Source organism: Pantherophis guttatus, chromosome 5, assembly GCF_059756535.1.
Source record: "Pantherophis guttatus breed Tessera chromosome 5, ASM5975653v1, whole genome shotgun sequence".
NCBI classification, from domain to species: domain Eukaryota; kingdom Metazoa; phylum Chordata; class Lepidosauria; order Squamata; family Colubridae; genus Pantherophis; species Pantherophis guttatus.
The window spans coordinates 79,097,296-79,169,384 of record NC_142067.1 but is presented as its reverse complement, the minus strand read 5'-3'; the positions used below and the strand labels follow the sequence as shown (position 1 = coordinate 79,169,384).

General features: G+C 39.6%; 2 protein-coding genes across 5 annotated transcripts in view; both read right to left on the bottom strand.

Annotated features, from left to right (window-relative positions):
* Positions 1 to 22,443: 22,443 nt before the first annotated feature.
* On the bottom strand, positions 22,444 to 41,209 carry EIF1AX (eukaryotic translation initiation factor 1A X-linked). The gene is made up of 7 exons (XM_034433975.3): positions 40,387 to 41,209; positions 39,398 to 39,481; positions 32,128 to 32,231; positions 30,983 to 31,033; positions 28,106 to 28,187; positions 27,913 to 28,004; positions 22,444 to 24,414 (listed from the first exon to the last, which is right to left on the bottom strand). Exons 1-7 carry the CDS (start codon positions 40,400 to 40,402, stop codon positions 24,409 to 24,411), a joined length of 435 nt encoding a protein of 144 aa, XP_034289866.1. The 5' UTR covers positions 40,403 to 41,209; the 3' UTR covers positions 22,444 to 24,408.
* A 25,254-nt stretch (positions 41,210 to 66,463) lies between these two features.
* Positions 66,464 to 72,089, bottom strand: part of RPS6KA3 (ribosomal protein S6 kinase A3) — a 147,056-nt gene continuing 141,430 nt past the window's right edge. For all 4 annotated transcript variants that reach the window (XR_015728253.1, XR_015728254.1, XM_087871355.1 and 1 more), the window contains 2 exons: positions 69,792 to 69,932; positions 66,464 to 68,624 (listed from right to left, as the gene is read on the bottom strand). Coding sequence is in view for 2 of the 4 variants with exons in the window: in XM_087871355.1 (XP_087727481.1) it covers positions 68,502 to 68,624; positions 69,792 to 69,932 (264 nt within the window). In the remaining 2 variants the exon portion in view is untranslated. The remainder of the gene's footprint in view (positions 68,625 to 69,791; positions 69,933 to 72,089) is intronic.

The following is a 72,089-nucleotide window of genomic DNA, read 5'->3' as shown; positions in this document are numbered from 1 at the left end:
GACTATACAAGAAAAAGAAATATTAAGAAAAGACAAGCATATAAAACGTTAGAGGATGATTACAAGAAATTTGAAAAAGAACTGCAGAAGTTCCCACAAAAAAAAAGACATTAAAATGAAAATGGACACAATCAAACATGAAATGGGATTACTAGAGAAAGAAGATTTAGCACAAAAAATCAGGAATGCTAAACAGAAATATTTTGAAGATGCTAATAAACCAGGCAGATGGCTAGCATATAAACTGAAAAAAGAAAGGGACTCAAGGAAAATATCACAGCTAATAGATGAGCAAGGACAAATTAGATTTGGAAATGAGGAGAAGAAAAACATTGTACAAGACTACTATAAAGAACTACATGAAAAAGAAAAGGTAGAAGAGGAAAGTATTAAACAATATTTACACAAGGCGAATTTACTCCAGATTCCAAAAGATGTCGAGATGATGCTAGAAGGAAATATAACGATGATGGAATTGACCAAAGCAATTAAAAAACAAAAAAGTGGGAAGGCACCAGGTCCAGATGGACTACCAGTGGAATATTATAAGACTTTACAGGAATCACTGAGTCTCCCATTATTAGAAGTTATGAATGAAGTAATGTTAAAGAAGGAAATATCCAACTCATAGTTAGAAGCACATATTACACTTATTCCAAAAGAGGATACCGACCTACAACAAATCAAAAACTATATCACTGCTAAATTCAGATTATAAAATCTTTGCTACAATACTAGCAGAAAGGCTTAAAAGATACTTAAATAATTTTATACACTTGGATCAAAATGGATTTCTGCCAAAAAGGCAGATTAGGGACAATTTGAGGATAATTCTGGATACTTTGGAATATTATGAGGTGCACCCAGAAAAGCAAAAGGCTTTGATGTTTTTAGATGCATAGAAAGCCTTCGACAATGTGAACTGGTGATTTATGATATTACAACTGAAACAGATGGGCTTTGGAGAGAAATTTGTTTAAGCTATAGAAGCTATATATTACAAGCAAATAATAAAAGTAATGATAAATGGAGAGCTGACAGAATTCATTGAAATACAAAAAGGAACGAGACAAGGTTGCCCATTGTCACCACTGTTGTTTGTGTTAACATTAGAAGTACTAAACAGAAACATTAGAGAAGAAAAAGGAATAAAAGGAATGAAAATTCGAAACCAAGAAAATGAATTGCAAGCATTTGCGGATGACCTGGTGTTTATTTTGGAAGATCCACTTCAATCTATAAACAAACTGATAGATAAAATAGGAGATTTTGGGAAGGTGGCAGGCTTGAAAATAAATAAAGATAAAATGAAGATTTTGACAAAAAATATGTTGAAAAAACAGAAAGAAGAGTTGGTGAAAGTATCAAGGATGCAGGTCACAAACAAGGTCAAGTATTTGGAGATACATTTGACAGCAAGATGTGGTACTCTTAAGGAGAATAACTATGATAAGCTTAAACAACAGATAGCGACAGATCTGGCAAAATGGGAGAAATTGCAATTATCATTGATAGGGAGAATATCAACTATTAAAATGAATATATTGCCCAGACTCTTATATTTATTTCAGACAATTCCAATTAAGTTGGGGAAAAAATATTTTCAAGATTTAAATAAAATTGTGTTAAAATATATATGGTAGGGTAAAAAGGCAAGGATAAAATTAAAACTGTTGCAAGATGTTAGACTAAGAGCAGGTTTTGGTTTGCCGGATTGGGAATTATATTATCAAGCTTGTAATTGTAATAATGCTCTCTACATGGGGCTCCCCTTGAAAAGCACCTGGAGGCTCCAACTGGTCCAGAATGTAGCCGCGCGGGTGATTATGGGCACAGCTCGTTACGCCCATGTAACACCTCTCCTACGCGAGCTGCACTGGCTCCCGGTGGTCTTCCAGGTGGGATTCAAGGTATTAGTTATCACCTTTAAAGCGCTCCATGGCTTAGGACCTGGGTACCTACGAGACCATCTTTTGCCACCAATAGCCTCCCACTGACCAGTTCGTTCTCACAGGGAGGGACTACTCAGGGTACCGTCAGTCAAATTATGCCAACTGGCAACTCCCAGGGGGAGGGCCTTCTCTGTGAGGGCTCCAACCCTTTGGAATGAACTGTCCTGAGATACGAAATATCCCTGATCTCCGTACTTTCTGCCGTGCCCTCAAAACCCTGATGTTCCAACAGGCGGGGCTAAACATATGAACATGTGAATGATTTTTAAAATGTTATCTAATTCTGGGTTTTATTTAATTGACCAAATTAAGTAATAATTTTAATTAGCAATTTTATGATGTTTGTGTGTCTATATTTTTCTTGACTGTACACCGCCTTGAGTCCTACGGGAGAAAGGCAGTATAGAAATATAATAAATAAATAAATAAATAAATAAATAAATAAGTAAATAAATAAATAAATAAATAAATAAATAAATAAATAAATAAATAAATAAATAAATAAATAAATAAAATAAAAATTTGATGTGGATTAAAGAATGGATAACGTTAAGGAATATTAGATTGTTGACTTTAGAAGGACATGATTTGTTGTTGGGCTGGCACGCTTTTATATGGTATAAAAGTACAAAAATACAGGGTTATTTTAGAACGCATATGATACGAGAATCTTTGTTATTAAATTGGGAGAAGATCAAACAATGTCATTATTTAAAAATTCCAGTCTGGTTATCTCCTATTGAAGCAGTCTCACACTCAACAACATTTAGAAAGGAACAAATTGTCAGATATTGCATCAGCCGTGACTCCAGGGAAGGAGTGGAGGAGTGGCAGCTATTGTCCGGAAGAGTCTTTGCCCTCGCAGGATCCTTGCCCCTGAGATTGTTCGGTGCGAGTCTCTCCTCTTGAGGTTGGACTCAGGGGCTCAGTTGGGCTTGTTGTTGACGTACCTGCCTCCCAGCTGCGTTACGACAGCCCTGCCTGTGCTGCTAGAGGCAGTAGCCGGGCTGGCGGTGGAGTTCCCCAGGCTTATGGTACTGGGGGACTTCAATTTGCCATCCTTTTTTTGTTTGTTTGATTTATATGCCGCCCTTCTCCGGAGACTCAGGGCGGCTTACAATGTGTTAAGCAATAGCCTTCATACTTTTGTATATTTATACAAAGTCAGCTTATTGCCCCCACAGCCTGGGCCCTCATTTTACCTACCTTAGAAAGGATGGAAGGCTGAGTCAACCTTGAGCCTGGTGAGATTTGAACTTGCAGTAATTGCAGGCAGCTGATGTTAATAACAGTGCTTTAGTCTGCTGCGCCACCAGGGCTCTTGGCGAATCCTCAAATGTGGCTCAGGAGTTCATGGCTTCCATGACAACCATGGACCTGACCCAAGTAGTTCAGGGTCCGACTCATAGGGGGGGGGGACACACTTGACCTGGTGTTTCTCTCGGGGCAGTGGAGATATGGTCTGGAATTAAGGGGTTTAGATGCTTCTCCCTTGTCGTGGTCAGATCATTTCCTGCTGAGGTTAGACTTCAGGGCGCTACTCCTTCATCGCAGGGAGGCAGAGCCGATTAAGTGGTTCCGCCCCAGGTGCCTAATGGACCTGAAGGGTTCCAGAAGGAGCTTGGGGAGATACCTGACTCCCTTGTCCACAGTCCGGCTAAGTCCCTGGCAGCTGCCTGGAATAGGGCGGCATCTGGGCCGGATTGCGCCTTTGCAACCTCTCCATGTCGGTGGATCCAGGAAAGCTCCCTAGTTTACCGAGGAGCTCCGGGAGATGAAGCACCAGAAGAGACGTCTAGAGCGACGCTGGAGGACCAGTAACTCCGAATCTGACCGAACACTCTTAAGAGCCTTTATTAGGACTTATTTAGTGGCAATACGGGTGGCAAAATGTTTGCATTTTTCTGCACTTATTGCATCTGCTGATTCGCGCCCAGCTGCCCTATTTAGGGTGACTCGCTCCCTCCTTAATGTAGGAGGAGTGGAGGAGCCCTTGCAGGGTAGGGCTGAGGAGTTTGTGCAGTTTCTGTCGGATAAAGTTGCTCAGATTCGGATGGACCTGGACTCTGATTGAGATGACGGGGGCAGGTCTTAGTCCCATTGTGTGGGATGAGTTTGAGCCTGTGACTCCTGAGGAAGTAGACAAGGATGAAGGAGCGATGAGTTCCTCCACTTGTTTGTTGGACCCGTGCCCCTCCTGGCTGGTTTTGGCCAGCAGGGAGGTGACACGAGGCTGGCTCCAGGCTTTAGTTAACGTGTCCTTGAGGGAAGGGGCCTTCCCGCAACCATTAAAGGAAGCGGTTGTAAGGCCCCTCCTCAAGAAGCCTTCCGTGAATCCAGCAGAATTAAAGAACTTTCGTCCAGTCTCCAACCTACCCTTTGTGGGAAAGGTTGTAGAGAAAGTGGTGGCACTTCAGCTCCTGCGGTCATTGGAGGAAACGGATTATCTAGACCCTTTTCAGTCTGGCTTCAGGCCTGGCTACAGCACAGAAACTGCTTTGGTCACGCTAATGATCTCTGGCGAGCCCGAGATGGGGGTCATCCCTCCATCTTGGTGCTACTTGACCTCTCAGCGGCTTTCGATACCATTGACCATGGTATCCTTCTGGGATGACTAAGGGAGCTGGAAGTGGGAGGCACCGTGTTACGGTGGTTCTCCTCCTATCTCTCTGGTCGGTCACAGTCGGTGTTGGTAGGAGGACAGAGGTTGACCCCTAGGCCCCTCCTTTGCAGGGTGCCTTAGGGCTCGGTCCTCTCTCCCCTATTTAACAGCTACATGAAGCCGCTGGGTGAGATCATCTGACAACACGGGGTGAGATATCAGCAATATGCGGATGATACCCAGCTGTATATCTCTACCCCGCATCAATTCAGTGATGCGGTGGATGTGATGTGCCGGTGCCTGGAGGTTGTGAGGGTCTGGATGGGAGTCAACAGGCTCAGACTTAACCCAGACAAGACCGAGTGGATGTGAGTATTGCCTCCTAAAGACTATGTCAATTGTCCATCCTTGGTTCTGGGGGGGGGGAGAAATTGTTCCCCTCAGAATGGGCTCACAATTTGGGTGTCCTCCTAGACTCACAGCTAAGATTAGAGCAACATCTGACTGCTGTGGCTAGGGGGACCTTTGCACAGGTTTGCCTAGTGCACCAATTGCGACCCTACTTGGATCGGGAGGCTCTCCTCACAGTCACTCATGCCCTTGTCACCTCACGGTTAGATTATTGCAACACGCTTTACATGGGGCTACGCTTGAAAAGTGTTCGGAGACTACTTTGTGAGCTGTCGTGGGTGCACCTAGGTACACCCACATTACACCAATTCTCCGCGAGCTGCACTTGCTCCCTATTGGTCTCTGGTCGCAATTCAAGGTGTTGGTTATTACCTTTAAATCCCTACATGGTTCAGGGCCAGGTTATCTTCGAGACCGCCTTCTGCCGCATAGCTCCCAGTGACCGGTAAGATCCCACAGAGTTGGTCTCCTCCGGGTCCCGTCAGCTAAACAATGTCGGCTGGCGGGCCCGTGGGGGAGGGCCTTCTCTGTGGCTGCCCCAGCTCTCTGGAACCAGTTACCTCCTGAGGTCTGGACCATCCCCACCCTATTGGCCTTCCGAAAAGCGGTGAAGACCTGGCTTTTCCAGCAGGCCTGAGGCCGTTGATCTTGCTCTTGTGATCTGGCAAGATCCGGCCATGAATGGTGTGAAAAAGTTTTTAATGTTTTTAATGTTTTTAATTTTTCAATGTCTTTTTATAATGATTTTTAAAATGTATTGTGAGCCGCCCTGAGCCTTCGGAGAGGGGCAGCATATAAATTTAATTAATTAAATTAAATCAGATAACCATTTGTCTGAAGTGATGTAGGGTTTCCTGCCTAAGCAGGGGGTTGGACTAGAAGACCTCCAAGGTCCCTTCCAATTCTGTTTTCTGTATCATACTAAGCCAAAACTTAAGTAAACCATACTGTAATAATCCAATGTGTGAACCAAGCCAATGGTTAGATGCAAGCAGCTCTCTATTACTGTACTTTATTTTGCAGAATTACCAGCTGAATAAAAATGTGCTTTACTACTCTGAAGGAGGTAGGAAATAATCTTGCCCCATTTTTTTTACACACCTTCATAAAAAAAACCAGAACAATGCTGAATATTGAGTTGAGTCCTTGCCTTAATTAAAGGAACCACCTCAAGTACTTGGCAGCATATTCCATGATTGAGTAATGTTTCTTCTGTATGAAAGTGCCTTGCAACTCCAATCCAACAGGTTTAGAGTCAGAGTAGAGCACATAGAAACTATTTAAAATGAAGTCTTACAATTAAAATATTTATCTTGCCAGTGTGTATTCAGCCACCTAACCTTAAGCTCCCTAAAGATACTACAGTTTCCTGTTCCTTCCCATGCCAGTGAATATCGAACAAAATCTGGCTGTAGAGGCCAACCCAACAGGTTTAAAGAAAGAAAAGAACATGTACTGTGTTTCCCTGAAAATAAGACAGGGTCTTATTTTCTTTTGATCCCCCCCCCAAATAAGGGCTTGGCCTTATTAACGGGGATCTTATTATTTTGGGGGTGCAGGAGGTGGCAAGCATGTCCTGTCTCTGCCATCGCCTCCCCTCCCTGTTCTTCACGCCGGCCGAGTGCCCCAACACATCCTACCCCACCCCAATGGCAACAACTGCTTCCCTTCCCCGCTGTCTCTTTATCGAGAGAGGTGGCAGGTGGGGCGGGGGAGAAGTGAGATGCATGAAGCGAGACATGGCTCCCCTTGCCATCTCTTCTCCCCCCCCTTGCCAGGCATGACAGGGCTCCTGCCCCTCGCTTAGCCACCCACCCCCTTTAGGGATGCAATTTGGGGGTGGCAGGTGTGATGGGCAAGAAGAGGGATGCAGGTCTTATCTTTCAAGTTTGGTCACTTTCCTTGCTGTTGTGTCCAGGGAAACATGCTGTAAAAGAAAACTTTCTCACGAGTTCAATCTAACTTCTGGAAGTTTGAATGAACTCACGCATGCGTGTAAGTAGTTGGTGGAGGGGGTCTTATTTTGCAGGGGTGGCTTCTTTTATCACATGCACTGAAAAGCCTAATTGGGCTTATTATCCAGACATGTCTTATTTTCGGGAAAACATAGTAGAAACTATTTAAAATAATTTCTTTAAAACTAAAATATTCATCTTTCCAGTGTGTATTCACCCATTTAACTGTAACCTCTCTAAAGATATTAGTTTCCTGCTCCTACCCATGATAGTCAATGACGAACAAAACCTAGCTGAAGAGGCACGGGAAAGCAAACCATTAGAGTTTAGAATAGAATAAAATACTTTATTTGGTCAATTGTAGTTAAGACACACAAGGAATTTAAAAATCTTTATCATTTCTAGCGACAAAGAAGGAATCTCTTCCTAGCATTTTCTAAGTCTTTGTCTGGAGAATTAAAAAATTGACTGCTGTCTGGACGAAAAAGTCCCACCACCCGAATATCAATTGTTCATCCTACTTCTTACTGCTCCACCTATTCCTAGGCTAGTTAATATCTCCGAAGACTAGGAATAAAACAGCTCTCTGCTTCTTCAGTCCTCACCTCCACCTTTCGCAAGGCCTCCATTCATCACTGTTGTACATCCAACCTTCCATTCCCTAACCTTCCCAAACTGTTTGCTTCCCACGTAACCATTTCCAACGAACTCGCCTGCCAAATGCCACTGCACGCACACACACTTGCAAACCTCGCTACTACAGAGCGGCTCTTTACAGGGATTGTCTGGAATCGAAAAGGAGACGTATTCAGGAGCCAGGGGCTAAGTGGCCAATTAAGTAAACAAAGATAAGACTAATTGGAAGTTTAGATTCCTTTGCAGGGCAACAAAGAATACACAAACATAAATTAAGGGGCCAGAATTGGGGATCTAACTGATGCTTTAAAGGTATAAAACGTGGTTACATCTTCTCTGAAGATGTGAACCCTCCCATATACATATCTCTTTGTATGTGTTTGGAATCGTTTTACCCAGCCTTTTGTCTTTGATCAAAGATTAAATGTTGATTCTTATTCAAGCCTCCGTTTAAGTCTTTCTTTTTGGTTCACTGAGAGCTTAAGCGTATAGCCGGACCTTACATTTCTGGCGCCCAACGAACGTGGGGCTTGAAGGCAACGTTTTCCTTCAAGGTTGCCACATTTGGCCCCCCATACAGCCAACCCCCTTGTGGTTTGGCGGCCTTCACCAACGGCGTACGGAAGAAACCGGCGAGGACCAGAGACGACGTCAAGAGCGCTCCCGGCAAGTTTAAACCGGTGACTTCGACCTGGTCGGCCGTCGGCAGATTCTGTTTCCAGCCGGACCTGAACGCCCTAATTGAGGCTTGAATTGGATATTGGGGAAGATTGTCCTCTGCTAGGTGAGTAGAGACTTTTTCTTTTGGGTGGGGAGGGGAGTGTTGCTTTGTGAGTGTGTGAATGAGACGAGGGAAATTCCTCAGAGGTTTGCCCTCGAAGCGACGTGCGGAGATCCAATCTGCGTTTCTGATTATCCGAGAGGAGATCAGCCAGAGACGATCGCTTTGAAAGGAGTGTGACTGTTGGAATAAGAATCTGTAGTGCAGGAGAGGGCTCTGACCAAACTTCGGACCCGCAGGGGAGGTCTGGGAAATCTCTTAGGGAAAAAGAGAGGGTTTGGTTAGGCTTCGCACCGACGGAAAGGTGTGGGAAATCTCCTCAGGAGACAGAGAAAGTCTAGTCAGGCTTTGAGCTGACAGAAAGGAATCCCCTGAAAAATGGGCAACCATGCTGGTAGTCCATTCGGAATGAGTAACTTTGTAAGAAAAACAAAGCCGTGTACCCCTCTGGACTGCGTGTTAGCCCATTGCAGAAAAAAAGATTGTTCTAAAAAAGAATAAGCTGAAAGCCCTCTGCACATCCATCTGGCCAACCTACTTAATTGGTCCTAACGTAGGAACCTGGCCTCCAGAAGGCAGCCTTGATTTAGATTTTGTCAACAAATTTGCTGAATTCCTGGCTGCCATAGGACGAACTGAAGAGGAGCTTTACATTAGCTTCTTCTCCAATCTCCTTTGTCGCCCAGACATCCAGAAAGCATGTGGACTCACTCCAACACCCTCTTCTAAAATTTGCCCCATTGTCACTTTTGCAAAAAAGAAAAAGCAATCCAAAGTGACTGAAGAAGAAGAGGAGTTTCCCCCACCATATTATGTTGCTCCCCCTTCCCCTGATGTAAACGCTGTGCCTTTAATGGCTCAGGCACCTCAGGCAGCAGCACAATCCGCTGTGCAGGATCAGGTGCGTCCAACTGCCCCTCAGATTAATCCACAAGCTCAGGTGCTCCCAACAACATCACAGCCATCCCAGGCTAATCCACAAAGTTCAACATCCCAAGCAGCCCAAGCTCTGTATCCAGATCTGACGGCTTTAAGTCCTCCTCACACTAGGACGGGACAGACTTACGCACCTGCTGACCAACCGGGTCCCTCAGTCCTAGCCCCCCTCCGACAAGTTCCTATGAAAGATGAATTGGTGTTTGTTCACACACCTTTTACTACCAATGATCTTTTCAATTGGAAAGCAGGACTTCCCTCTTACAGGGAATCCCCCCAAAGTTATGTTGAACTCGTTCAACGTGTGATGGCCACTCATAAACCTAATGTGCCTGATATTTTTACTCTCTTATCGGCACTCCTGTCTACTGAGGAAAAACAACAAGTTCTTAAAGCCACCACAGCACACTACAAAGCTGCTAGAGAACATGGCATTCAAACTAATAACGATGCCCCAGCTTTATGGCCTGAACCCCTGATTCTTTTTAGCCCCAGCTATGAGGTTGATCCCAACACAGATCAGAGTGCCCTCATCCTCCAGAGAGCCAGGGATGCTATCCTTCAAGGACTGAGGCTTGGTGTTCCAAAAACGGTGAACTTTCACCACGTTCATCAGATCCTTCAAAATCCAAAGGAATCCCCCACTGATTTTTTGAACCGTTTGAAAGATGGATTTCGGAGGTTTACTGACCTTGACCCTGATAGCCCAGCTAATGATGTTTTGCTGAAAATGACCTTTGTGGGACAAAGTGCTCCTGATATAAGAAGGAAATTGCAAAAACTAGAGACCCCTACTGCTAAGGACTTAGAGGCCCTCATTCAGACAGCTTTCACTATCTATTCCCAAAGGGAGGAAGAGGAAGAAAAGAAAGAAGAAAGGAAAATGAGAAAGCAAGCTGCTTTTTTAGCAGCGGCTTTGAGCTCCCAAAGTAAAGGCAGGGGGAGACCCCTCCCGAAAAATCAATGTGCACGGTGTCATCAAACTGGCCATTGGTGGAGAGAATGCCCCAACGAACCACAACGGCCCAATAGGGGACGTGGACAAATGAGGGGAAGGGGAGGATACAGACCTGATCCCCCGCAAGCCCCCCTCATGTCAGCTCAGGCTCCTGAGTTTTATCCAGAAACCTACTGAAGGGGCTCTGGAGGGCCAATTGCTTCCCCAGACCCTCTGATGGAGCTCAAAGTGGGGAACAAATCTTATTCCTTTTTGATTGATACAGGAGCTACCTTTAGCGTCCTGAAGGATAAATCCATCCCTTGCCTCTCTTCTAAAACCACCCCCATTGTTGGAGCAACTGGGATAGAAGAGAATGCCCTGATCAGTCACCCAATGGTGGTTGAACCAACCAAGGGACCATCACTCCAGCATTCCTTTCTAATATTGCCACAATGTCCTATCAATCTTTTGGGGAGGGATCTGCTAGGAAAATTGGGGGCAGTTATACAATGCTCCCAGCAGGGAGTTTCCCTTGAAATTCCCCCAGAAAGAGCTTATCTTTGCTTCCTAGAGAAAGAAACAATCCTTAGAGGACCTGATTCAAATAAAATAAATCCCCAAGTTTGGTATCAAGGAATCCCTGGGTTTGCAAAATTTGCTACACCCCACATGGCTCAGCTCCTCCCAGGTGCCCAACCTATCTCTATTCGCCAATACCCTATCAAACGGGAAGCCCGGCTTGGCATTAAAGAACAGATTGAACTTTTTCTGAAAACTGGGCTCCCCTTAACGTTTATACGCCTCATTCAGTTCAAGCTCTCCTCGAACAGAAACTCCCAGCATGGCCACCTCATGCCAGATTTCTAAGTATGCAAGCCAGATTTTAGAATCAGACTCTGTTCAGCTTCATAGATGTGAAAGGCTGAATCCAGCTACCCTTTTGCCTTGCCCCCCCCCCCCGAGGATGGTCCAAAGCATGACTGTTTAGCCATCTTGGAATCCGTGGTAGGCATTCATGCAGATCTTAGGACTGAACCTTTTGACAATCCTGAGTCCCAACTCTGGACTGATGGCTCTTCTTTTGTAAAAAATGGGAAAAGATACACAGGACTGGCTGTAGTTTGCAGAGATGGCCCCCTCCTCCTACGACAACTCCCCTCTCACTGGTCCGCTCAAGCAGCCAAGCTTTTAGCCCTGATCGAGGCATGCCATCTGTCAGCTGGACTGCGCACTAATATCTATACTGACAGTCGTTATGCATTTTTGGCTGCACACACTCATGCCGCTCTATGGAAGGCTCGTGGCTTTACTGGTGCAGATGGGAAAAGCCTAAAGATAAAGCCCTTGCTAGAAAAACTTGTCACAGCTGTCAGACAGCCATCCCAGCTAGCTATCATTCATTGTCGAGGACACCAGACAGACCACAGTGAAATCTCTCGTGGGAACCGGGCTGCTGACTATTGGGCCCACCAAGCTGCTGAATCAGGCCCTGCTGTCAATCCCAGGAATCTCTCAGCTTTGCTTCCCTGTGACCCCACGCAACACCTTCCTGCCCTATATGATACTAGGGACCAGCTACACCCTGATGGCAAGTGGTGTGATGGGTGGTGGGTCGTTCAGAACAGAATCCAGCTCCCTCAACAAATGGTGTGGAAACTTGTTCAACGAGCTTTACCTCCAGCTGCTGACGTGCCACCATTGGCTGAACCGGGCCAGTGGGTAAGGATCAAAGAACTCTCTCCCACCTGCACTCAGCCCAAGTGGTCTACACCCCGTCAGGTTCTTCTGAGCACCCCCACGGCTGTGAAAGTGGACGGCGTCAAAGCGTGGGTCCACGCATCACGAATCAAGCACGTCCCCGAGCCCCCTGAGCAGTGGCAAGTCCAACAGCTGGAAGGACTCAAGCTGAAACTTCACCGCTCCCCAGCATCGCCTGCTGACCTGTTCACTGATGAACTGGATAGACTGGACACCCATTGAATATATTTGATTTGCTGTTTTTGTTGTCTTTGCTGTTTTTCTGCTCTGTTGCTGCTGGTTTCCCCGCACATTCTTTGGAAAAGGTGACAATGGCTCTGATCTTTATTTTGGTTCCACAACTTGTCTCAATGTTTTTGATCCTCGGGACTTTTATACCCGCAGCCAAACTCTTCCCCAACTGAACCTCACATGATCCTTAAAACCATCCCTACTAAATATGTACCTCTTTTACAGCATGATGGAAAGCATTCCATCGTTTAAATAAAAAGAGTGAAATGTAGGGAAACAATAATATAGAATATAAAATACTGATATACTAGATTTAGTAAAAGCTTGTTATTCTGTAATCATTAGGTTCCTGTAACATATATATTGTGCTTTTGTATCACATATATTATTCCTTTCTATTTGTATCTCCTGTTACAAACATATTGTCATTAGGCCTCTGAAATGTATCTGGTATTTGTCAAACGTATGTCCCTGCCATTTGACCTGCTCATATCAATCTCTTTCTGTGCCACCTAAAAACATGGTATGTATCTGTTGGAACTCCAGCCATCAACAAAGGGGTAATTACATCTCAATCCTAATTTATGCCTGATCTGGATAAGATCTGGTCTTCAGGAGCCAGGGGCTAAGTGGCCAATTAAGTAAACAAAGATAAGACTAATTGGAAGTTTAGATTCCTTTGCAGGGCAACAAAGAATACACAAACATAAATTAAGGGGCCAGAATTGGGGATCTAACTGATGCTTTAAAGGTATAAAACATGGTTACATCTTCTCTGAAGATGTGAACCCTCCCATATACATATCTCTTTGTATGTGTTTGGAATCGTTTTACCTAGCCTTTTGTCTTTGATCAAAGATTAAATGTTGATTCTTATTCAAGCCTCCGTTTAAGTCTTTCTTTTTGGTTCACTGAGAGCTTAAGCGTATAGCCGGACCTTACAGAAGTTAACAGGAAAAAAAATGCCCAGAGAAGAACAGGTAATACTCCAATCTTAAATAAGGTAAACTTATCTAAACCCTAATTTCTTAGGATCCTGATGTCTCAGGAGCTATGATAAACTGCTCCTAAAACTCCAGTTGAATACTGTAATCTATTGGGGATTATCCAGAAAAAAACCAAGCAGGAATAATATTGGGAAAATATTTTGCCTTTGTAACTAAGGATCTTGCACCCAGAACAGGTGTAGCCTGTCATTCCTTCTCACTACACCACCAAAATGATTATTTTAAAAACTTATTGCCTTTGACAAAGTGACTAAATAAGTCGACCAGTGAAATGCTGTGGACATAGTTTACATAGACTTCAAGAAGGCAGTTGACAAAATAGACCACATACTTCTTATTTGTTTTTTATTTTTATTTTGCTACCGTACTTCTTGGCAAGAGAAAAATATGAGATAGACATCGTTATCACCAGATGGATTTGTAACCTGGTACAATGTTAAGTATAGTCCCCAATGGAACTACATCTACATGGAGAGAAGCATGCAATGTGGTACCCCAAGGTTCTATCTTGGACCCGATACTCTTCAATGTCTTCATAAACAATTTAGATAAGAGGATAGAAGGGGAACTCATCAAATTGGAAGATGATATCAAGTTTGGGAGAATAGCACACACCCTGAAGGCTGAAGTGTCAGAAGAATCTTGACAGACTTGAACACTAGGCCCTATCAAACAAAATCCAAATAAAATAGAAATAGAAATAGAATAGAATAGAATTTTTTATTGGCCAAGTGTGATTGGACACATAAGGAATTTGTCTTGGTGCATATGGTCTCAGTATACATAAAAGATACGTCATCAAGAATCATAAGGTACAACACTTAATGATAGTCATAGGGTACAAATAAGCAATCAGGAAACAAGATCAATATAAATCATAAGGAAACAAGCAATAAAATTACAGTCATACAGTCATAAGTGGAAGGAGATGGGTGGTGGGAACGATGAGAAGATTAATAGTAGTGCAGACTTAGTAAATAGTTTGATAGTGTTGAGGGAATTATTTGTTTAGCAGTTCGGGAAAAAACTGTTCTTGTGTCTAGTTGTTCTGGTGTGCAGTGCTCTATAGCATAGTTTTAAGGGTAGGAGTTGAAACAGTTCATGTCCAAGATGCGAGGGGTCTATAAATATTTTCACAGCCCTCTTTTTGACTCGTGCAGTATACAGGTCCTCAATGGAAGGCAGATTGGTAGCAATTGTTTTTTCTGCAGTTCTAATTATTCTCTGAAGTCTGTGTTTGTCTTGTTGGGTTGCAGAGCCAAACCAGACAGTTATAGAGGTGCAGATGACAGACTCAATAATTCCTCTGTAGAACTGTATCAGCAGCTCCTTGGGCAGTTTGAGCTTTCTGAGTTGGGCGCAGAAAAAACATTCTTTGTTGTGCTTTTTTGATGATGTTTTTGATGTTAGCTGTCCAGTTTAGATCTTGCGATATGGTAGAACCTAGAAATTTGAAGGTTTCTACTGTTGATACTGTGTTGTCTAGTATTGTGAGAGGTGGAAGTATGTTTAAGTGTTTAAGGCTTTACACTTAGGCAAGAGAAACCAAATGCACTGGTATAGAATAGATCAGGGGTGTCAAACTCAATTTCATTGAGGGCCACATCAGAGTTGTGTTTGATCTCAGAGGGCCAGAGGCGTGACCAAGGTGGTGTGGCTGGGGTGGGCGTGGCTGGGGTGTGGCCAGGGTGGGTGTGACAGCATTCTGATTCCTGCAGCACTCTGCCGGCCAAAATGGGATGCGGGGGTTAATTACAAAATGTGGGTTTTGCTTTGTGACATCAACATCCAGCAAGCAAGGGGTGTGACCTGTACAGAAAATACACTTTTATTTGGTTATGAAGAAATATCCCCAAAGTCAAATGTAGACAAAATGTAGACTGACTATTAGCTAAAATAACCTTCCCAGCAAACAGCAAATTTTGAAGCTCCAGGTAAAGAGGATTCATTTTAGGATGAGTAACCACAGTTTGCATGTTGGAGGTTCCTAAAGGAATGCTGGAAAGCTCTGTATTTTAAAGAACATTTGAGGGAGGGGTGCAGAATAGCCCTTCTCTGCCTGAGGCTGTACAAACCCTTCACCAATCAAACCATTTTTTGTGAAGCAACTGATCAACACCGACAGAGTAAACCACTAGTACAGTGATGACTAACGGTTTTGCTGTCGTGCCAAAAGCTGGGGGAGCGCGGGGGGGCATCCCGTGTGTGTATGCCCACACCCATAATTCAATGCGCCCTGGCCCCCCTCACATGCGGGTGCGACACCCCCGCTTCCCCTGCTTTTGGCACACGATGGCACGGTGGGCCAGGTAGGCCTGTTTTTCACCCTCCCCAGGTTCCAAAGTCTTTCTTGGAGCCTGGGGAGGGCAAAAACGGACTTTCCTAACCCCCAGAGGCCCTCCGGAGGCCGGACACGGCCAATTTCCCTACTTCCGGTGGTCCTGAAAAGCCTGAAATTCAGCTGGCATGCGCGCTGGAGCTGACCTAGGGCAATGCTCGCGTGCCCACAGATATGGCTCTGCGTGCCACCTGTGGCACATGTGCCATAGGTTTGCCATCACGGCATTAGTATATGAAAATAAGGGCAAACTCCACTCTCTTCTAGTACTGATGATGTTACCTAGTTTGGTAATGAAACATGCAAGAAAACCACCAAGCTCAGAGAGCACCAAGGACCCCACAGTTCAACCTTGAGCTACAAATATTCTCCTCTATCGATAAATGCTTTTTGGTTAGAGGGACTCAGAGCCTGCCTTATATGAAATGACTCCCAGTGGATTTCATTCTAAATTTTGATATGATTTCTGTAAATAAGAAATTATAATGGCTGAGTCTTTGATCCTTCATACATCAAAAAAAATACAAAGCTAAAGATAAACAAATAAAAAACAGATTTGAAAAAAGAAAAGGCTCAGGAAAGAAAAAGAGTGAAAGTGTAAGAAAAAAAGAGGAAAGAAGGAAAACTGAAAAAGGATGACTTCCAACTTTTATTGGTACAGATATAAGTAAAAAAATATCCAACTCTTACTCTAAGATTAACATTTGTCTACATTATTTCCATAATCCCATATCTAATCATCAAAGCCCCAGATCAACTTTTAATTTCAGTTTCTCACAAAAAGTCCAGGAATGGCTCATATCGCTTTAATTACTATTTGTTAAGGAAACCATAACTGATTTATTTAATTGCACCAAACTCTAAAATAAAACAGGAATGGAAAATCCTAAATTCTAGTCTAGACTCATGCTTCTCAACTTTGGCAACTTTAATGGACTTCAATTCCCAGAATTCCCCAGGGAGCATGAAGTTCGCCCATTTTAAACTTGCCAAGACTGAGAAATGCTGATCTACAGATAGGGATTTTTCCTTTTTTATAGGTTCTTTCTTACTTATGAACAATCATAATGCAAAACCCTCACTCCCACCCCATCTCAGAGCAATCATAATGCAAAATCCTCACTTCCACCCCATTCCAGAGGAATCGGAATGCAAAATCCTCACTCCCACCCCATCCCAGAGCAGCCAGAATTCCCTCACTAACCTGCTTTCCAGCTCCGTTCTCCTGAATGAAGGGCAACAAAAGAAGACCATGTGGCTACCAGTTTAAAAAAAAGTGCAATCAGACCTTCCAATTTCTCGGGGGGGGGGGGAAGATCTCATGAAGTTAGGTCTGATTGAACTTTTTTTTGACTGGTAGTCACATGGTCTTTTGTTGTCCTGCATGCTGGACAACGGAGCTGGAAAACAGGTTAGTGAGGGAATTGTGTTTGCTGCAAGATTTTGCAGGAGGCTGTTCAGGCCAAAAACGGGCTGCAGGGAGTGGGGGGTGCATCCCATTTTTGCTAGCAGAGGCACTGCGGGCCGGTCCTTTATTTCCAGGCTGGCCCTACAGGCCAGATCTAAGCACCCTGCGGGCCAGATATGGCCCACAGGCCTTGAGTTTGACACCCCTGGAATAGATGATACTTGGCTCTACAGCAGTAACTGTGAGAGGGATCTAGGAGTCCTAGTGGACAACCACTTAAGTATGAGCCAGTAGTGTGCTGCCAGTGCCAAAAAAGCCAATGCAATCCTAGGCTGCATCAACAGAGGGATAGTATCAAGATCACAGAAAGTGCTAATACTGCTTTATTCTGCACTGGTATGACAACATTGCATCCAGTTTTGGTCACTATGATACAAAAAGGATATTTTTATGAATAGACTCCAGAAAGAGTAGAGAAGAGCAACAAAGATGATTAGAGGACTGAAGGCTAAAGCATTCAATGAATGGTTGCAGGAATTGGATATGTCTAGTCTAACAAAGAGAATGACTAGGGGTGACAGGATAGCAATCTTGTAATATTTGAAGTGCTGTCACGGGGAAGAGGGGATCGATCTATTTTCCCAAATATCTGAGGCAGGACAAGAAGTAATGGGGTGAACATTATGAAAGAATGATCTGACCTAGAATTATCAAGAAATTTTCTGTCAGTGAGAACAATTAGTGGAATGGCCTTCCTTCAGAGGTTGTGGGTCCTCTATCACTGGAGGTTTTAAAGAAGAGATTGAACGTTTGTCCAAAATGGTATAGGGTCTCCTGCTTGAGCAGGGAGTTGGACTAGATGGCCTTCTGTTATTCTGTAAGAGGATGTTAAATTAGCACTCTGTCATTACCAAGCCTATACAGGTAGTTCTCAATTTACAACCATTCATTTAGTGGCTGCTTGAAGTTACAACGGCACTAAAAAAAAGTGACTTACGACGGTTTTTCACATGACCGTGGCAACATCTCCAAGGTCACATGATTACATTTAGATACTTGACAACTGCCTCGCATTTATGACAGTTGCAGTGTCCTGGGGTCATGTGATCATCTTTTATGACGTTCTGACAAGTAAAGTCAATGGGGAAGCCAGATTCACTTAACAACCGTGTTACTAATTTAACAATTGCAGTGATTTGCTTAACAAATGTGGCAAGAAAATTCGTTAAATGGGACAAAACTCACTTAATAAATTTTTCACTTGGCAACATAAATTCTGGGCTCAATTGTGGTTGTAAGTCGAGAACTACCTGTAGTTGTAGGCAATGTACATATAAATACCAAAGAAAGGAAATTTAACAGTATGCAAATCATCAATATCCTTAATTTCATATATTAGCAAAATAACACTTAGAATCATTCAGCAGATTAGTTTATATGGAAACAGAAAAGCAAGATGTTTAAGCTGACCTTAGAAAAAGCTGAGGTATAGGAGACATTATTCCTGATATACAGTACTGAATAATTGAAAAATATAAAAATATCAAAAAAATCATATTATGCTTCATTGATTATAAAGAGGCCTTTGATTGTATCATCCATATCAAGCTGTGGAATGTGATTAGAAAACTGAATATTAGAATCCTCATGAGAAATAGACAGATAGATATAGGATATAAAGCCACTGTCTAAAAGAAATATGGCAAACATGGAACATTGTGAAGCAGACTGATGTCAGGTTGGCAAAGGATTGTCAAAGATATAGTTTTGCTTAACATCCATATGAATCCGTTGAAGTCATCTGTCAGTTTTGAGTTAAGTATAATCAATAAGTTGATTATACATCTTGACCCAGGATAAGTACCTAGTGCTGTTGAAGGTTCTGTTGAAGTTGATCACAGGCCAACTAAGTGATGATGTTGAAATTCTGTGTCTGAATGCTCTGCAGAGCAGGTGATAGATACTGGCTCAGTTGTGACAAAATTGAGTGGCTCTGAGTGTTTGGTCCACCCAATTGTCTTCAATTAATTGTACTTTCCTATGTGAGATTTGTGCACAATCTGGGGTTCTTCTTAGACTCACAGCTACTGTTTAAACAGAGGTGGCAGCTATGCCCAAGAGGCCTTTTAACACATTGATCCGGAAAGATACTGGAAAAGATAATAAAAAAATGTATCTGCCAACATCTAGAAACGAGTAAAGTAATAACTAGCAGTCAGCATGGGTTTGTTAAAAACAGATCATGCCAAACCAATCTTATTTCATTCTTCAACAGTGACTAAATTAGACAACCAGCGAAATACTGTGGACATAATATACTTAGACTTCAGCAAGGCACTTGACAAGGTAGACCACAACCTACTTCTTGGTAAACTAGAAAAAATTGGGATAAATAGCATCACCACCAGATGGATTCTTAACTGGCTGACAAACTGTATTCAATGAGTAGTCCTTAAAGGGTTTACATCTATATAGAGGGAAGCAGTGGGGCACCACAAGGTTCTGTCTTAGGCCCAGTACTCTTCAATATCTTCATAAATGACTTAGATGAGGGAATAGAAGGGGAACTTTTCAAATTTGCAAATGATACTAAGCTGGCAGGAATAGCTAACACCCTAAGATAGGCTCAAGATCCAGATGGATCTTGACAGACTTGAACACTGGGCCCTATCTAACAAAATGAAATTCAATGTAGAGAAAAGTAAAGTCCTACACTTAGGTAAGAAAAACCAAAAGTGCATATATAAACTGGGTAAAACCAGGCTTAATAGCAGTGATTGTGAGAGGGATCTTGGAGTCTTAGTGGACAACCAGGTAAATATGAGGCAGCAGTGTGCAGCGGCAGCCAAAAAAGCCAATGCAATCCTAAATTGCATTAACAGAGGAATACAATCAAGATCAAGTGAGGTACTAATACTACTCTATAAAGCCCTAGTAAGACCACACCTAGAGTACTGCATCCAGTTTTGGTCACCACACTATAAAAAAAATGTTGAGACTCTAGAAAGAGTGCAGAGAAGAGCAACCAGGATGATTAGGGGGCTGGAGACTAAAACATATGAAGAATGGTTACAGGAACTGGGCATGACTAGTTTAGTGAAGAGAAGGGCCAGGGGAGACATGATAGCAGTGTTCCAATATTTGAGGAGCTGCCACAGAGAGGAGGGGGGTCAAGCTATTTTCCAAAGCACCTGAAAGCCAGACAAGGAATAATGGATGGAAACTGACCAAGGAGAGATTCAATCTAGAAATGAGGAGGAACTTTCTGACAGTGAGAACAATCAGCCAATGGAACAGCTTGCCTTCGGAAGTTGTCGGAGCTTCATCATTTGAGACTTTCAAGAAAAGATTGGACTGCCATTTGTCAGAAATGGTGTAGGGTCGCCTGCTTGGGCTAAATGGCCTACAAAGTCCCTTCCAACTCTGTTAATCTAATCTATTTGAAAATTGAAAGGGATTATAAAAATCAAGAATAGATTTTTTGAAAGTCAATAGCAAACTGAAAACTTTATAGTTTTATGGTTACATAAATATACTTAACTGACAAAGTCTTTATAGATCACATAATGCATTCCACTTATATTCCGTTTCCCCAAAATAAGACATCCCCTGATAATAATCCCAATCAGGCTTTTGAGCGCATGGCAATAAGGCCAAGTGCTTATTTCAATGTTCAAAAAAATATAAGACAGGGTCTTATTTTCGAGGAAACATGGTACTGTCATCTTTATAAGAAAAAATAATTCTCATATTTACATGAAATAAAGTATTTTAATGGAATTTAATTCAAAGATTGTTTTAATTTCTAAACAGGAGCATTCAAAGACAAAAATGTAATAAATTGTTGGGATAATTATATGAGAGTATCAATATCTACATTCTACACTACAGCAATAAAAAGCTGACCCATAGATGATGAGTTTTGCAAACCCGAAACACACATACCATGGTTTACCTTAAAGAAACAAAACTGGTTTTAAACAAAAATCAGATTTTCTAATTATTGAACTAGAAATAACATTTTAATCAAGAAATGTAAGTAATGCAAGTGCTAATCAAAACTTAGAATTAGGAATTGTTGAATCTAACTTGAATTCTTCATGTTCAATTTCACCAATATGTACAGATTATTTCCTGTTTATGAGGAATGATTCATTTTAATCAAGATACTGGGAATATTGCTTGAAACATCCATTATCAATTTGTCCAGAGTTGAAATATGAATTACCACTGAATAGCATTCATGTGCATCGGCTAGCATTCAACACAACAGTTAAATTTCACTTTAATCAAGAATACTTTTAATTAGATAGTGACCCTAACTAGAATTAAAGCTACTTTAAAGTATTAAGTTTGATAGAAAATAAGGAATACACTAGACTTTTATATAAGCATTGATTTAAATCAATTATCACCAAACTGTTATAATTGTACTTATTTTATATTGATTTACCTTTCAATGCAATTGAATGCAATTGATTATCTTAGTACCGTGTTTCCCTGAAAATAAGACCCTGTCTTATATTTTTTTGAACCCTGAAATAAGCGCTTGGCCTTATTGCATGCGCTCAAAAACCCGATTGGGCTTATTATCAGGGGATGTCTTATTTTGGGGAAAACAGGATAGAATATATTCTAAGTCTGCATAACATAGTTTTTACAAGTGGGAATGTTTCACGTTTAGCTTGGGAGCTAAAAGCAAAGCTAGTCAAAAAGCAAAGCTTGACTCCTAGTGACCATGTGGATAGTTCAAAATAAGGTTTTTTTTTTGTTTTGTTTTTTTGGCAACAATATAGGTGCTGCCTAAACCTGTATTTTTTTGCCTATGTTGCCTTGCCATTGCCTTCATCCAAAATCCCATTTCCCTCTTCTAGTTTAGCCTGTAGTCCCGGGCTGAATTATTTATTTAATATTAATCTTGTCCAAGCACATTTTTGTTTTGGAGATCAGATCTTTGATGCCACCTGTGGTGACAATTCATTCATAATTGTAAAAAGACTGCATAAAATTCCATCTTAAACTGCCCTCATTGAATTTACAAGGTGTGAAGAGGGGCAGAAACTAAGATAGATGGGCATCTGGAAACATAAAAACTGTTTATTCTCTGAAAAAACTAAGGCAACAAAAGTTTAAATTCCCAAATTTATAAAACAGTTCTTTACTATAAATACTACTGTTTGATCTTCTCATCCCCAAACAAGTAGATTGAATACATTTAAACCTACTACAATATACCAATTTAAATTGGGCCTGCTTTTCAATTATTTATATAATTCATGAACAAAAATCAGTTGTGTACTGATCTGGGACTAGAATTAGAGACTGAAGCAGCTGGTGTACGAATCCTTACTTCATTGATTAGACCATGAAAAAAAGATAACTGAATATAATAGAAAACATTACTACTGTTAGGACTATTTTTCAATGAGATTGGGAGTTGAAATGTCACAAAGGAACACTATATACTAAATGGTATCAGTCAATTCTGTTGAATGTAACTGAGTAACATGCCTGTTTAATTAAGCCATCATAAACAACCTTTAAGAACATATTTTTCAAATACAATTGATCAGCACACTATATTATTACATGGTATGTTTTTAAGGAAACAGTTGATATCTAAGGGAAAGAATACTATTAATACATGAACAAAATTTATCTTACATGCTGAGAAAGTTTAATATTCATTTGTCAGAGATTTAGCAGCTTCAGAAAACCTTTAAATTAACGAACATTAACATTATGCAATTTATGTCTTAAAAATATATTCTGAGAAACACTGGTAATCTAATATTCAAAGTCGATTGCAGAGTTCACTGGGAGATCTTAACAAACCATATTCTCTCATGTATCACTCATGTTGCTGTGAAGATAAAGTAAATATCCCACCTTACCTAAGTTGGATAAGCATACCTTTAAGATACACAACTGTAAAGTGTATACCTTTTTACTGCTATTCCAAAGGTAAATTCCCATGTCTATCTTAGTTTTTAAGACCTGCTGTCAGAGCAAACAGAATTGAACCACATATAAATGATGCTGTTAAAAAATAAGTTTATATACACAAAATACACAATACAATACTAAGGACAACCAAACACAATTCAGAATGTATAAATATGACTATTAATCTTTGCTGAAAGTTTAGGTCTTCTACTCAAACTTGAAACAATTCATTTGTCTCTTTGATCATATTCAGATTAAAGTTTTCAGAATGTCATATTTACATATTCTGATAGAGAGCATACAAAATTACTTATCAAATTGTACCTCATAATACGCTCAATCTAAAACTAAAACAAAATCTTTCTAAAGAACTTATTGTGATGCAAAAATATTTAACTGAATTGAATCTAAGCTTGCCCTTCCACAAATAGCATCAATTCTTGTTATTATGGTAGATACCGGCTTTTTTCCCCTCCTGCCATCTGAGCACATCACTCCCAAATCTCTACAGCAATTTTCAGGAAAGAAAGGGTGAATCTGCTAAGCCAAACTCCCCCTAAGGAACCCATGGAAACACTGTAAAAGGTAATGGTTCCCCTGGCACATATGTTCCCGACTCTAGGGGGTGGTGCTCATCTCCATTTCAAAGATGAAGAGCCAGTACTGTCCGAAGACTTCTCCGTGGTCATGTGGCCGGCATGACTAAATGACAAAGGCGCATGGAACGCTGTTACCTTCCCACCAAAGGTGGTCCCTATTTTTCTACTTGCATTTTTTACATGCTTTCAAACTGCTAGGTTGGCAGAAACTGGGACAAGAAACGGGAGCTCACCCCATTATGTGGCACTAGGGATTTGAACTGCTGAACTGCCTACCTTTCAATTGACAAGGTCAGCGTCTTAGCCACTGAGCCACTCAGAAATTAATTTAAATTATCAGTACCAATATAGAATAGCTATTCAAACATACACAATTTTTGGAAATTTATTTTTTCTCCATTCTGAAAATATCTGTGAAAAGGAAACAATGATTAAATCCTGTATAAAAATAACATGCAACTAAAGCTTATAAAGCAGATTCAGGTATTAACATTTGTTAATGAATTATTCTTCGTTGTCAAGGGATACCAGGAAAATACAGTACACCTGCCAAATGAATACTAACCTGAATTAGTATTTAATCAAAATTCTTGATAATTATAGGGCAATATTTTTTATTTCAAAAATATGTCTTAATGATATTTATTGAAAACATAAACCAGTATGAGAGTTTATAGTATGTGTATTTACATACAGATGTAAGAGTATTATAGAGATAAAAATTGCCATATTATTTCATTTAATTTTTGAGTCCAACTTCTGTTTTTAAAGCAATATAAATAGTTAAACATTGGGTACATATTGATGTGCTGTAACTACAAATGTGCAGTTTCAGTCGTCTTAGGCATAAGGATTTGAAAACAAAATAATTGAGGTGGAAAGTTGGGATGTATTCCTCTCACTTCCGTTTAGATCTGAAAATATGAAAAAAAATGTTAAAATCTTGCAATTGAAGTACAATTGCTCAGATCAGGACAGGCAATACTATCTAGTAACAGCCACAATAAACTTAACCTGTTGTATTCAGAACTATTCTGCTCAAACTGAAATTGTTCTCATTTATTATTTTATTTAAAAATGTATATAGCTGTCCATCTTATATGAAATTTGGATAACAGATGGCTAATAACAAAACAAAATAAAAACCTCTAGTATTTCAACAAAAGACACCAAATGAAAATAGTTATAATACATCACTACTCAGGTACCATGTAATTCAACTGTGTGCAACACCAACATAATTTAATTACTTTTTATAATGTGCACAAATTAATTCTACCTCAATGTCTGAAAAAAAGCATTAACTTCTACTCGGGACAGTTCAGGATTTATAAACAAAGTCTTAAGTTTTGTACAACTGAAGTATAATAAATCATTATAGTACTTTCATGTAAGCAATTTTGCTCAATCTTTCAGAAATCCATTTACATACTAGGAATAGAACTGCTTTTTAATACATTAAATGACTGGAACTTGACAATCTCATCTCCTCACCATGGGAAGTGCTTAGAGGAGGTTTCAAGCAAGCCACATGAAATCAAACTAAACTTCAAGGAATAAAGATCAGTCCTAATTCTGAGCAGAAGTTACCACTGTCTGCCTTTCATGTTAAGCAAAAGAAAAAAAAAATCCAAAGTTGTTACTATCATAAGCAACAATAACAGCCTATAGCAGTGGTGGCGAACTTTTTAGGGACCGAATACCCAAACTGCAACCCAAAACCCACTTCTTTATCACAAAATGCCAACATGGCAATTTAACCTGAATGAGGTTTTGTGAGGAATTTCAATCACTCTTTCACAACTTGACTTCTCCCTGGTGGCACTGGATTTCTTTAACAGCAAAACTCAGGAATGATGAGAGTGTAGTGCAGTAGCCTCTAGAAGGCCATCACATCTTCCTTCCCTCCATTTCACTTTCCTTCCTTTAATCCTGTATATTATGGTTCATTATTGTTAATATTTATTAAAGAATGCTGTGTAGCTTAGAAGCAAAAATAACAGCAGCTGTTGTTTGTTTGTGACAGAAGCTATCCAGGGCTGTTAGTTACACACATACACACATCTGTTTTTATTCCACTTTCCCTGGGTCCTTGGGAAAGGAATGGAATCTTTTCCCCATCCCCATCTTTAATAAACTCTAACCACCCCCCCCCCAGTCTTTCAGCTACTATTGTCCCACCTTGCTTTCCCCTGTCCTTAAAATGAGGCTAGAGAAGAAAGCCAGGAGGGGGGAATCTGAGGAGGAGGGAAGAAGAGATCCAGGCAGATCCCTCTCTGAAAAGCCTCCCATCCAGATTTCAACTGATTTCCTCTCCGATCCTCCAACGAACAGACCCCACCCTCCTTTTTGGACTCTGGACCACCGGGCCTTTATTTTCCCCATTTATTGGGGGAAATTGGATTTTTATTGGGTCTTCCCCCCACCCCACGCCAAAAAGAAAGCCAGCTGGGCATCTCCTCCTAGAAGCCCCACTACCCTTCCCCCTGCTCCCCGTTCCTTCCCCCTACCCCCATTAAATCCCACTTCGGGACAGAGGAGTGCACGCTAGAAACGCGTGATGGGGCGATGTGGGAGCGTGCCTTCTAACCCTAACCCTATCCCTAACCCAACTCTCCACGCTCGTAAAGGCCCGGCTTGCTGAGGAGGGGGGGAGCAGCCCTGACGCCTTCGCTGCCTCCCCCCAGCCATCGCTGACCAGCTTCCTTAAAGGCACAGTGCATTTTAAAGGTGGCAGCTCATATCTGGAGGTGCCTCGCCAATGGGGGCACTTCTGTTGGGCCAGCCACCTCCCCCCCCCCAGTGGGCTTTTGTGCTTGGCGCTTAGCCAGGGGAGGGGAGCGCTTCCCCACGCTGCCCCCTTCTTTCTCTTGGCTCCGCTGATGAGGAAGGCCAGGCTTGGGGGATGGCCCCCACCGTTCTCTCCCAACCCTCTTTGCTGGCGGCAACAGCAAATATACCGTGACGAAGGTGGAATGCTGTTGCCGTGCAAAGGCAAATACAGGGGTGCTCTGCTCCCACACTAAGGCTCTGCCCATCATGGCATAGGACCCGGGTACCTTAGGGACCGACTTCTGCCACCAATAGCCTCCCACCGACCAGTCCGCTCCCACAGAGAGGGTCTCCTCCGGGTGCCATCAGCCAAGTTATGTCGGCTGGCGACACCCAGGGAGAGGGCCTTCTCTGTGGGAGCTCCAGCCCTGTGGAATGAACTGCCCCCCGAAATACGAAAGATTTCCGACCTCCGGGTGTTTCGCTGCGCTCTGAAGACCCTGTTGTTCCGCCAGGCAGGGTTACTAACATAACGTTTTAAATTGGGGTATTTTAAATTTCTGGGATTTTAATTGGAGCCTAATTATTTAATGATTTTAAATTTTAAATTGTTGTCGTGTTTTTTGTGTTTTTAAATAGGCTGTACACCGCCCTGAGTCCTTCGGGAGAAGGGCGGTATAGAAATAAAATTATTATTATTATTATTATTATCACCACCGCCACGACAGGGTAACAGCTCTTTCATCCCTGTGCTGTGACAGGGTGACAGAGAGCCGCAGCAGAGGGTTGAAAGAGCCGCATGGGTTACATTGTGGCTCCACATCATAATGGGCCTTCAGGAAGAGGATGGTACCCCACCTCCCCCATTGTGAAGCATGCGAGTTAAAAAGTTCACTCAAGCAATTCCAACTTCACAAGATCTTTTTCTTTTGCAAGAAGTTGGAACTGATTGAGTGAAACGCGATGGAGAAACACGATTGGAGCTGGGCTGGGATGACAGTTTGTGTGCCCACAGAGAAGGCCCTGTCTGGCACACGTGCCATAGGTTCCCCATCATGGGCCTATAGGTTTCATGTAGTGCAAGTTCTGGTGGCAAAATGGCCAAATTTCAGTCGTGCAACTACAGAACTTTTGAGGGGAGCATTATGGGTGGGATGAAGTGTTTGCCACTCAGAAGCCGCCAACTCTAATCCCCTGCCAAAAATGATAAATTGAAAAAAATCTCATCAGCATTCCTTCTAGTGACATAATGGCATCATCTTCAACCTTCTATGGTCCTCCAGGAGGTGAAACTGAATCCCAATTTTTCATCACCCTATACTATAGGAACAAAAATTGTAGAGTATTACTACAAACCTATAGTACTCCATTTCTAGATTTAAGATGTATATAGTTGTACTGTGAAGCAGGAATAGAATATGTTCTTTAAGAACCTCTTAATTCTGTTAGCAGATTACATAGGGCAGACTTTTTTTAGTGGAAAGAGTACCTTTAAAAGCTCAGAAATTTTCACTATATCCCTGCTAGATAATTCCTGTCCCCCAAGGTAAGATATAACAAAGCTGAAGATGAAAATTATGAATAGACATTCCCTTTGAAACAAACGCTAATTTTAAGATGAAATCTTTCTGATTACTTACATCATCAATATCTTCATCATCATCTCCAATATCATCAAATTGGATTTCATCATCATCACCAGGCCCAAAAGTATCAGTTTCATTAATTTTGGCTATGTAAAAATGAAAACAAGCCATGAATATATTTTTGAAAATGTTTTTGAGTAAGAGGGTTAGTGTATGTTAGTGTATGTGTGTGATGAGAATTTCTTACCGTGCTCTGGAAGTTCTCCATATGCCTTCAGGCTTCTGGCTTCATCTGCATTGTATTTTAGAATGACATCTGCCTTGTTATCCTAAATAATATTATTGTTGATAAAAATGGTTTCAGATGATTAATTCTATGAAAACTTTATTACGACATTTTAAACACTTTCTTTTACCAAGCTATATCTAATGAGAGACACAATCTCTGACACTTAAATATTAATTTATTTTTATTTTCTCTGTATCATCTACTAATGAGAATAGCACATTGTAGTAAATAGCTCACTAGATCCAAGTATTCTTCAAACATGTATTTTAAAACTATTACAGAGAGGCTGTACTACTATATATATATATTAATGTAGTTAAACCTACATTACTAGGTAATGCAAAAACTAGTCACCCACTCAGTCTCCCATACTATTTGTACTGAGATTACAATACTATGCTAAGTAACTCCTGGTCTTACTACTATAGTCTAGGTTAGAATCAACATATTTACATACTTATATTTAGTTTGAAGATGAATCAATCAAGCACAGTTTGTAACATCCAGTACTTGTGTTACTGTCTCCTAATCATATCCTTATTCAACACTGTTTAGGACATGACTCAACCTCCCTGCAAAACTATCAATGGTCAAAGAAAGATGTCTTCTTCCTATCTTATAACCTGTATATTACCTATTTTGAAAGATAATATTACATCTTTGAGCAATTTAGGCTAAAATAAATTATGCGTAAACATAAATTTCATAAATGTTACTGTATTTTTTGGAGTGTAAGGCTCCAAATGTAGCCCCGCCCAGCCTCTCAAACGGAGGTTTCAGAGGCTTTTTTTCTGAAGTTCTGTTTCGGAGGCTTTCAGAGGCAGAATTTTTTTTTCCCCCCCTGAAACAGAGTTTCAGAAGTTTCAGAGGCTGAAAAAAAAGCAAGGCACAGCTCACAACCAACGAACCTGTTGCTAAAATTCACCTCTGGGAACAGCTGATTGGAGATATTCTGGGAGGCCGATCTACACGGCAATCAGCTTTTTTCTTATTTTCCTCCCCAAAAACTAAAGTGCATCTTATACTCTGAAAAATACAGTAATTATTTTTTTACCTTTTCCCTAAAGCACTGTTCAAGATTTTTTTTTTTTTAAAAAAAAGCATCCAAAGGAAAAAAAGTATCCTTATATTTTTTACATTCATACCATGTTTCCACGAAATTGAGACCTATTCCGAAAATGAGACCTAGCCTCATTTTTAAGTGTGGGCCTAATATAAGCCCTACTACAAAAAGAAGCCCTAGTGAAGGGGGTGGGCATGGCTAGAATAGGAGGCAGCTCAACCATGTGTCCCCTCACAAACATGGGCAGAGATCACTGAGGCAGCGCTTAGTATGGCAGCTCCTTCCCTTCTCCAGTTACCTCATGGAGGCTCGGCCACTTCCCACCCCGCCAATGTGATTCCAGCGGCCAAATCTATGCGTGGGCCTGCTGCTGTTGGCCTTGTGGTGGCTCTTCACCCTCCTGGCCGCGCACACGGCCACCCTGCAGCTTCAGAGGGCAAGAGCTATGTTACGGCCCTGCAGTGGAATGAAGGGAGGGGAAGATCGCCCCTTATTCCTTTGCACTCCAAAACCCTGGCCACTGAGCCCCAGGCCTGCACCCCTGCACTGGAAAGGTGAACGAGATGTGCAACTCTATGATACCAGTATTCCGTGCAATGCAAGCTATGCAAAGCAATGCGCCCCAGCCCTCTTGATCCTGAGGACGATCCTGGTCTGGAGAAGTGCACAGGATCCCCAGGTTGGAGGCCTCGCGATACAACGCTCTGCCGCACTCCAGAGCAAACCACCACCTTCCCTGAGCAGGATTGCAAGGCTGGAGGCCTCCGCCAACCAACCCGTTGCGTTCCTGCTGCTGCTGGCCTCACGCTGCTCTCGGCTGGGCTGCTCCTGCCTGGCACGAACTTTCGAGGCCATCGTCTGTCCTGCTGTAGGGCAGCCACGGAGTTCCTGCCCATTGAAGCTGCGAGGGGCAGGCGAGGGGCACATCCCGAAGGTGACGGTGAGTGAGGCAGCATGGCTGCACTTGCAACTGCTGGCAAAGGGACCCTGGCAGGCCAGCAGGAGCAGCTCAGCTAAGAGCAGCAAGAGGCTAGCGCAGCAGTAATGGGACAGGCGAAGGCTGTGGAGGCCTCCAGCCTTGCAATCCTGCGCAGGGAAGGTGGAGGTTTGCTCCAGAGTTGCGGAGTTGCTCCAGAGCTGCAGCAGAGCATTGCACCGGGAAGCCTCCGCTCTGACGATCCTGTGCGCACCCTCCGCAGTCTGGGATCATCCCCGAAGCAAAGAGGGTCTGGCTGGGTTGCTTTGCATGGCTTGCATTGCACAGCATATCAGTAGCATTGAGTTGCGGGTCTTGCTGGTCTTTCCAGTGCTGGGGAGCAGGCCATGGGCTCGGCGGCCAGGGTTTGGGGGCATAAAGGAGGAAGGGGCAATCTCCCCCTCCCTCCTGCTGTAGGGCTGCCAGAGTTCCTGTAGGGCTGCCACAGAGTTTCAATGCTGCAGGGCAGCTGAGAGCAGTGTGGCCAGGAGGGCAAAGAGCCCCTGCGAAGCCAGCAGGTGTAGCAGGCCCAGCAGCTGGCCAGAGGCACGGGGGGGGGGGTAGGCCAACAGCAGCAGGGCCAGCAGGCAGAGCAGGTGGAGGCATCCCCTGAAAATAAGTCTATTTTCACACACACACACCCGCAAAATAAGACCAGGTCATATTTTTGGGAGAATACGGTACAAAATAAAGATAAACGTGATTGACTACATCAGTGTTTATGAGTTCAACCTTCTGTTGACAAAAATTAAACCAAACTGTCATCACATTGCATTATATATTAATAGTAACTTACCTGGTAGTCTCTTAAACCCACCAATATGATATCAGATGTATTTATCCAAACCTAAAAATCAGAAGAAAAAACTGAAGAATTTTATCCTTTTTTCCAGACTAACATTTAAAAAATTATGAGTTCTCACTTGAAACACTTAATGAAATGTAATCTTTAAAAGACCTGCAATTGGCTGAGATAAGCAATAAATCTTGGTGAATGCTATATAATTCAAGTACTTGATCAGTTGCTGAATACCATATGATGTGTGCATAATATTGCACACTAATGTAGAGGTTAAATCACAATTGGGTGTACCTGCATGTCTTCACATTTAGTTATGCATTCTGCAGCAGAAACACCATATGGAAAAAAAGTAATAAGATACCACTTTCAACTTTCAAAATTCTGATTGTAGAAATTTTTAAACTTTTGAAAGTTTGGATAATGTACAATAGCACCTATTCCATTAATCTTGGACTATTGAAGTTTTGAGTTATAAAGATATCTGCAATGCTAATACAGAATAGATCCAAAACGCTGCATGTTTACAGTTAGAGAGGAGACTATCTTCAATGAGTCATTAGCAATGGGATAAGTTACCATATTTTTTGGAGTATAAGACACACTTTTTTCCCTCCTAAAAGAGGCTGAAAATTTGGGTGCATCTTACACTCCAAATGTAGCTTTTTCGAAGCTTTTTTTCAGCCCTAACAAGGCGCTAGGGAGTGAAGCGATCTCCGTTTCCCTGCTTTGCCTGCTCCCTCCAACTCTCAGCTGTGAAGCTTTTTTTCAGCTCTAATGAGGTGCTAGCAGTGAAGCCCTCCGACTCTCAGCTGTGAAGTTTTTTTTAGCCCTAATGCACTAGTGAATGAAGCGATCTCCGTGGTTTGCCTGCTTTTCTCATTGATTCTCTCTCCAAAGATCAGTTGTGCTTTAGAAGCTGCTACTGGTACCTGCTACTGGTTCCAAGATCTTGATTTGGTGGAGTGAACTGTGCCCTTCATAGCACAATACTTCCTTTACATATATAACTAGTGACCCAAGAAAATATTTAAAGATATTTTTTTAATTTTTAAGATATTTAAGATAAGATACTGTAACATTAGTTGTTTAATATACCAACATATTTGAGGTTATCCATATATCAGAATGCGTTAACATACCTTTTTTCTTAACTTTCCTCTGATATGACAAAGCCTTTTTACACCATCGAAACATAATGCCTCCAGTCTGCCATTTCCCAACATCTTGATAACTTGGGCATATTCTGGAACACATGATTTAGGAATTTGATAATTTTATAATAATGTAACACATTTATAGCTATTATACCAGAGAGAAACAGACTCAAGATTTTAATACATGACAGTTGATTTTAAAAACCTTGTATCATAAAGTAGCTATAGCTATTTGAATTTCTTTATCCATCAATTGACTCATGATTCACATATTGAAAAAGCAAAGTATGTAGATATTTCAGATTTGGGGTGTGAGGGTCTTAAACAAAATGCATCATAAGATCCAGGGTTGATCTCAACCAAGATATCAGCTGTTCAACTCACTATTTCCCTCTCTCGGATTTAAGCAAAGTAATAAAATACTGAGCCATATTCTGTCAAATATGAGGATCCAGATGGGTAGCAATAAATAAACTAAATCCAGATAAGGTAAACATGTTGTAGGCTTGTAGTCTTATATTACCTTTTAAATAAAAGTATAATTAAAAAAATCTATAAACCTGGCTGGTACAGCCAACTGTTATTCTTAAAACATATTGCTATATGAGTGCTCTATTCCCATGTTCTTTCAATCTCAATTCAAGCTGTTGTATTTGACTTTTTAAATTGCTTGGAATAATGGTACACAAGTTTACCTATTTGTGCAGTGGTATTCATAGGGTACTTGTATGTCAAAAAAAATCAAGATGGCAGACATGGTGTTTTGATGCAAGCCTTGCTTTGTGTATGTGCCAATGCTACACATACATATAAAAGCACTTTGAAAAGTATCTGGAACCTTCAGCTGGTACAAAATGCAGATGTGTGGGAAATTTTGGATTCCAAAAGCTCTGTTTTCTCTGGTAGAGGGCTGCAGGAGGCCGTCACAGCCAAAAATGGGGCCCGGGGAGCCATGTGAAGGCTAGTGAAACAAACTAAAAGCAAAATAAAACAAAAGGAGAAATGTTTCCCCTTTTGCATTTGAGCATCCAAGAAGGGACAGGAAAGGAGAAAGGGAAAGAGGAAAGACAAAGAAAATAAGGAAAGATGGGAAGAGAACAAGGAAGGAAAAATAAGGAAAGAGGGGAGGGAGGGAGGGAGGGAGGGAGGGAGGAAGGAAGGAAGGAAGGAAGGAAGGAAGGAAGGAAGGAAGGAAGGTTGGTTGATTATGAGGAAAGGTCTGAGAGAAGTCCTGCCTTAGCACTTAGCCGCCACAGGTGCCTCCGAGACAAGTGACATTGAGCTGGCCACACACATACCCTGAGGTCAAACACAACCCTGATGTGGCCCTCAATGAAATCAAGTTTGACACCCCTGATCTAAGTTGAATGCCTCAATAAATCCTTAGTGAAGGTAGCAAAGACATTTTAATAAATTTAAATAAATATGCTTTGTCCTTTATTCTGAAGCATTAATCAGGTTGTCACTCTGTAATTATTATTATTATTATTATTATTTTTAATTTGATTTATATGCCGCCCTTCTCCGGAGACTCAGGGCGGCTTACAATGCGTTAAGCAATAGCCTTCATTCTTTTGTATATTTTATACAAAGTCAGCTTATTGCCCCCACAAACTGGGTCCTCATTTCACCTACCTTAGAAAGGATGGAAGGCTGAGTCAACCATGAGCCTTGGAGAGATTCGAACCAGCAGAAACTGCAGGCAGCTGTGTTAATAACAGGGTGCACTAAACCACTGTACTATCAAGGCTCTTTTATTATATAATGTAATTTCCTAGACCCGTGATGGCGAACCTATGGCACGTGTGCCACAGGTGGCACGCGGAGCCATATCTGTGGGCACGCAAGCATTGCCCTAACTCAACTCCAGCGTGCATGTGCGGGCCGGCCAGCTGATTTTCAGGCCTTCCGGGCCCACCAGAAGTTGGGAAGCGGGCTGTTTCCAGCCTCCAGAGGGCATCCGGGGTGTGTGTGTGTAAGGCTGTTTTTGCCCTCCCCAGGCTCCAAGCCTCTGGAGCCTGCGGAGAGAGAAAAATGGGCCTACCGGGCTCACCTTTTTGCTGTCACGCTGCACATGCATGTGCGGGGGGCGGGGGGGCATTGAATTATGGGTGTGGGCACGCACGTGACCCCCCCCAAGCTCCCCCCACTTTTGGCACTCGGCGGCAAAAAGGTTAGCCATCACTGTCCTAGACTTTTCTATGATGTCACTGGGAAGATAAAATCTAAATATCTGCCTTCCTGTGCTTAGGTTTCTTATTCAAGTAGAGAGAGAGAATAAAAACAGTGTTTGAGAACATGACATATTTATAATATAGTTGTATAGTCTGGGAAGATAATTAGCTTGCTTCCTTTCTACTGAGGACATATCAAAGTTCAGAATATTTGGAAAGTACCGTATTTTCTGGCGTATAAGACAACTTTTTAACACAGGAAAATCATCTCAAAAGTCGGGGGTCATCTTATACGCCTGGTACCCGAATCTGAGTTGCTGGCGCTGACCGATGACGCTACAGGAGCGCCGACAACATTGAGGGGAAGCTGTGCCAATCTCAAGGCTGCATGCTGCTGAATGCTGGAACCAGCTGGTTGCTGCGCGGAGCTTCCCGCAGGCATCCAGGGGGATATTACCGACGCTCCGACTTCCCCAGACCGGTGGGGCTCGCCATCAGTGGGGGTCAGCTGGGGAAGTTGGAGCGTCGGTAATATCCCCCTAGATGCCTGGGGGAAGCTCCGCTCAGCAACCAGCTGGTTCCAGCATTCAGCAGCATGCAGCCTTGACTAGATCGGCACAGCTTCCTGTCAATGTTGTCGGCGCTCCCGTCGCGTCATCAGTCAGCACCAGCAACTCAGATTCGGGAAGCTGTGCCGATCTCGTCAAGGCTGCATGCTGCTGAATGCTGGACCCAGCTGGTTGCTGAGCAGAGTTTCACAGCAGAGAGAAGAAGTTGGATTTTGCTTTCCATTGCAGACACCAGATCGGCTCCCTGCAAGCTCTCGTCTCTGGAGGAGCCCGACCAAAGTTTCCAGTGCCACTTCAGGGAGCGCTCCTCAAAAGATGAGATCTTGCAGGGGGCTGATTTGGCGTCTGCAATGGAGAGCAAAATCCAGCTGCTCCCCGGACGAGTCACCGTTTACCACTCTGAGTCCCAAGCAGCAGGAAATGAAGGCTGCCTTGCGCTGCAAATATACCAAGGCAGAATCCTGATGCTGCACTTTCAGCAGAGAGATGAGGGCTGCCTTGGCCATCGGCTGGCGCAAATATACCAAGGCGAATGCTCATGCCGCACAAGTTCAAGTGCTTCGCTCCCACACTTCTTCCGGCCCTCAGTCTCTCAGGGAGATGCTTGACTTCCTCTCAGCCCCAAGACACTGGCTGGCCATTGAGATGAGAGAGAATGAGAGAGAAAGAAAGAGAGAGAATCAGAATGAGACAGAGAGAGAAAGAGACAAAGAATGAAAGAGAAAAAGACAGAATGAAAGAGAATGAGAGAAAGAGACAGAGAGAATCAGAGAGAGTGAGAGAGAGAGAATGAGAGACAAAGAGACAGAGAATCAAAGAGAGAGAATCAAAGAATCAGAGAATGAGAGAGAGAGACAAAATGAAAGAGAATCAGAATGAGAGAGAGAAAGTGGGGGGGAGAGAGAAAGGGGAACAGAGAGAATGAGAGAATGAGAGAGTGGGGGGAGAGAGAAGGGGAGAAAGAGAGTGGGAGAAAGAGAGAGAGAGAAAGAGGGTGGAGAAAGAATGAGAGAAAGAGTGGGAGAGAGAAAGAAAGAGAGAATGAGAGAGTGGGGGAGAGAGAGGGGGGAGAAAGAGAGAATGAGAAAAAGTGGGAGAGAAAGAAAGAGAGGGAGAGAGAGAGAGAGAAAGCGAAAATGAGAGAGAGAGAAAGAGAGAATGAGAGAGAAAGAGTGGGAGACAGAGAAAGAGCGACAGAGAGGATGGAGAGTGCCTGAAGGACCCCATCCCGTACTGGGAGTCCAGATGATTACATTAACAATATTGAATCTTCCTGTATTTTTAAAGCTTTTATATGTTTCCGTCCCCTATTGCAGTGCAGGCTCCAACATGTTGTACTTACTATAGCCTTCAGCATCCATACCAAAAAAATTCATATCCCTGGTTTATGGTTAAGATGCCCAATTTATGGTATTTCAGCCAGAATTAATCTGCATTATACCGGATAATGCACTTAAGTTCAATTTAAACCTTAAGCAGAATGGCTTGCCTCAAGTCTTTATGACTAAGCATGTTTGCTTTAACCAGGCTTTATGCCAATACTATGTAATTGGAAACTGTTTTTAGTAAAACCTTAAAAGTGTTTTTTTCCCCTCTTTTTTAAGAAAATGGATGAGGAAGGATATAAATACAGTGTGCTTTGTTGGCTGGGTAAAATCATTATTGTCTGAACTGCGAAATTTAAAATTATGAAGTTGGTGGTCCCTGAGGTCCAAAAGGTTGGGGACCCCTGGCCTAAGACCATCGGAAAACACATTTTTGATGGTTTTAGGAATAACTTTATCGTTGGGGGTCACCACAACATGAGGAACTGTATTAAAGGGTCGCGGCATTAGGAAGGTTGAGAACCACTGCCTTAGCTGCTTGCCTTGCTTTGCTTGCCTGAATCCATTCCATCAGCAAGCAACTCCCTGCCTGCAATCAAGCAGGCAGGGAGTTGTGGACTTCAACTCCCAGAATTCCTCAGCCAGCAAAACAAAGCTGGCTGAGGAATTCTGGGAGTTGAAGTCTACAAGTCTTAAAGTTGCCAAGGTTGGAGACCCCTGTTCTATTGGGTAAATTTTCCCCCCTTTGGGATCTTTAAAAAAAATAGTTAATTGGGGGGTTTTTTTAGTTGTTCTTTTTTAGACCTAGCCATTTAAAGTTTAGGAAGTTTTAAATTTAGCTTTCATATAAAAATAAAAATAAAATAAAATAAAATATTTGTGCAGCTGAGATTTAGTGTGTTTTTGTAGTGTTTCACTCTAACTACACAAACACACAAAATCTCACAAAGTTGTATGTGGAATTTTGTGTGTGTAAAGTGTGAAAGTTGGTTTTTTGGGCTTTTTGTGGCTGTGTGAGGTTCCTGCTTGTTTCAGGGGCCATTTTGGGTCTAACACAGCTGCTTTTACATTGTGGGTGAGCCAGTTGTGTTGTGTTGTGTTGTGTTGTGTTGTGTGTGTGTAAAGTGTGAAAGTTGTTTTTTTGGGCTTTTTGTGGCTGTGTGACGTTCCTGCTTGTTTCAGGGGCCATTTTGGGTCTAGCACAGCTGCTTTTACATTGTGGGTGAGCCAGTTGATGTTTTTTTAATTTTTATTTGGTGTGTGTTGGAAGAGGGGTAGTCTTATACGGTGAGTATAACCCAAACCCTATATTTTAACAGGAAAATTCAGGGGTCGTCTTATACGCCCAGTCGTCTTATACGCCAGAAAATACGGTAGCTTATGATTCCTTCATACTTCACTGTAATGTAGCTCTTTGGCATTTGGAATTTAATATGGTGAACATGGCATTCTGGGTAAGTAAAAGTATACTCCAGGCCTGTGAAATTACTTGAATCCATCAAAACTGAAACAGTAATCATAAGGCAGACCTAACTACTGAGTCACTGAGATGAAAAATGAAAATGTACTAAAAAACACTGGATAAGTTTTGGTTACTCCTCAGGTCAAGTGCTCCACTAGTTTGTGGCCTTCCATTTCCTCACTTGTCTATGTTTTCTTGCTTCTAAATAGTGACATACAAACTATTCTGGGTGACCACAATAGACAAAGACTTTCTCTTCTATGGGGTGTCCTTTCTTCCTCTGCTAAACACAAGAATGTCCTGTTCAGCTCCCTCTCTCTCCTGCTAAAGATTTTGGCACTGTTCTACTTAGGAATTGATTGGGTACCCATTTGTCCTTCCAAAAAGAAATGTAAAAACTCCATCACTAAGCCCTGCATCAACGTTTCACATGAGAGCTTGGAGTAATGTTTTTTTAATTTAAATTCTAACACAGAATTAATTCTATAAAGAATTCATAGTTAATTCTTCCAATATTCTCAATCTGATCCATGACTTATTTTATGTCTCAAGTGTTACATGCCCAATCTAAAGATCAGGAATTAATGCAGTCCCTGTGACATACAACTTCAAGAAGGTTATTAGAGAAGTATTCCAGCAGAAGATTAATTCTGGGGATCCTTAATTTTCCAGTCCTGATTCACTAGTCAAGATTTTGTAAAGCTTCAGCTCCAATCACTTTCCTTCCCAAGCAAGCTGCCGCTCTTTGCCTTGTTATCATTTTGTTTTCATGTGGTCTCATTGTAATTCTAAATGCTGGGATTCTTATCTCCAATTCCAGATGAGACTCTTCTGTAGTGGAGTCAGGAACATGAACAGAATAGCAAGGACATGTTCTTTCTCTCCTAGAAGTGGGGCGTTTGGTTCTGTAATTGACAGGTTTCTCAGTTTGCTCAAAAAAACCTGTCCAGATGAGCCCTGCTGAGTGGGAATGCTTCAATGTATCAAAAGCCTTGGCAGCAGTTCAGCAGTAAATATTGTAAAAGAACACTATTTACTATTGCCATCATAAAAACAAAAAACAACCCCTCTCCAATTCACATAGGAATATTCCGTCCCTCCCTCTCCCCCCCTCTCTCTCACTCACTCTTACACACACAACAGCCCAAGACTGCAAATTCTCATCCCTTCAATTAAAAATAAAATTTATTATGCTAAACTAATATAAGATATCTTATGCTAGGATTAAATCTGTTCTACATTTTTCATATCAATATGGTTTGAAAAAAAAACATGCAACAGGCTATATGACCTCTGTATCATGTGATATGAGCACATTAATTCATGTATTTTTAGGTTCTGCTTTTTCATTCTATGGCTTCCTGCAAGTCACCTTATTTCAGCTTAGTGTTTTAAAAGAATTTGTCAACACAAAATAACCGAATGACACAGTAATGAAAGTGTACAAAGAAACTGAGATTTCTTTTTACTATAGACACTCAGATACGTACCAGTACTTTCCCAAAAATGTTCTTTCCACTATATTTCTCATTATATACATTCTGATCTACTCTGCATCTTTTACCAATTTTTCAACAAAAAATATTCTTTTTGTTAGAGTACATCCCTTGGGTGAGGCCTAATTTTTCATCTATCAATTCAATCTTCTGCAAGAACACCACAAATAAGCCTTCCTCCTACAGAACTGCATAATATTAGGCAATGAAAGAAGACAATACATCTTACCTTGTCCATCCTCTTTAAAAACCAATTCTCTTTTTTCAGATTCATTCTCATTCTTACCTCGTCGTCTGTTTTTACCTCCCTTTCCTAAATTGCAAAAAAATGAAAAAGTAATAAGGTAAGGTTCCCCACTGGTTTGGGGAACCTAAATATTTTGTATGCATATGTTTGCGTACATGCCTGTGTATGCACACATATGGTATACAGGTGTACACATATGCAATTAAGAACAGCTTCAAATCTGAATTTGTTTAAAAATAAACCACCACAATTTAGTTTTCACAGTAGTGTAATACCATTTTCAATATTAAAACAATTAAAAAAAACCCAGTTATTCAGTGTTCCATCAATGTGGGATGTTTTTAAACATCACAGGGGAATGTATCCTGATAATAATCAGTAGGAACATTCAATAATTTAAGCAGTTCTGAAAGGCATTCTTGTACCCCTCTAGTGACAGAAATGAGAGGTATAAGGTCAAAAAAGAAATCCAGGTATCAATTATCAAGCAGGAAAACAAAAAGAATATTAAGTGTCTAAAAATCAATGCCAACCTACGATTCATAAAATTAAACCAACAGCCTCTTATTCGTGTTAAATGTGTAATAACCGGTCAAAACCAGAACGAATCAACCTGTAACCATACCCTTTAGCAGTAAGCTCTACTTTATTAAATAGAGACTACTTTTGTCTGAAAATTATGTAGCAGCACGTAATTTAGTTCAAGCAGGCTTATTTCTCGGTCAACTATCTTAGGAAAAGGCTTCAACCAGAAACAAGGGAGAAGGCGCGGGAGGAAACACGTGGAGACCCGAAGTCCTGGCACAAAACTAAAGCCTTTGGATCCAAGAAAGCACAGAAAGAGCCAGGTCGACGGTGCGAACGGCACCTTCCCCTCGGGCGGATTCATCTACAGACAACGGGCGAAGGGAGGGAGGGAGAGGAGTCGCGTGGAAGCCAAATTGGGAGGGGGGAGGGTCAGAAAGCCTCACCTTTGTTCTTCGGCATGGTGGCAGCTACCAGTCAACGGACACAGCCTTGACAAACCCGAACGAAAAGGAAAGAGTCCTTTTTTATACAGCTGCCTAAGAGCAAAAGGAGACACTGATAGCGTGACGTCGCGCAACAGTAAAAAAAGTCGAGGCGGCCTCCACCAAAGCCCTCCGAGAGGAAAGGCGGAAGAAAATCTCGGCCCCAGAATGCGCTTCGCGCACTTGCGACTTCCTCCGGGAGCTCGGGGGCCTTTCTAGCACCTTCCTCCGGTGGGAGGAATCACTGCCGAAGAAGGTGATCCTATGAGCTGGTAGATCGGGGTGTGAGGCGTGACGTTTTCACTACAGTGGGGTGTCAAACGGGCGGGCCGGATGCGTCATGCCCAGGCCACGTCCACCCCAGATCCGCGAAAACCATCGCGATACGTCACGTGACTACACGATTTGGAGCCCCATTTAATTAATTGAGGAACATGTATATCACTGCCTAGTTACTTGGTATAATAGCATCAGAAATAGCTGTGAGTCTCCTTCCAGTGATGCCCGATTCATTATTGCAATTTTACTAACTCATCCTTTAGCCGTCAGCCCACCAGAGCCCCCGTTCCTGAGCTGCAAAAATTCAAACAAGTTTCGAATTTCTATATCTCTTTGCTATTGCTGCTTCGCAGCCTAGATTGTTAGTCCGATTCCCTCCCTCCCCGTTCTCTAAAGAAGTAAGATCTAGTCAGGGCCGGATTTAGATGAAAAGAGGCCCTAGGCTATTCCACTTATGAGGCCCTTTCACCAGTGGTGGGATTCAATTTTTTTAACAACAGGTTCTGTGGGCGTGGCTTAGTTGGGGGTGTGGCTTGGCAATCATGTGACTGGGTGGGCGTGGCTGGCTGGTCATGTGACTGTGTAGGCGTGGCTAGCTTATGTGACTGGGTGGGCGTGGCTATGTGCATAGAGACTACTCAGAGGGCTGAAAAAAGTCATTTCTGACTGGGCCTCGCACTTTTGACCGGTCCTCACACTTATGACCATCCTCACATTTATGCCCGTGCAGCTTTCTTAACAACCATGTCACTCATTTCACAACTGCTTCTCTTCACCATGGTGACAAGATAGGGCAAAAACGTAAAATGTGAGGACAGTCATAAATTCGAGGACTGGTCAAAAGTGCGAGGACCAGTCAGAAATAGCTTTTTCAGCCCTCTGAGTAGTCCATATGCATAAAAGGATACAGCAATAGAGAGGGATGAAGGAAGGGAAGGGAAATTAGAGTAGGGGTGAGGGTAAGAGAGGGAGGAAGAGAGGAGGAGAAGGAGAAAGGAAGAGGAAGTAGGGAGGAGGAGAAGAGGGGGAGGAAGAGAAAGTAAGAAGGAAAGAAAAGAGAGAGGTGGTAGGTTTGAGGAGAAAGATTGCTGTACAATAAAAAAGATGAAAGGGAAGAAAGCCAACCCCAAACAAATATAAAGATATTAAGATAAAGAATGAATTGTTAAACTTTAAAGAATAAAAGGGAACAAATATGAATAAATAATAATTAGAAACACACATACAAACATTCAATGTATTTTCTTTGAACAGAGTATTTGGCCGGTTCACAAATTTAAACAGTGTTTAGTCATTTCAATTAAATTTACAATTTCTATATTTCCTTTTTGCCATATTTATTCCTCATCTATTTTTGTAAAAAACCAATATTACCCTTCATCCTCATCTCTAATCTTAATCAAATTCAATTTTTCCCTTCTATTCTATATTCTACCCCTTCCCATTGTCATCTATTTTTATATCCATCCTCACATTGGTTAATTATGTAATATTAGTTGTTTAATATAAATTCAACATTTTAATATAAATCAATTAGTTATATAACTACCTTTTTTGTATATTAATCAATATGAACATGAATATTCCAATTATTTCCATGCAATCCAATTTCTTACAAATCAATTAATTATATTTACCAATAATAATAAACCAAATAATTTCCCCCATATATTCCTCCAAACCACAACTTAACCATTTCTGCTTTCAGAAATATACAATTAATAGTATCTCAATTATTACAATTCCCTAGTTAAATAGAGCTTTTTTTCTTTTGTGTTTTAAAACCCTGAACTCTCCTCTTTTTCCCTAAATTTCCCATCGTTTTCACCTACCTTTTTTGGTGAGGAAAAAGAAAAGAATTCTGCCTGCCTAATTTTCCAACCTTGCAGCAACAGCAAAGCAGTTTCAGTTTCGTTTCTCAGCAAAGCTAGGGGAAAAAAAATCAGCACTCTTTGCAAGAAAGCAGAAGAGCCCTGAGCAAAACAGCTGAGACAAATCAGCTGAGAGCCGGGAGGCCAATTAGCCTATGCTGAAGCTCCGTGGGCCAATAACATTACAAAAAAAAGCACCGAAACCTTTGTTAAATTGCTGGCTCCCCCGCCCCTCGCCCACCACTATTTATTGGCAATAAATAGTGGTGCGGAGGGGCGGGGCAAGCCAGCAATTTAACAAAGGGTTCGGCTGCACCATTGGCACCATTGGCTCTCCCTTTGAAGCCCCGTGGCAAGAATTTGAAGTTTTTTTTTCCTCTAGCCATCGGAGGCAGCAATAGATGGGGAGTGGGCGGGGTAAGCGAACGGCCGGCGATCCAACAGAGCAGAGAGTGAGGGTGAGTGAAGGCATGGAAGCTGTTTTCTCCATCCTGCTCTCTTGCGTCCGGAACCGGTGGGGAACCACGTGGCAGCCCACGTGGATCCCAGGCAGCGGAACTCAGGCTAGGGAAGGGGTGGGCAATTGTGGCTCTTTTACAACCTGTGGCCTTCAACTCCCAGAATTCTGGAAGTTGAAGTCCACAGGTTGTAAAAGAGTCACAATTGCCTACCCCTGGCTACGGTAGGCTGGCGCCGCGCGGGTGGGAGGCGAGGGGCGGGTGAGCCAGCAATTTAACAAAGGGTTCGGCCGAACCCTCTAGAACCCCCAGAATCCCACCACTGTGTAGGCCCCTCTTGATCTTGAGGCCCTAGGCTGAAGCCTAGTTAGCCTATAGGAAAATCCGGCCCTGGATCTAGTAGAGAAATGCAGGTCTTTGAAGATGCTTGTGTTCCACACAAGTATACTGCTCAAAAAAATAAAGGGAACACAAGCAGAAGACATCCGAGATCTGAATGAATGAAATAGCCTTATTAAATACTTTGTTCTTTACATACAGTAGTTTATATACTGCTCAAACAACTAAAGGGAACAAAACTATTGTGTGTAACGAACAAAGTATTTAAAATAAGGCTATTTCATTCATTCAGATCTTGGATGTCTTCTGCTTGTGTTCCCTTTATTTTTTTGAGCAGTGTATATTGTAAGTGTAGGGTATGAGAAAATTCAAAAATAAAATAGTATGTAGGTATATAGGTTAGAAATGCATATAAGTGAAGATTCAATTTTGCTTAGGCAGGGGGTTGGACTGGATGACCTGGAGGGTCCCTTCCAGCTCTGCTACTCTGTTAAATTTGTTAGACATTATTCTGCTTTAAGATAGTTGAAGAACATGCTGAAAGCAAACCAATATGTAACAATGTGTTAGAATAGATCTTCTTTTGTTTGAGGCCCCTTAGAAAGAGGCCCACTCTTTAATGTCAAGGTAATAGAGATAAGAAAGAGCTATGCTTGCAAAATATTGTATGGGTATAGGTAGGTGTTGATGAACATATAATTAGAGAAAGAGATGATGTTCTCTCTAAAAGGCGCTTCGGATTATCTGTGATTGGTCACTGGATGCGATGTAGGAGGGGCATGGGGGGTGTCGGGAACTATAAACTGTAATGCTTTTGAAACTTTAGGTGTGGCTTCCTGGCTCAAACTCCTTGTTGAGGTCTGCTGGGATACCACCCTATTTTGCAAAATTGTTTTTAATATTTTCTTTTAATAAAGTCTCTTTGTTTTCATCAACCCATGTTTGTTGGTTGAATTCATTTCCAACAAATTGGTGGAGAATGCGGGCAATCTTTTGTTTTCTTCTGATGCCCTGAGCAGTGGGGTCGAGTGAAGAAGGCATGCCCCATTGATTTCAATGGTCTGCAGTTGACTTGGCTGTTCAGGAGTGCAGAACAAAACACAGACCCCCATTTTTAATAATGGTCGATTGAAACGGAAAGAGAGGGAAGGTACCAGTTTTTGGAATTGCCAGAATAGACCGGGCAGACTTTGTGCACAAACCTAGGGGTGAGTAGTTCTTGTAAAATAAAAACGCACTCCCTAGGCGGTTGGTGGGTTGGGTAGGACTGTGAGAATCTGAGACTTGTGTGAGAAGTGTGTGGATGAGAAGTCTCTAGTGGTCTTTGGCCGTGGTAAAGGATGAAATGATAGAGGAACAGTGATCCGTGCCTGAAAGGTGTTGTAATAAAGGTCTCACTAGATCAAGTTGATAAGGATGTCTCAAGTCTGGTAACCAGCCAAGGTAAATTCAGGGCTGTGAAAATCTGAGACTTGTGGAGAAGTCCCTAGCGTTCTTCGGGCTGTGGTAAAGGACTGATCAAGTTGGTAAGGATAATTCCAGTCTGGTAACTAATCCATGGGCAACTCAGGTGGTCCCAAGGGAAATGTCCTCTCTGGACTATGCTAGCCCATCCAGGGACACTGTTATAGCAGTAAAAGTTTTTTTTTTTTTTTTTTTTTTAAAGTGGAGTTCAACTTGCTCATGAGAGCCCTGGCCAGGTGCAAATGATTGTGAACAAAAGTCTCTATGCCAGGGATGAAATGCTCCTGGTTCAGACCGGCTCGTGTGAGTAGGTAGCAATGGCAGCGGGCAGTTCGGAGAACTGGTAGCAAAAATCCCTGCCCCTGCCCCCCCATGCCCAGCTGAGCCGCGCAATCATCGGAAGCTTTTTTTCTTTTAAATGCCTCTGACGAGCCAAGCTCTGACGATCCCAGCTGAGTTGCCTGATCGGCAGAGTTTTTTAAAAACCCTCTGATAATCAGGCAACTCAGCTGGGATCGTCAGAGCCTTTTGAAAGCATTTTTTTACATGGTTTTACATGTAAAAAAATGGTTTTAAAAGTAAAAAAAAAAATTGGCCACGCCTACCATCACATTATCCCCCCCATCAAGCCACACCCACAGAATCGGTAGTAACAAATTTTAGATTTCACCACTGCTCTATACATTTTGGGTCTTTAAAAATAGGCCTGCTGGGAGATCCAAGCTAGAAAGAGCTAGACAGAACATCCCCAGGGCAGAGACAATCCAGTGCTTGAGGAGATAGAACAATGGATGTAACTTTGAGTAAAAGTGAGAAGTTCACTAAAACAATTAGGAAGAATCCCAAACTGTAAATAGACCCGACTAGTCCTTTAGGAAAAAATACTTAGAAATTGGGAAGCCCCACCATACAGTAAGATGATTCAGACTCTGGGGCTGACCAAAGAAGATATGGTTAGTTTATGCTGTTATATGTGATAGGAGGACCCCAGAGAAGGAGAAAAGAAATTGTCAGATGCAAATGCCTTATTCTCTAATGTGTAAATAATATATGAACGGGGTATCAGGGGTTAACTTATTCTTCACTTCTTAATGTATTCATAATTCACCACTCCCACTTATAGCTCCACCCATTGTATATATAAGGAGCCACCTACACCCTTTTCCTCGCTTCTATCTGTGAATATTCAGTGAATATAGAATGCCTATTGTAAATAAAAGGAAATATATTTAAACCTTTAACTCTTACTAATATTATTGAGTCTGATCCTGAAAATATTGCAACAAGCTGGTAGCAGAGGATGGTTAATTGACTCAATAAAAAAACTTAAAAATGTCTAAGAAAGATAGGCCCAACACCAGGGCCTACAGCAAAGAAATGGAAACAGAACAAGAAATAATCAACGAATCCACAAACGCAATTTCGAGAGAATCCGAAGAATACACCACTGAAGACGAAGAAATAATAGATGAAATTGATGACCAGAAGGAAATCGAAATAGAGAATAACGAACTCAGGTCAGAGATATTAAAACTATTAAAGAGCCAGAAGAATGATGAAAGCCTCATCGCGAAACTCCAAGATATGCTGAAGAACAGTGGAGCAGCGAGAGAGAAAAACATCACTAATGAAAAGTCTAAAGACCCAAAAATAGTGAGTGATATGACTGCAGAGAAAGTCATTACGAAGAAGAAAAACGGTGATCCCGCACGAAATTTTGAATGGCAGCCATCTTGGTTTCAACAGGCCTCCAGGGTGAGCGAAGCAGAGCCAATCAAAATGCTCAATTCAAAATTTCTGGCGCGAAAAACGTTACCAAACAACGAAAATGAAAAAGAAGATTCAAACTCCTCAGAAGAATCAGAATCAGAAAGTGAAGATGATTCAACAAACTCCCAAATAAAATCAGCAATGAAAACGCTTTTTGCTGCATTTGGGCCAAAACTAAAAATTAACAAACAGCTACCGAAGAAGCGAGCGAGCAAGCCGATGCCTCAAGACCTGCCCGCTCCCATCCTGACTACGAGAACGCCGACGCCCGAACCCAGAGAGCCCTGCCAGTACCGCCCTACGCCACAAACCGAAGCAAGCACCAAAGCCCTCAGGGGAAGAGGAAGAGCAGCCGCCGTCGTCAAGACTCCCAAAATTGAACCAGAGACCGATTCATCTGAAGAGGAGCAGAACGAGCGAGCCACAATGGAGAGAACCTTCCACGACGACTCCAAAGAAGAAATGGACAACACGCATGCGCAAAACTACGCAGACGGTCCGGGAAGACATGAACTGGCGAGGAGACCATGCAGACTCGTTGCGAGCATCCCCATGCCGTTTTGCAATTTTCTACACTTGCGAGACCACGGACTACCTCAGGTTGTAAGTAATGGACACAATAATGTCGGAAATTTACCCAGTGACTTCCCAAAGCTAAGGGTTGATGGCGTTAATTTGCAAGAATGGTATCAACAGCTCCAGGTTGTCTTTATGAAGGAAAACTTATTATTTTTTATCACTAGTCCCCCAAAAAGACCTTGGACTCTAAAAATAGATTGTTTACACCATAGAGCATTTTTCTTAATAATATCTAGTGTGTCTCCTGCAATGTATCATAGCATTAAGCCAAATCTGACTGTTTCAGAAATCATTCAATGCATGTTTAATTTATTTCACAGTGACAGTGTAGCTACCACCACAAGGATGTCTAAAGATTTCTTTTCATCTAGGGTAAAACCAGGGGTTTCCATAAGTGAGCATTTAATATATTTAAACAAAATAAGAGCTGAGCTGCATTTGAGGGGGGAGGTGATTTCAGACCAAACAATGAAAAGTGTTATTATCAACTCACTTGATTCATCATGGGACAATTTTATGTCACATTTAGACACTATCAATCTAGGATATTTATCCATAGAAAGTCTATCCAATAAACTGATAGCAGAAGACAATTCAAGAAGGAATCGTTCTAGCAATCACACAGAACACAAACCATATAGGAAAGTAGCTTTCCAAGAAAAATATAATGAAACATTTAAATGCCACAATTGTGGATCCAGGGAACACAATAGAAGAGACTGTCCCAAAATTTCAAGAGAAAGGCATAGGTCAGAATATAGAAACAAATACAATTATAGACAGTCTTCCATAGATAGACATAGATATAGGAGCCCACCAAATTACAAAGAGAATAGAGGGGGCAGAGATAATTCAAAGGATAGAAAATCTGGCTCACTGAACGGGCTAAATAAACAAGACAACACTAACATACAGCAAAATGAGAACAATAATTGGCTTATTGATTCTGGAGCAACTAATCACACCACTAATAACAAAAATATATTGTCTTCATTTGCAGAAGATAAATTTGTAATAAAGGTAGCTAACCAAGAAAAGGTGCAAGTATTAGGTAGAGGGAATGTAACCTTGCCTGGTCTAGGAAAAATAGAGGGGGTATTGCTAATACCTGAGATACCTCATAACATACTAAGTGCTATAAAACTAAGTAGAGATTCTGACATTAACATTGTTTTTTCAAAAGGAAAAGCGATTTTGGAGAAGAATAAAATAAATATAGGCACAGTGATGATTAAAGGAGGCCTACCTTATCTGATAACTAAGGAAAAATGGTTGCATAACATTGACTCAAATATGGAAGATTGTATTGAAGTAGATGATGAAAATATTAGCAATAGTGACAATGATGAGTGTAAAACATCTCATGATCACAAAGATGCACACAATGAAAAAAAACCAAAAATAGGTAAGCCAATTCATGATGAGTGTGCTCACATCTTACATAGGAAGTTAGGACATGCCAGTTTTCCTGTAGTACAAAAAATGACTGAACACGCAGAAGGTGTTAAAATAAAAAATTGTGAAAACTATTTGGAATGCTCAGTATGTAAATCTACAAAACTAAAAACTAGCCCCAGGCCAAGAAAATCTACTAGATCAACTAACAAAATTTTTGATTTAGTACACATGGACTTAGTTGGTCCATTAACTCCATCAATCACTTATAGAAAACGTTACTTCCTGACAATAGTGGACGATTATAGCCGCTATGGGTTTGTTTACACATTAAAACACAAAGATGAAACATTTCAAAAATTTAAAGAATTTTACAAACGCATAGAAACACAACACAACATCAAAATAAAACAAATTATGACAGATAGGGGATGCGAATTCATGTCTAAAGAATTCTCCCAATGGTTAAAAGACAAAGGAATGTTACATTACACATCTAGTCCATTTTCTGCGTTCCAGAACGGGATTGCAGAGAGGAAAAATTCCACATTACAAACCATGATTAGATGCACATTGGAAGATGCTGGCTTAAGCAAACAATTCTGGTCAGAAGCCTTACATTATTCAAATTACACACAAAATAGAACATGGTCCAGCATTGTAAATAAGACACCATATGAAGTGATGTATAATAGAAAACCAAAATTAGCACACATGCATATATTTGGAGTCACTGCAGACGTACACATACCTAAACAATTAAGAAGAAAGGGAGAAAACGTATCCAGAAGACTCAGATTTATGGGATATGAAACCGGTACTAAAGGGTACAGATTCATTGATAACAATAACAAATTTATAGTCTCCAGAACAGCTGTGTTCCATGAACAGGCTAACTGGTCTAAATTACATCTTAATGAAATATTTCCAAATAAATATAAAGGTACAAAATCTCATGAAGAAGGGATCATAGAAAAGCAAAATATCAACAAAAATAAGAACAAAACCAAAATTTGGACAAATAGCCAACACAAAATTAAGACAGACACATTAACAAAAAAGGAAGCAAGATATTTGCATGATAACGATAGTAAACCTGAAAAAACCATTAGAAACACCAGAAATCAAATGCCAAATAAATACAAAGATTACATAATGCATATGGATGGTGAGCCAACAACACCCAATACATATGAGGAAGTGTTAAAACTCCCTCGTGAAGAAAAGGAAAAATGGGAATTAGCGATGAAAAAAGAGATGGAAAGTTTACAAGGATTAAATGTATTTACACCTGCAATTGCACCTAAGGATAAAACAATTATTGGTACCAGGTGGATATATAAAATTAAGAACTTAGAGGGAGGCAATACTCTATACAAAGCTAGACTAGTTGCACAAGGTTATGCACAGAAATATCCGGAGGACTATACTGACACGTATTCCCCCACAGTAAGAACAGAGAGTGTCAAAACAGCTCTAGTGGTAGCATCAGCACTCAACCTTGATGTATTTCAATACGACATACAGACTGCGTATCTACACGCTAAACTAGATAAAGAAATATACGTAAGAGCACCTCATAGTCAATACACAAACAAAAATGAAATTTGGTTGTTAAACAAGAGTTTATACGGGTTAAAACAATCTGGTAAACGATGGTATGATTGTTTAGTGAAAGTACTTAGAACCATGGACTTCAACGCTACTACTGTTGATAACTGCTTTTTTGTCAAAAAGGATGATGATTACATTGAATTTGTATTGATTTATGTGGATGACATTTTATACATAGGAAAACATAAAGAGAGAAGAGAAACCTTTGTAACCAAACTAAATGAACATTTCTCGTTAAAATCTCTAGGTAAAGTAAACAAATATCTTGGTGTCCAAATTAATAAGACTAGAAGGGGATTCAAACTTACTCAGAGAGATAAGATTGTAGAACTTTTAAATAAATGCAATTTAAACAATGCCAAACCTTGTGATACTCCTATGCAAACTGATTTTCTAAGAAACACTGATGAATCTTCCCCCGAATTCAAGGATAACACGTTTTATAGATCAATCATAGGTTCACTTCTTTATATATCTAATTGGACTAGACCAGATATCGCCTTACCACTCAATCTATTATCCAGACATGTCAGCAAACCAACAATGTATCACTGGGAAGCTGTTAAAAGAATTTTAAGATATCTGAAAAGTACACTAGACTTTTGCTTAATATTAGAACCTAAAGACAATAAAGAACCAAAGCTTACATGTTATGCAGATGCAGATTGGGCTGGAGACACCTCATGTAGAAAAAGTACATCTGGTTATATATTTCTCTTAAATGACTGTCCAGTTTACTGGTACACTGGTAAACAAGAACTAGTGGCCACTTCAACGACAGAAGCGGAATATGTTTGTTTATCCAAAGCTGCAAATAACCTTGTATGGTTTAATGATTTAATTTCAGATGTTTGGAAAAAACCTGTTTTGCCTTTTGTTATGCATGAAGATAATAAAGCAGCCATTGAAATATCTAGATCTGATGCCATTGGACAAAGGTCCAGACATATAGATATAAAATTTAGACATGTGAGACAATTATCTCAGGATGGATTTATTAAAGCAGTGCATTGTGATACCTCAGAACAATTAGCTGACATATTGACAAAGCCTTTACCTTCTAAGCAACACAAATATTTAACTTCTAAATTGTATGTATTGTATTGTCCTGAATCTGAGTGTAATTGGTGTTGTATAACGAATCGGCATTTAGAGGGGGATTTGTCAGATGCAAATGCCTTATTCTCTAATGTGTAAATAATATATGAACGGGGTATCAGGGGTTAACTTATTCTTCACTTCTTAATGTATTCATAATTCACCACTCCCACTTATAGCTCCACCCATTGTATATATAAGGAGCCACCTACACCCTTTTCCTCGCTTCTATCTGTGAATATTCAGTGAATATAGAATGCCTATTGTAAATAAAAGGAAATATATTTAAACCTTTAACTCTTACTAATATTATTGAGTCTGATCCTGAAAATATTGCAACAGAAATACTGTAGTGTTATAAATATTTTGATAATTTACCATTCTTAAAAGAGCCAGAGAACTCTGAAAGAACCAAGAATAGAGAAGAAATTGTTTATTGTTCTTCCCACCCGGGGTTTAGCAGGTAATAAAAAGGTAAAGCCTGTCTAAATGGGAAGACTCAGATAATTTGAATTGATTAATTTGATGTGATTTCTGTTAAAAATTATTTTGTTGTTGTGCATCTATGATGATGCACATCATTATATGTAGATGTGCACATTATATGCACATCAATGGTGTAGAATTGAATGGGATTGAATTGATTATGATATGTTTGGCCGGCCAGCAAATTAAGTAAGCTTGGGCTTGAAGCTGTGGGAAACAGGCATTGGTTAGGGCTCAAAATCACATTTGTGATTAAAACTACTTCCTGAGTTTTCCCACTGCTTGAAGCTACAGATTGACCAAGGAAAGAAAAAGTGGAAGGATCTGAATGGAGGATGAACTCCTCTAATAGTACACAAAATTATTTAGAAAATGGAGCTCATTGGCTTGTGAAAAGCTCCCTGAAATAATTGTAATTATTGGTTTGCATGAAATGGGATTTTTGTATGTGAAATTGGTGTACACAAGCAGTTTGATTGCAGCGCAAATGTGAGTATGTTGAGGGTAAAAGTTGGTGTGAATGTGCTTTGATTTCTTTTTGTATAAAGAAACAGCAAGTCGCAAGGTTTTTTTTTTGTTGTTGTTGTGAAGTAAGTAGAAATTTGTGGAAAATGTCTGTGAGTTGTTGAGGCTAGAGAGAAAAGCAGAGTGTTGTTTTGTTGAAAGGATGCTGAGTGGAAGGAGGAGTGAGGCTTTTCTGCTCGTTTTAACCATTTCCCCCCCTTTCTCTTACATCCCTCTTTCTGTTGAGCCTGTCTGAGAAAGGAGGGGGAAATGGGTGACCTGCTCATACAGCCTTGCCTCTCACTGTTTTGGTCTCTTTCATCTGCATATAAAAGCTATACAGATATAATTTCTTTTCTGCTCTGAATAAAATTTTGATTTTATTTTTTTTCTGGAAATTTTTGAGGTTAAAATGCTTAATTAAACCTATATAAAAGAAATGATTTTGAAAGATTTTCTGAATCTGATTTGCATTTTACTAACGGCAGAGAATTGACACTAAAGTTTGATCCAAAGATATTTCAGAGTATTGATCCAAAATACTTCATTTAAATTGTTTTATTTTTGAAGCTGTTCTTCTTACCTCCATTTTTTTTTAAAAAAAAATGTCTTTATGTCTGTGTGCATTTTGAATGCTTAGGTACTCCATCCTATGGCATTGTTTGTTTGTTAGTAGCACACGTTGTTGCCCTTTTAGGAATTGTTACAGAGATGGGCTAGCAATTACAATATGTAGAAAGAGAGATGAAATGAAGAGCCTTGGTAGTACAGTGGTTTAATGCACCCTGTAATTAACACAGCTGCCTGCAATTTCTGCAGGTTCGAATCTTACCAGGCTCAAGGTTGACTCAGCCTTCCATCCTTTCTAAGGTAGGTTAAATGAGGACCCAGTTTGTGGGGGCAATAAGCTGACTTTGTATAAATATATACAAAAGTATGAAGGCTATTGCTTAACGCATTGTAAGCCGCCCTGAGTCTCCGGAGAAGGGCGGCATATAAATCAAATTTAAAAAAAAAAAAAAAAAAAATACTTAGTACATTTGATTAATGAAAGCAGTAATATTATTGTGTTGGGGTAGTTGTATTATAGCCTAGGGTTAAACTTGATTTAATGGATGTTCCTTTGGAAGAAGGAGCTAATTTGTTTATGGATGGATCCTCCCAAGTGGGAGAAGGGAATAAAAGGAATGGATATACAATAGTAGAAGGGAGAGAGGAAGTTTTAGTGGAAGCCAGAAAGTTGCCTTTAAGTTGGTCTGCACAGACTTGTGCTGACTTGGAAGCCAGGATGGCAGTGGTAGAAGGAATTGAATGTTTAATGTTATGAGAAGAAGGAGCTAGAGAAAGTAGAACCTGATTGAAGGGAGAAGGCATTATGTGATTTGTTTTTGGAAGGTTATGGATGTTATAGGTGGTATATGATAGCAACGGTAAGGAAGTGGTAAAACAAGAGGGAAATCTGAAACCCCAGCTATCATAGGGAACCTTCAGATGGGGAAGAAAGAAAGGAATGTGAGGGTGGAACCAAATGATAATGGGAAGAAGTGGTAGAATGGGCAGGGAAGACAGAGTTAAAGACTGCCCAATCCAAAGAAGAGAGGCGTAATGTATAATATGATGGCAGAAGATGAAAGTCAGTACTAGTGGTGTTAGGGACGATTCCTTTTTGGGTTCTTTTGTTTGAGGCCCGTTAGAAAGAGGCCCACTCTTCAATGCCAAGGCAAGAGATAAGAGCTATGCTTGCAAAATATTGTATGGGTATAGGGAGGTGTTGATGAACATATAATTAGAGAAAGAGATGATGTTCTCTCTAAAAGGCACTTCGGATTAGCTGTGATCGGTCACTGGATGCGATGTAGGAGGGGCATGGGAGAGGCGTCAGTATAGGGAACTATAAACTATAATGCTTTTGAAACTTTAGGTGTGGCTTCCTGGCTCAAACTCCTTGTTGAGGTCTGCTGGGATACTACCCTATTTTTCAAAATTGTTTTTAATATTTTCTTTTAATAAAGTATCTTTGTTTTCATCAACCCATATTTGTCAGTTGAATTCATTTCCAACATAAGCTACCGAAATTAAGAAGGCTTGGACTAGGCTGGAATGAACTTGTATGGGTGTATATCCTTTCTCAAATTTATAAATTGAGTAATTGCTTGTATTTAAGGCTCTGTATTTAAAATTTTCCTCACAAAGATTTTAGGCATCAGGTTGTGCAAATAGAAAGGTTATTTCCTTTCAGCTCTAGAAGTAATTATAATTTCTTAAACCCAATTTATTCCAAGAGATCATGTAGCTGTTTTTTTTTTTTTTTAAATTCTGTGGAGTTTTCTGCACCTATACCCATTAGGTAGATGTTGGGTGAAAGATAACAAGGCTGACCTTTGAGTGCTGCAACTACAGGACAATATAAATCAGATAATTAACTCTAGACCAGGAATGAAAGGCTGTGCAAGTCTTCCCCCAATGTAGTAGCTCTATGGATTGGGGACAACCTTGACAGAGACAGCATGAAAGGCATAAGCAACTTAAGTGCATGCTTAAAATTGGCTGGCCCCAATCAGGTATGCATACATCAGATATGCAACCTTCCAAAATATTTGAACCCCTGGAGTTGAAATTTGTTCCTCATACCTACTTGAAATAAAATCAAGTTTTATACTATGGCAGCAGATATAACTGAATGCAAAGACCCATCGTTGTAGATGAGTATTATCATTGCCACTTTATAGGAAGAAAACATCCTAAAGTATGAGCCTAAGTTGAATGTGATGCTAGGAATGTATTTGCTTTATATAACTATTATTTTTTAAAGTAAAAATTAAGTTGTGTAAATACAAAGCAATTCTAACAGCTGAATCCTTGAAGCACGTAGCAATATCTCTATAGAGCTGTATATATTTGAATAATCAACATTAAGAAAACTAAGATCATAGCATATGGCCCTCTCAATTCCTGGCAAATGGATGGGGAAGAAATGGAGGTAGTGGCAGATTTTATTTTCCTGGGCTCCAAGATCACTGCAGATGGGGACTGCAGCCAAGAAATTAAAAGACGGTCCTGGAGAGGAAAGCTATGGCAAATTTAGACAGCATACTAAAAAGCAGAGACATCACTCTGCCAACAAAAGTGCATATAGTCAAGGCTATGGTTTTCCCAGTTGCAATGTATGGCTGTGAAACCATAAGGAAGGCTGAGCGCCAAAGAATTGAGGCCTTTGAATTATGGTGCTGGAGAATATTCCTGCGAGTCCCTTGGACTGCAAGGAGATCAAACCGGTCAATCCTAGAGCAGATCAACCTTGACTGCTCTTTAGAAGGCCAGATCCTGAAGATGAAACTCAAATATTTTGGCCACCTAATGAGAAGGAAGGACTCACTGGAGAAGAGCCTAATGCTGGGAGCAATTGAGAGCAAAAGAAGAAGGGAACAACAGAATGAGGTGGCTGGATGCATTGAAGCAGTCTGTGTGCGCTTAAATGGACTATGGGGGATGGTAGAGGACAGGAAGGCCTGGAGGAACGTTGTCCATGGGGTCATGATGGGCCGGACATGACTTCGCGACTAACAACAAAATATTTGAATAAAAACTTTCCAAAATTTAGCCACAATTTTTCTTTTGTAAGAGACACATTAACTGAAAAAATAGTATTCTATATGTAACTTGCTTTCCCTAATTCTGCTCACTAAAGACAGATCTCTCTGGCTTTCTGCAAAGGGCCTTTATTTTGATCCTTTGTCTTGTAACACAGAGCAACACAGTTTTTACTTCCTCTGATATTAGAGAAGAAACAGCAGCTGAATCTTAAGCATGTCTTCTTATGCATTCAATTTTTTCTTCCTCTGCTTAACTTTTATGTATATTTCATGATGTGATAGAAAGCCCTCAATATTACTTGGTACTGTAACTACATAAAACTCAAACTTAGAGATCCCTATAATAACAAACATGTTTATTAAATTCTTGTAACTGTCTATGAGATATACAAATGAAGAAATACAACTGCTTTGCAACTGACACCTAGAAGAAATAAAATGCTTCATAAATGCAATATTTTCAAAATTTATTTGCATTATCACTTGAGTTTCTTTTGAAGACTAAAACCTTTCTTGACAAGAATACAAACAATAGTATCCTTCCAGGCTCATATGTGGTAATGTTTGGAAACAGGATTACACATATATATCCTAAAAACAGAGCTCTCAATAAAATGATCAAAAGTATCCCATACTTTTTGCCTAGTTATCAGCATTTTAGTTGCAATGCTAATGAAAGCATCTGATGCAACTTTAATGTTCTGTTTGAAAGATACAGTACAGTTATGTTACTATATCTTATATTTGCATACTATGCTTATAAAATCAATATAAAGAATTGTACAGAACCATATAAAAATATTTTATATATGTATCTTAAAATTTCTTAAATAGTTACCTGCCCCATTGTCATTAAAATGGTAAAATAAGTACCATATTTTTCGGAGTAAAAGACGCACCTTAGTTTTTTGGGAGGAAAATAAGAAAAAAGCTGATTGGTGGGTAGATCGGCCTCCTGGAATACCCCTAATCAGCTGTTCCCAGAGGTGAATTTTAGCAACAAGTTTCTTGGTTGTGAGCTCTGTGCCTTGCTTTTTTCCCTGCCTCTGAAACTTCTGAAACTCCCTTTCAGAGAAAACTTTTTTTCCTGCCTCTGAAAGCCTCCGAAACAGAGCTTTAGAAAAAAAAGCCTCTGAAGCTCTGTTTGGGGGCTTCTTTTCTGAAGCTCTGTTTGGGGACTTCTTTTCTGAAGCTTCGTTTCTTATGCTTTTTTCAGCCTCTGAAACCTCCGTTTGAGAAGCTGGGCGGGGCTACGTTTGGAGTATAAGACGCACCCAGATTTTCACCCTCTTTTTGGGGGAGAAAAGGTGCGTCTTATACTCCGAAAAATATGGTATATGCCTTGTAAGTAGATTTTCTCTTTGTTTAGGTCAGAAGTATCAAGATACATATACATCAGCATCAAGATTAAAAGCTACTCATTACTAATTAATAATTTATATGCTGCAAAACCTTCCATTATCATAAAAACAGTGATTTAGTTGATCTGTATCTATATTTATAAGGTATCTAAATAAAATTTCTCAGCGTTTATCTCTATGGCCTGACCCAGCCCTGGCTAAAAAATCTCACATTTTCTTCTGCCTGCTGGAAATGATTACTTCAGTAACATTTCAAACTGTGGGAGAAGACAGTAGTAAACTACTATATTTTACCAAGAAAAACACCTGGATAAAGTGATTGTTGATATGCCAGAAGATGATCCCATCAAGTTGGATGGCACACAACATGCTACTGAAGAAAAGCTGAGGACCTTTTGGAGTACTAATATTTATGGTGCAATTAGATTAAAGTTTTCTGAAAATTTTGTACTGATATTACCATGTAAGAAAAAAAATTCAAAGATTGCGAAGACAAAATTAGAGAGGGAACATGGAACTTAAAAACATGATTATGGAAAATTTAAACACAATAAAAAATACAAAGAATAAACTGCATTAACATCTTGGGCATCAGGAAATTGAAATGGACTGGACATTGGGCATTTTCAGTAAGAAAACCATATTGTTTATTCTGAACATGAAACACTAAGTGTTGCTTTCATAGTCAGGAAGGATGTAGCAAAGACAATACTTTGATGACTGAATATTAATTAAATCCTGCAGACAATATATCATGGTTATTCAAGTTCCATTGATGCAGAAGAGGAGGAAGTTGATGAGTGCTACAGCAAAATTCAATCCAAAATCGACATAATTTTCAAACAAGATGTGTTGCCGACTGGAATGCCAAAGCTGGAAACAGTAAGGAAGAAAATGTAGTTGGACTACATGGCCTAGGGAACAGAAATAAAGCAGGTGAACTACTTACACATTTCTGCCAATCTAATAATTTCTTCATTGCTGACACATTCTTCAAACAACTACAATAAGGACTATATACATATATATGAGCACACTGAAAACAAATTGAGTATATTATTGGTTTAAGGAAGTGGAAGAAATCAGTTATAGAATGCAAAAATGCGGCCAAGGCCTGATTGTGGAACAGGTCACAAATGTATGTAAATTTCAAATCAAGCTAAAGTGGAAGAACAAAGTTAACCAGTTTCCCTGATATGATTTTGAGTATATACTCATTGTTTTCAAGGAGCAACATTAGAAATTGCTCTGAAAGCCTGCACCTTAATAGAAAACCAGAGCAACTGTGGAATGATATAAAAGAAGCTGATGTTTGAAGGAATGTGGAAAGGGACTGTCACAGACCTGCACATAAGAAATCAAATTGGAATGATGTCATTGCAGGTGGTGGGTATTCCCAAGAAGAAAAGAGACAGCAAAACTAAGAAAGAATTTTTTTTAAAAATGGCCAAGTGATTGGACACACAAGGAATTTGTCTTGGTGCATACGCCCTCAGTGTACATAAAAGAAAAGATACATTAGTCAAGAACCATAAGGTAATTTTCCTAATATGATTTGATTGCTTATTTGTACCCTATGACTATCATTAAGTGTTGTACCTTATGATTCTTGACAAATGTATCTTTTCTTGTGTGTCCAATCACACTTGGCCAAAAATATATAAAAGAAAAAAAAAAGAAAGATAAATATCTGAGAGGAACATAACAAGAATTTCATAGAACTGTTAAAAGAGAAGATCAGTATTTCATAAGACATACAAAATGGAAACAGAGAAAATGAACATTTTTCCAAAAAGATCTCCCACCTCCAATGTCAGGATATTGTATCCATTTCCTATACTAAAGGATACCAATCAACAGAGTAATTGATTAAATGAAGATAAAAAAGAAGTGGAAAGTATATAAATAAGGGTATACAGTATAACAATTCAAGGTCTTGGAAAATACCGTATTTTTCGGAGACGCACCAGAGTATAAGACGCACCTACCTTTTTTGGTTTTTTTTTAAAGTGTTTTTTTATTTTTTAGACAAACACACATACAAACATACAATGTATTTTCTTTGAACAGAGTATTTGGCTGGTTCACAAATTTAAACAGTGTTTAGTCATTTCAATTAAATTTACAATTTCTATATTTCCTTTTTGCTATATTTATTCCTCATCTATTTTTGTAAAAAACCAATATTACCCTTCATCCTCATCTCTAATCTTAATCAAATTCAATTTTTCCCTTCTATTCTATATTATACCCCTTCCCATTGTCATCTATTTTTATATCCATCCTCACATTGGTTAATTATGTAATATTACAATTGTTTAATACAAATTCAACATTTTAATATAAATCAATTAGTTATATAACTATCTTTTTTTGTAATCAATATGAATATGAATATTCCAATTATTTCCATGTAATCCAATTTCTTACAAATCAATTAATTATATTTACCAATAATAAACCAAATAATTTTCCTCTCTTATGTTACTCATTTTCACATCTTAAACTCTCTCAATAACCCACATAGTTTTGCCCATATAATCCTCCAAATCACAATTTAATAATTTCTACTTTCATCACAATATATAATTAAAAATATTTCAATCATTACAATTTCCCTAATTAAATTTTAAAATGTTCTAGCTGTTATCCAAGCTATAATTTAATCCTTTTTACTTTCACCACCATATACCATTAAAGGTATTTCAATTGTTACAGTTTATACTTATTCATATTTCTAAAAAAAAGAAAAAAAAGAAAACTTATCAGTGTCTAGATTTCAAAAATACAGAGACAAATATTCCAATTATTATTCATTTCATTTTTACAATCATGATTTCCCATTTATTTCTTACTACTATTCATATTTCAATTCTAAATATGTATAACATCTTTCTCTTTCATTTTTTTTTCTTTTTCCCCCTTCCCATTTTTATTTTTGCCTTTTTCTTTCTCCTTTTTTTCTTTTGTGTTTAAAATCTTGAACTCTCCTCTTTTGCCCTAAATTTCCCATTGTTTGCACCTACCCTTTTTGGTGAGGAAAAAGAAGAAAAAGAAATCTCCCTCTGCCTAATTTTGCCTCGTTACAGCAAACAGCCTGCTTTACTTTCAGTTTCGTTTTCAGCATAGCTTGATTAGCACAATGAAAAAAAATCTGCTCCAGCAATTAACCTCTTTGAACAAGCAGCAGAGCCCTGCGCAAAAACAGCTGAGAGCAAATCAGCTGAGAGTCGGGAGGCCAATCTAATCAACTTGTGCTAATTAGTCTATGCTGAAGCTGAAAGGAGATGTTTTTTCTTGCTGTTTGCTTGCAAGGAGGTAACTGCTGAGAGGCAGAGGCCAAAGGGTGGGAGCCAGTGGGTGGGCAGGGCTACATTCTGTGTATAAGACGCACCTAAATTTTCACCCCCTTTTAGGGGGGGAAAGTGTGTGTTTTATACTCCGAAAAATACGGTATATTCCGGTGTTGTGAAGTATCTGTAGGCATGAAGATTAGAATTAGACAAGCAATGGCTTTTCATGTGATGTTCTATGAATAAGAAAATTAGATTAGAAGAATAAAAAAATATTGCTTTTGAAATTTGGTGCTCAAAAGACTCTTCATAATAATATGGATAGCCAGGAAAACAAATAAAATGGATCATAGAACAAATAAATTCAGAGTTCTCACTCAAGGCACAAATGATCAGGCTCAAACTAATGTTTTGGACACATTATATAACTGAAGACCCAGTTCCTTTTAGAGTTCATAATGTTGGGAAAAGTGAAAGAAAAAAGAGCAGGAGATTAGTACCATAGCAAGGTGATGGACTCAGTTGCAACAACAATGAATGTACGATCAAGACACCAAAAGGACCAGGTTGAGAACAATTCAAGGGAGAAAGTCTATCTACATAGTTGCTAAGACTTGACACTAACTTCATGACACTAAATACACAAATTTTGAAAATCATTTCAAGATACCTCTATCAGTCATTAGCATACTATTTGTGCCAAATCATTAATGCTTGGTGAATCTTTTATCATGGATTGCTCATTTAGACAACTGCTTCTTATGGATGAAGATATTATGTTCCTGATGAAATTCTCACTGCACATATATTAAATAGCCATTTAAGTTCTAAACCACATTTGTAGTGAGTGATAAGGCAATTTTAATGTTTTTATATGAAATCCCGAAAGAATCTAAAAATTAAAAGTAGCTATCAATTAATTTTGAGGTTTATAATATCTTTCCCTCTTTTTGTTATAAAAACACAGGGAGTATATATTATCTAAAGGCAAGAATTAAAAGAAGATATACTATTTTTTTACTCAGCTATTAAATAATATTTTAGAAAACATGAATCATGACAGGCTTAAACACTCAACATATTATTTAGGATTAACTAGTTGGAAGTCACTTCCAATTTATAAATAAAATTTGGTTGATACTAATATTCCCAGCCAGGGATGACAAAAGTCATAGAAGACATTGAAATAATAGTTTTCTTTTAACTTCAAACTTATAAATTATATATTTTCTGATGTGATTTAAAATTTATAGAAAGGCTTAAATAAATTATTTCTGAGTAATAATGAGTAATGGAATAATTTTAACCAGTTTTAAAATACTTTAAAAAGGAATAAAATACATTTCCTATTTTTCTTAAGTAACTTGGAAAATACAACTGAGCTGTTGTAAATATATCAATGTTTAAGTAAACTGTTCTTTTTCTTAAATATAATATGCATAAATGATTGCTTTATAATAAAGAAAAAATGTTTTCTGTCTAGAAAAAGTAAATCATTTAATTTTTCTTAGGGGTAGGTGAAATTTTATTGTTAAGATGAAATCTAAAATTTCCAGTGCAATCCAATTGGAAAAAAAAATCTGCTTATTTATTTATAGGTAAATTCCAATGTGCTCACCTTCATGTTCTCTAACCATTACGTTTAAAATCATAAAATAACCTAGGATTATAAACGGATTACATATTGAATATGACTACATATGCTTAAAATTATTTTGTAAAGAAGATATATTTATGAGTGAGTGTATGTATATATACATACACGCACACATTTCTTTCCTGCAGAATATTAAATAAGATAAGAATCTTCTAAGAAGCATATATTGTTAATATGTGAATAGCATCTTTAAAACATCTAATAAAATCCCTCCATTTGGAAGATGGTTATTAAAAATTTTCATGCACACAGAGATAGAATATTTTTCCTGCAAGACAATAAAATAGTAGCAAAGTAGTAGCAAAGTGAAATAAAATAACTGGAAAAGCAGACTAATACAAATAATGGATTCATGTTCCCAAGGTTTAAGATATAAACATGCCTTACATGTCTGCTCTTTGCTTATTAAGAAAGAAGCAAAGATTTGTATCTTCTCTCAAAATGGAATAAGCATTTGTGAAATTTCTAGAGCCTCAGCAACAATATTTAGCATTTCAGCATCTTTGTTAGATTTAACCCATGACCAAAAACAACTAGTGCGTATGTTTATATACATCAAAATAAGGCATCCATTTGAAAAAGTTAACATTATATTTTCTTCCTAATTCCAAAAGTACCCCAGAACTTATGTTTATGTAGTTGTGAATTGCACCATAGATGCTTTAGGGAAATCATGGTAAAGTAAATGCAATAAACACATTAGGGTTGAAAACCATGTTCAAAATGTTAAAAATGGACGTATTAGAAAATTTCAGCAAATAAAACCATATACAGGTAGTCCTCGACTTACAACTGTTCATTTATTCACCGTTCAAAGTTACAACATTGAAAAAAGTGACGTGACTATTTTTCACACTTATGACCGTTGCAGTACCCCCATGGTCATGTGATCAAAATTGAGATGCTTGGGGACTTCCGCCGGCACCACTGACATTGCTGGACGCTCTTTCTTGGAGCGCCAGCCCTGTGATCTTGTTAGCCGTTCTGACAGCGTAAATCAGCTGTCTGACGGCTGGAAAATCTTTCCCTCAGGAGAAGAGGGAAAGGAGAGCAATCGGATGGGGGTAGAGCTCCCCGAAAGCCCCTGAAATAGCTTTGGGGGCTAGGAGGGTGAGAGCTCCCCAGGAAATCTGGTGAAACTCCGAGATCCAGGGCGCTTCTGCTTTAAGCAGAAAAAAACGTCGCGACCGTCTCTGCGATCTTTATTGAGATCTAAGTAAGTAAGTAAGCTTTTATTGCGGTCAGAGACCAAATTAAAATAGACAAAGGGAGCATATTTTACAAATATGGATCTAAGTTGTTTATCCACGCAGGTGGAGTGAAGACAGGAGAGCAGAGAATCGCAAGTAACAAGCCCTTAATTCCATGCTTAAATTGTTACTTTGAAGTTGATTGAAGCAAGAAAGAAGATGGCGCTTAATAGAGTGTGAAAGTGAAACTTAACTCTCTTTGAAGCTGTTAACATCCAGCATTGTTCAAGGCGGTTGGAGAAAAAGAAAAGAGAAATGGCTGGCTTTGTTGAAAATCTTGAAGATTCACTATTACAAACATCACTAAAGACACAAATACTGATTGGGGACCTTTTTAAAGAAATATTAGAATCATTTACCTCTGTGATAGTGGAGAGAATTGAAGGACTTTTTAAAAAGGATTTTATTCAAGTTCGAAACAAAGAGACAAGCGAAGGCATTATATCGGAATTGCAGATGCCAAATAACAGCGAATTGCAGAATGAAGAGGTGAAGGAAATTCAGTTCAATATACCTCCGGGAAATGGAATGGATGTTTTTCAAACTAAGAAGGAAAGGTTGAGGGGCTTGAAGGAGCGTAATCAGGAAATACTGTCTGAGATTTCCCCAAAGGCTTTGTTACAGTCAATTGGAAAAGGAGATGTTGGGATTCTTAATATAAGAAAGAAGATTCGAAGTGGAACTTTACAATTTTTATACAAAAATGGATTCTTAATTGCGGTTAAGGAGATGTGTTCACTGAAAGGAACTATTTTGCGAAGAGAACAAGATGAAGGTGGAGGAATAAGACTGAAAAAGAAAGTGCGCAAAAAAGTTAGGAAAAAATGGAGATGGAAAAATTACAAACTTTTTGTTGGGGGAGGAGAGTAACAGAAATGAATGATTATATCTGCATTTAGGGATATGATTTGTTTTGAAAAGTTATACTATACTGAAAATGATTTACTTATATTTAGGGATATGATTTGTCTAGAAAAGTTACATTAAATAATGTTATGTTTATATTGTTATGAATTACTGACCAAACTTTTATCATTGTCTTGAAGTATATTAATACTAAAGTTATATGTCAAGGAATGTTTTGTTGAAGAATCTATATAGGTTTATGGGTTAAAAATGGTGCAAGGGTTGAGGGAAGGTTTTTATAATACTTTTTAAAGACTCAAATAGTGAAGATGTTATTTGATTATACGTAATGGATTTGTAGAGAACAAGATGAATAAGTTTGTACAAAGTTATTAAGCAAGGAATGTTTCCAGGCAGAATTAATATAAGCTTGTGGGGCAAAAAGTAAAAATAAGGTTTTTTACAATATATTTTATTCGAGATTGGTTAAAATATCTTGCCAATGTGTTAATATATGAAAGGGTTGGAGATGCCATGGTTAATTGTATCTGGGTTTTGATTGTGTAATGTTGGAAGAAAGAAGACTCGCTTATTATTGAAGAACTGATAAGATGCTATATCCTGTATTTGCTCTGGGAAGTCTGGGGGGGGGGGAGGTTGGGGTAGGATGGGGGAGGAGGGAAGGGAAAACATGAGTAAAGAATCTGGAGAGATTCTTGGAGTTTACGTAACTGTTTTTTTTTTTTTTTAAAAGAAGTTGTTAATTTGTAAATGTGATTGTACAATCCATATATGGAAAGATGGCAAACGGTCTACTTTTTTTTTTGTAAAAAAGTTTTTTGTCTTGTAAAACTCTTTAATAAAAAAAAAAAATTGAGATGCTTGGCAACTGGTTCATACTTATGATCATTCCTGTGTCCCAAGGTCATGTAATTACCTTTTGCAACTCTTTGACAAGCAAAGTCAATGGGGAAGCCAGATTCACTTGTATTTTTCGGCGTATAAGATGCACCTATCTTTTTTGGTGAGGAAAACAAGAAAAAGAAATCTGCCTCTGCCTCCCAGCAATTTTGCCTCGTTGCAGCAAACAGCAAATAGCCTGCTTTACTTTCATTTTTGTTTTCAGCATAGCTTGATTAGCACAAGAAAAAAAAATCTGCTCCCAGCAATTTACTTCCTTGCACCAAGCAGCAGAGGCCTGCGCAAAACAGCTGAGAGCAAAACAGCTGAGAGTCGGGAGGCCATCCAATCAACTCGTGCTAATTAGGCTGTGCTGAAACTGAGATGCTGTTTCTTCTTGCTGCTTGCTGCAAGGAGGTAAACTGCTGGGAGGCAGAGGCCAAAGGGTGGGGGCCAGTGGGTGGGCGGGGCTACATATGATGTATAAGACGCACGTAAATTTTCACCCCTTTTAGGGGGAAAAAAGGTGCGTCTTATACTCTGAAAAATACGGTAACCAAGTTACTAACTTATCAAGAGCAGTGATTCACTTAACTGTGGCAAGAAAGATTGTAAAATGAGACAAAACTCACTTAACAAATGTCTCACTTAACAACAGAAATTTTGGGCTCAATTGTGATCGTAAGTTTTTTTAAAAAAAATTTAAAATTTTAATTTTTTTAAAAAAAATTGATTTATATGCCGCCCTTCTCTGGAGACTCAGGGCGGCTTACAATGCGTTAAGCAAGTTGAGGACTACCTGTATTTTCATCCATCTAGGAAACAGCCCATGCCCATGTACTTTTTGTGGAAAATCCAAATCATATGAATACTCCCCATGTTACTAGACCCTGTCATGAAAAGCTGTCTTTAATTATAAAATATCACCTATTTGTCATTGCAATTAAATCTTGAGGCAACATTTAGCAAAATTAAAAAATATTTTCAAGCATGACAGAAGAAAATAGCATTTTAAAACATCAACATTTAACCAATAGTAAGAAATAAAGGCCCCTTGGTGGCTAATTAGCAGCATCTATACAAGCAAAGACTCATTTAAGAACTGGTGTGTGAAAAGGATTTTAAATTACAGTACAAATAAAACAGTGGTAACCTGAAACAGCTGCATGAGTCTGTAAGGCAGAAACATGAGAAGAAACCCTAGAAAGTACTATAAATTAATATTAACTAAAAGGAAGACAGACAAACTATAGGACCCAGTGATTAAAGAGATCATGAACATTTGATAGAAAAAAAAGATATATTTCATTTCCTACTTTGCTTATCTACCACAATGATCTGAGACTAACATTGGCAAAATGCAAGACAATAAAGAAATATTACTACTGTATAAAGAGTAATTTCTTTGGCAGAATTCTGATGAGCCATCCAAAATTCTTCATTTCTTCAGCATACAATATATTGCAATACATAAAAGTTCAATATCTCGCATATCTGATCGCAAAACAATTGGAAGAGGTGGAAGTTTTCCCCAGTCCCCATGAAAATGATAAAAACAACCTCAGAAGTAGTGCCATTATGTTTAGTATGTGTGTTTAGCAACCTTAGCATTTGATTATACAGCATTCTTCAAGATTGTAATCTACAAAGATGCCAAACTTGGAAGGCAGAGCCACTAGAAACAGTTGAAGACACTGGGACACATTCCATTCAATTTGTACTCAATGCTGCTTTTGTCTATAGTGGCCCAAGTATAACAGACCTGCTGTTAATTTTTAGCCACAAAAATGATCTACAGTAGTGGCCAAAATTGTGGAAACCTTTGAGGAAAAGTGTATTTTTTAAAACTAGCTAATAACACCACGTACTATAAAATTATATATCAATGGAAAGATAATTTAATCATGAATGTAATGCAATAATTTTCATGAAGGATTTGCTATTACTGTAGAATAGCAGTTATAAAGAAGAAAAGTGAAACACATAGAAAAAATGAGATACACAAAAATTATCACCATAGAAAAAACGAGATACACTGTATACAAAAATTATCACTATGTCAGTTAATACTTAGTTAGGTAACCTTTAGCATTAATTATGGCCTTACAACATCTTCCCATGGAGTGAACCAAGTCTTTTAGTTCTGCAGCTGTTATAATGTGAAACCAAGATTGAATGATTGCTTCTCTTAACTGGGTTTTATTGCTGGGTTCCTTCTGACTAACAAATTTCTTCAGTCGGCTCCATAGATTTTCATTTGGGTTAAGGTCTGGGCTATTCCCAGGCCATTCCAGCAGTGGAATGATTATCCCGAAACTCCAAAAAAAGTGGTGTTATTAGCCATCAAATCTCAAAATGCATTTTCCCCAAAAGGTATCCACACTTTTGGCCACTATTGTAACATTATTATTGGAGAATGCACTATTTCAGTTTAAACATTACATTTCTGCCCTCTCCATTTTCTGATCAGCACTGTGCAATAAATAGTATTGCTGCTTAAGCAACAAAGAAAAACCAGTTACAATTAACATCAGATGAACCAAAGTTAAACTATTTAGCCATAGTTTCTGAGGTTCACAAAAAGACACTCATCATGACAATATGCAGACCTTTTTTGCTTCCATAAATAGCAAACCACATATGTGATTATAAGATGCCATTTATACCATTAAATGCTTTAACAATTCCCAAGATTTCTAATAATGTGTCCATGGGAAAATCCAAGCAAGGAAATACACATTCACAGAATTACATTCAATAGCTGTTTAACAGTCAAGCTGTTTTAGAAATGTCCAATCATACTGATTAACATTTTAATCAGATTTAATTGTCAAATCAATTAGTCTAAAGAGAAGGAAACAGTACGTAAGTGTATTGTTAGGAAAAATATACAAAACATATAAAACACTGGATGGCACAAATTACAGTGCTAATATAAACATATTTTAAGGTAAGTGCTTAACATAAACTGTCCATCCTTACATGTATCAAATAATTATTTTAAAGGGAGGAAAAAGATTCCCTATAAAAATAATGCTATATGGTGCAGAGTGCTTTTTTCAGTGTATCTATTGTAACAAGAGGTGTTCATAATTATTTCCATTAATTGTTTTTTTCCCCCTCCTGATTCCACTTTTTTCTCCACTTGAAGGAAAATGTTTTGTCTTTAACAGTTTTCAAAAGATGAAAGTAGGAGCAGCAGCATAACAGTACCAGCTGGAAGAGTGTGCTTTCAGGTAATTGGGGTATGTGCTATGTGTTGCCATAATTTGTGCTATCAACTCATTGTGGTACCATATTTTTTTTACATGAGGTCATTTCACAGAGCAGTTGAGGTAATTTTTTTTACTCCTCTTCTTTGAGCAAGCGTAGAGCGACCAACTGGCTCCAAAACTGGGGACTGATTGCGATTCAATGCTGAGTATGTAGCTGCCATGGCACCCTAGGAATAAAAAGATTTATTTAGTTATATTAGATAAATACTCCAAAGCCAAAACAAACTATATTAAAATGTCCAAACCTCCATGGCATGCTGGTGTAGCCAAGCTTTAATGGCTTTCCTTTTAAGCCAATAGGGTTGGATTGACTTGCTTGACAAAAACAAACAGTTACTGATTTTGTTCCTTAATGATGAAAGATTTATTATAGGGCAAATGCCTTCCATGGATCATTGACTAAGAAAATCTTAAATGTACAAATTTCAAAGCATTGCTAGAAATGGAAATGGTAGCAATACAGGTAGTTCTTGTTTAACAATGGTAATTGGGACTGGAATTGCAGTGGCTAAGCAATACCATCATGATGTCACATGATTATGCTGCTTACTGATGGCAATTCTAGCAATCCCCAGTTACTGTTAAGTGAGGGCAGTGCGGGCTTTGAAGTGAGAACCTAACATGATCGTAATTTCCTGCTCCCTGTCAGCTTCCCTATTGACTTTGCTTGTGGGGAACCAGTGCTGCAGGTTACGAATTGCAATCAAGTGACCATGGGACACCATGATGTTCAGAGATACAGGCTGGTTGCTGAGTGCTCAGATCACAATCACATAGTCAAGGGGTGCTGCAAAGGTCAGAATTTCGAGGACCAATTGTAAGTGCAACTCATTCAACACTGTTGCTAGTTCAAATAGTCACTGAACAAATGGTTGTTAAATGAAGACCTCCTGTAATGGAAAAAATAAGGGGGCAAACTGCAGATTAAAATATAGCAAACAGAATGTTTATTCATTTTAACTATTTTTATAGCTCACTCCAATCACAAAGGATTATACAAAAGAAATGTTTGCAAATTGCAAATGAATTCCCTAATTGGTGCTATCATGTAGTTATTCACTGAGACCAAAAACTTACTGAAATAAAGCAGTTTTGTTTCCAGAAAACTAACACAACAGGGTCTGTCTTCCTCTGGAGAAAAGTTCCACAGAATGGGGTCACTGCAGAGAAGCCTGCCATCTTATCCACTTCCATGTACATTCTTAGCAGGCATTCTCTAGATGACCAGAACGGCTTATCAGTTCTGATAAAATGTTGTCTGATATATGTCATTGGTGTGGCATAAAGGCCTACTCTAAGGAATAGTAAGCTTAGAGATTTGTTTTTTTTTTTACCTTCACAAGATGTGGAGCATCTTGCCTGTTGAGTTGGTACTGAGGCAGCTGATCGCAATGAACTATCCATGGGTGCCTTAGAACTTGAGCAGCAGTCAATCTCTGATGAGGGTCAACATGGAGCATTTTCGAAACTAAGTCCTGTAAACAATTAGTTAAATTGCACAAGTTTTATAAAATAATAAAATAATGGATTTGATTCAGATATATTAAACAACTTTTCAGCTTTAGAAAGGACTCCTCAGTCCTTAGATGAAGGGATTTTTTGTAATCGTAGTATGAGAGAATTTTGTAATGTATTTATATTTGCAAGGGGAGATAAGGGATATAAAAAAGGAAACAGGAAATAAAAGAACCAAATACTGAGCATGGGAATTAAAAATGGCCAATTTTGTGGCATTCCTTCCCCTACACATACAAAAAACTAAAAGCAAATTACTTCAATCACTAATATCAGGAGAAGACTTTATAAACTGTTGAGTTTTATTCCTAATAAATAGCCTAATTATTTCATTATACTGTAGAGCCAGTTTGGTGTAGTGACTAAAGCACTGATATATCTATCTACAGACCCATCACATATCTACCAAAATGTAGGTATCTAAAGTATCTACTGATCCCTCACATCCTGGACATAAACTGTTTCAACTTCTCCCCTCAGAACGCCTCTATAGACTACTGCAAGCAAAAACAACTAGACGTAAATATAGTTTTTCCCCCCATGCCATCACTCTGCTGAACACCTAATTCCCACAGCACTGTTTTAGGCTTAACAATATTTATCCATGTAGTAGGCTGTAATTGCTATTATCCTTCTCATTTTCTCATCTTTCTCATCTTCTCATTTCTCATCTTTCCTACTACCTTCTCCTATTGGTATCTTACGATTTATCACTTATTGTATTTTAGGATTAATGATTGTAACTATGATTTTTTTAATCTATGACCTATCACTTTATTTGTATGGACACTGAGAACTTAGGCACTGGAGACAAATTCCTTGTGTGTCCAATCCCACTTGGCCAATAAAGAATTCTATATAGAAACTCCGAGACTATGAGTTCTAGTCCTGCCTTGCACAAAAATCAGCAGCTAACTCTCAGCTCTAGGAAGAAAACAATGGCAAACCACTTCCAAAATCTTTCCATGGACTAGTTGCCAGGCAATCAACAATGACTTGAAAGCAGAGGTGGGGCTAGCTGTCAGCCCGAAAGAGTGTGTGAACGGGTGCTCCGTGAAGCACAACTGATTTCCAGCCATCCTGCGGGCTTCTCAAAGCCGGAGTTGCCCTGGAGGGGTGACTTGGGAGGAAGGTGACCAATCGATCAAGTTCAGGTGGTGGCCCATGTCGGAAAGCGGTGGAATCTTCAATGAGAGCAGACGGGGAAGAAGACGGCCTGTAATGGCCGAACCGCAGGGCTGACAGCCAGACGAGGAAAGCAGTGGTGAAGTGGAACGTTGGTGGACTGGAACTGGCTGAAATCAATTCCGACTTCCAAAGAGTGAGTGGAATGGCAGAGAGAAGAAGCTGAGCGAAACCCCTAGCTGATTGAGGAAAAGAAGGGGCTCTTATTAGAAGGAGGGGGGGGATGTTCGCCCCCCCCCCATGATAGCAGTGGCGAAGGAGATTGTGGAGCTTTTTTCTAAGACTCACAAGGATAGAAGACAGAAGGAGAGGGATAGCGGTTGCTAATTAGAGTGGATCTGGATTGGGAGATTTTCGTGGGACTGTACAGGAAAAGTTGGATAATTTGAAAGTTGGAGAAGATTTGACAAACATGGGAGATAAAATGGCTGTGCTACTCTCCCCTGGATTCTGATAAGGCACTTTTTGTTTTGGAACTGAAACAAGGCTTAAGGGAGACATCTACTGGACAAAAGAAGATATACACCTGTAAATTGGGCAGATTGAATAGAGAAAGTTCGTCTGAGTGACACTAAGTTAGGTTTGCTGTATTGTGGATATCTTGGAGCCTGATGATGTGACATCTTATAATCTTGTAGTAGTGGTGAATAGGGGTTATATACAACAGCAAGAGATATACTTGAGGTTCTAGTGCATAAAGATACATGATGAAATTAAAAAAAAAGACCTCTGGTGAAGATTTAAACCCAACAGAAGGGCAAGGTTGAAAAGTAGCTGAAATGAATTGAACTATAATAGATTGCTAGCTTGCTGGAAATCACTGGAACCTTGGGTGTTACTATCAATATCACTGTTATCACCATCACTATTATTATATTATTGTGATTATTGTAACTATTATAAGTATTATTATCATTTATATGAAGATTGTA

Bases quoted from the DNA above. Each gene is read 5' to 3' on its own strand.
- EIF1AX (XM_034433975.3), bottom strand. The intron at 31,034-32,127 runs GTATGTTAACGC...TCTGATTTTTAG, and splicing joins GAGGAAAGTTAAGAAAAAAG to GTTTGGATAAATACATCTGA. The intron at 28,005-28,105 runs GTAAGAAATTCT...ATTTTTACATAG, and splicing joins TGGAGAACTTCCAGAGCACG to CCAAAATTAATGAAACTGAT.